The sequence below is a fragment of the Cannabis sativa genome, chromosome 1 (genome assembly GCF_029168945.1).
Source record: "Cannabis sativa cultivar Pink pepper isolate KNU-18-1 chromosome 1, ASM2916894v1, whole genome shotgun sequence".
Lineage (NCBI taxonomy): Eukaryota > Viridiplantae > Streptophyta > Magnoliopsida > Rosales > Cannabaceae > Cannabis > Cannabis sativa.
Genome location: NC_083601.1, coordinates 65683929 through 65756017, shown reverse-complemented (window position 1 = coordinate 65756017; position 72089 = coordinate 65683929). Strand labels below are relative to the sequence as shown.

The following is a 72089-nucleotide window of genomic DNA, read 5'->3' as shown; positions in this document are numbered from 1 at the left end:
AGCCAAAACACACACAAATGAATGAAAAATACTTCTGTTTCTTTATTGATGTTGAATAAAATAGATTACATTGAAATGGAGTTTTATTTAGGGCATAAAACCTAACAAACTCCCACTTGCACTAATATAAAACTAATTAGTACATATCAATTAACCCTAAATTCTGACGGTGCTTTTCAAAGGCTGTCACGGCCAAGACTTTGGTAAATGGATCAGCCAGGTTGTCCTCTGTGTCAACTTTCTCAACTAGTACATCCCCTCTTGCCACGTATTCTCTGATAATGTGATACTTCCTTTCAATGTGTTTGCTTCTCTTGTGGCTTCGAGGTTCTTTGCTGTTTGCTATTGCTCCATTGTTATCACAGAGTAGTACCAGAGGCTTTTCCATTCTAGGAACAACTCCTATGCTGGTGAAGAACTTTCTTAGCCAGACAAGTTCTTTAGTAGCTTCGGCTGCTGCTGTGTATTCAGCTTCCATAGTTGAGTCCGATATCGAGGTTTGTTTAGCACTTCTCCAAACCACTGCTCCACCCCCAAGAGTAAACACCATCCCAGATGTAGATTTCCTGCCTTCAAGACTTGCCTGGAAATCTGAATTAGTGTAGCCTATGGGATTTAAAGCACCACCCTTGTAGACTAACACAAAATTCCTTGTACTCTTTAAGTATTTCATAATATAATTAACTGCATTCCAATGTTCTAGTCCTGGATTAGACTGATACCTGCTCACAATTCCAACAGCATAACAGATGTCAGGTCTAGTGCACAACATTGCATACATTAGACTTCCAACTGCAGAGGCATAGGGAATATTTGCCATGTCCTCTATCTCTTGAGGATCAGTCGGTGACTGTTCCTTAGATAGACGAATACCAAATCTAGAGGGCATGTTTGCCCCATTGGCATTGTTCATGAAGAATCTCTCTAAGACTTTGTCTATGTAGGTACATTTGAGAGAGAGCAAGAGATCCGTTCTTCGGTTTCGATAATCTGAATACCAAGAACATAGGCTGCTTCACCCAAATCTTTCATTTCGAATTGAGTGTTGAGCCATTCCTTAATGTGAGTCATTTTCTTGACATTGTTTCCAATGATCAAAATGTCATCAACATAAAGGACCAGGAATACTACTATTTGGTCTTCCTTGAGTTGGTAAACACAAGGTTCATCTTCATTCTGAAGAAAGCCGTAGGTCTTGATGATTTCATCAAACCTCTTGTTCCATGAGCGAGAAGCTTGCTTAAGTCCATAGATGGACCTGTTTAACTTGCAAACTTTCTTTTCTTGCCCAGGAAGAACATAACCTTCTGGTTGCTCCATATAGATGGTTTCTTCAAGTACCCCATTAAGGAAGGCAGTCTTGACATCCATTTGCCAGATTTCATAATCGAAAGCAGCAGCTATGGAGAGAAGAATTCGGATGGATTTGAGCATGGCAACAGGACTAAAAGTTTCCTCATAGTCCACGCCTTCTCTTTGGGTATAACCCTTGGCTACAAGTCTAGCTTTAAAAGTTTCGACTTCGCCTCCAGCTCCTCTTTTCTTCTTGTAAACCCACTTGCATCCTATCGGATGATAGTCGTCAGGTGCGTCTACATATTCCCAGACTTTGTTTTTTTTTCATGGAATCCATTTCTGAATCCATGCCGGCTGACCATCGTTTGCGTTGCGGACTAGCCATTGCCTGTTTATAGGTTAATGGATCGTCATCAATACCGTCACCTACGACCATATTGATTTCACCATCCAAGCCATAACGAGCAGGTTTTGTTGAAACCCTCCCACTACGACGAGGTACGGTTGTCTTCTGAACAGAAACTTTAGTAGTAGATTTCTCAGTTTGTTCAACTGAGGGAGTGGGATCGTCTTCTTCACGAGTGGAAGAGGACGGAACATTGGAAGGACTTATATCTGATAGCAATTCCTCTAGAACAACTTTACTTTTCGGTTTGTAGTCTTTAATATAGTTCTCTTCAAGGAAAGTAGCGTTTGTAGAAACAAACACTTTGTTATCCTTGTGACTATAAAATAGTCCACCCCTAGTCTCTTTAGAATTTCCGACAAACATGCATACTTCGGTACGTGATTCAAGTTTGCCTTCTTTCTTTCTTAAGACATGAGCAGGGCACCTCCAAATTCTGTAATGGCGTAAACTAGGTGTTCGACCATTCCAAAGTTCGACGGGTGTCTTAGGGACTGCTTTAGATGGAACAACATTTAGAATGTCATTTGCCATCTGTATAGCATATCCCCAGAAGGACGTAGACGAGTTGAATAACTCGGCATAGACCTAACCATTTCCAAAAGAGTGCGATTTCTTCTTTACGCAACTCCATTTTGTTGTGGAGTAGGCTGGGCAGTGTATTGGGATTCAATTCCAAGTTCAATTAAATGATCTTTGAACTGCATCTCCATATATTCTCCACCCCTATCAGTTCGCAAGATCTTTAATGATTTACCTAATTGGTTTTGGGCCAAAGCATGAAATTCTTGAAACTTTTCAAACGTTTCAGATTTCTTTTGCATTAGGTAAAGAAAACTATATCTAGAGAAATCGTCAATGAAAGTGACAAAATACTCATAACCACCTCGGGCTTTGACATTCAAAGGTCCGCAGACATCGGAATGCACTAACCCTAGAGGGATTTTGGCACGCTCTCCCTTTGCAGAGAAAGAACGTTTAGTCATTTTTCCTTCTAGGCAGGACTCGCATACTGGCAGTTCACCTAAGACGACATTTTTCAATGGACCGTCTTTGGTGAGCCTATTGAGTCTATCAAAGCCTATATGACCTAAACGTAAATGCCATAGATAAGTTTGATCATCGTTATCAATCTCTTTTCTTTTTAGGTTTCTAGGTCTAGCTACACTGAAAAGTTCACTATTTAGTGAGATTTGAGTACTCGGTCTTAAAACATAAAGCCCTTGTTCCATTATAGCAACACATATTTGAAATCCATTACGAGAAATTGAACAATTTGTACTCGAAAAATTCAATATATAAGATTGTGTTTGCAAACATGAGACACTAATCAAGTTTCTACTAAAGTTTGGAATAAATAAAACATTTTCTAAAATTAAAAATTTTGTTGAAACTTGATGCGGGCTTTTCCTCTAGCTTTGACCGATACTAATTCGCCATTGCCAACTTTAAGCTGTAACTCTCCTGGAAGCAGATTATCCCAAGTTTCAAGCAACTGCAGTGAAGAACATACATGGTTAGTAGACCCAGAATCAACAATCCAGATGGATTTGTCGTTCTCTAAAACACATGATTCAAAGACAAAAGCATTACCTTCGTTTGAATTGTTTAGAAGCACAGGACATCGTTCTTCATGATGACCCTTTCCATTACAATTCGAACATAGAAGATTATGTCTGATAATTGTACTTGAAGAAGCAGTTTTGCTAGATCCTTCATACCTAGTCCTTTTCCTTCGATTATTGATTGCAAACCTAGGGGGACCCATTGCAATCAAGTTCCGTTCATGGGCTCGTAATTCTGTTTCGAGCTTGTCCATGTCGGAGGAGTTAGAATTGTTGATCATGTAAGAGATAACAAATTCATTATACTCCGGAGGAAGACTATTAAGGATAAGTTGGACCCATTGTTCTCTTGATAAATCAATTCCTAGTAGATTTGCCTTTTGGAACTTCAGATTCATCATCAACAGGTGCGAGTTAATGCAACTACCAGGATGCATTTTCACACTATAGAGTTCTTTTGCTAAGATAGTAACTAAGAGAGGATCGGGGTGTGGGTTATTCATAATGACACTACAACACATCAATAAAACAGAAGTAAGGTTTTGGCTCATAAATTCATACACAATTTAGAAAATAACAAGTAATGACATATGTTATAGAAATACTAAATCTAACATAGTTTATTTTCCAAGGTATTTCAACGAACTGATACAGTGTCCCGTTTAGGCGAGAGTCAAAGCATCATCCATTGAATAGAGTTGTCAGCTCATCTAAAATGATAACCATTCTAGCAACCTTTTATTCGATCAAGATTGGAATTCAGCGTTGTCCCGTTTAGGCGAGAGTCAAGGCAATTCTATCTTATGAGCTTCCACCATTGTTTCATAATTTGCAAGTCAAGTATGGTCGCCACCATTAGGGTGATCTATACCATACAAAACACTTACAAGCTACTTATCATGCGAGGTTAAACGGTGCGAAATTGCTAATGAACGTTCCTCCATTAGGGAGGATTACTCACTAAAACAAACGCGGTGTAAAACCCACAATGGAGATCGAATGTCTCTTGATTAAAAGCTCATTATTTAAAAAATATATATATATATGTATTTTGTATAATCATTTAATTCGATATTATAATAATGAAAAATTACAAACTAAAGTTGGTTTTAAAAAAAAAAATCAACTTTAATTAATTTTCAATTATTATTTAAATTTGAAAAATAAATTCAAATAAATATCGAACAAGTTCCATAATATAATAATGAAAAATTACAAATCAAAATTGATTTAAATAAAAAAAATCAACTTTAATTAATTTTCAATTATTAATTAAATTCAAAAAAAAATTGAATAATAATGGAACAAATTTGAAAATATCTTGTTTAAGTTGTTTTAGAAGAATCTAAAAAATCAACTTAAATATCTTTCAAATCAGATTTAATTAAATTTAAAATTAAGTGTAACCACTTAATTTTGAAGATATTCAATTTTAAGTTAATATTTGAAAAGATATTAACTTAAAAAATATCTAAAGAATCTTAATAACCAATGCCTAAAATTCCTCATCTTAATTTTGAAATTTTGAATTCAAAAGATATTCAGATTTAAGTTGGTTAGTTGTAGATAACTAAATATCAACTTAAATAGGAATATTTAATGAAAAATTTAAATTAAGTTCCAGAAAGAATCTAGATGGTTATAATTCTATATTTAATTAAATACAAGAAAATACATATAGTTTAGCTTAGAATATAAAATTCTTTAAACTATGATTTTCTAAATTAATTTCAAAATAAATGAAATTAATTATGTTGCTAATTCAATTTTAATTAGGTTAAACTAGTGTAATTAACCTAGTACAGTCATTCAAATCAGGCAAATGGGCCTTCACAATTGGGGTGGTTTGTGTGAGGGGTCGGGTTCGATATGTCGTACCCACTTCTATGGCTCCCAACTCTCACACAAGGCCCAAAAGAGAGGAATTTAACCTTAATAAGAACAACTGTTATTAATTGAATAGGCCCAAAAACTAAATGGGCCTAAATAAATTCTATCAAGAACTATGATAATTTATTTTAGCAACATTAACCTATATGCATCTATATAAAAATTAAATACATAGGCTCACACAGGCACACTTTGGATGGGTCCTATCATGTTGCTAGGTCATACACAGATGAAAAAAGATTGTAAATATACCTGTTACAAATTATTATCTTGACCAAGGGAGCCATCAGATCATTAGATCTGGCAAAAGGTAACCATGGCTATTTGTAATCAAGTAATAATAGGTTTTGAAAACTTACACACAAGTTAAAACACATACTCCTGCAACAGGGTTAGCTGGATAGTTGGAAGTAGGATTTATTTAATTTTAAATAAATAATTTCGAAAAATAGTTAAAAATATTTTAATATTGGAAAAGTAAAATAAAATTTAGAAAAAAAAAATTAATTTCGGAAATAAAATTTAAATTTCGAAAATTTAAAAAATTTAAAATTAAACCTACTATTATCTTATATCTATTTAAAATTACATGATTATAAATATCTTATTTTAAATTTAAATAAGGTCAAAATATCTAAAAAGATTTAAAAAAAAATCTTAAAAGATAAGATATAATTAAAAAAAATATCTTAAAAGATAAGATATTTTAAAATATCTTAAAAGATTTTATAAATATCTTATAAAATCTGACCTTAAATTTAAAAAAAAATATAATCAAATTTAAAAATAAGATAGATTTTTAAGCAAGAAGATAGATACTAATTCTATTCAAATTCAAATTACACTAATATCTTGAATTAAATTTAAAAAAATATTAAATTAATTCAAAATGATAATTAGAATTGAATTAGGAATAGTAATAGTATAAATACAAAACTATACGGACAGATTTGCGATCGCAGGAAAATATCAGCACAGCCCCGATTTTTTCAAATCTTCAAAAAATCATAACTAATTCAAATAAAATCCAAATTAAGTTCTGTAAAAGGCTAACTTGCCTAATTTTTTCCATACTATCCAATAAAATAAGTCCAGAGATAAAATCGCAATTATTTTTCACGAAAATTTCACAAACATCAATCAATCATTAAATAACACTCAATACAACATGATACCATCCAAAGAACATACAAACAATCGTTTTAAAGTCCAAATTTCTTGCAAGTAAATCAATTACATGGCTCTGAGGCCAGTTGTTGGATATTATTTTACCAGGATCTTAGATCTACTCACAAGTATGTTTATTAACATCCTAAATATGAACTTTCTAAAACGATAAATTAAACACATATAAAGTTTAAGAAACCTTACATTGGGTGCAGCGGAATTAAATGACTCCTTCCGTTCAGATCTCTAACCCTTGAATCCTTTCTGTAGCAGAGTATTATCAAGATCTGAACCTGGATCTTCTTCTCTGAATCCTTGACGCTGAATCTCCTTTGCTGATGATCTTTCTTCACGATCTTCCTCACTATGATTGAGGTATTGCTTGATGTGTGTGGGCACTACTCTAATCACTAAGAGAGGTTCGAAATATGAAGGAAGAATAGAGAGAGAGAGTGGCGGCTAGAGAAGAGAGTGGAGGCTCAGGTTTTTCTGATTCAGAAATTGTGTTTATCCTGAAGCCTTCACTATCTATTTATAGCATTCCACTAGGGTTAGATTTGAATTATATGGCATTAAAATAATGAAAAAATCAACTTAAAATACCTATAAAGGTGGCCGGCCATGGCTTAGGTGGACTGGGCCTTGATTTTTGCAATTTTGCAATTTTAACACCTTTTGTATCTGATTTTCTCAAAAATGCCAATTTCCTAATTCAATCATTTAAATGCCAATTCTAACTATTTAATAACTATAAATAATTATTAAATAATATTGTCATTTATCATATTTATTAATTGAACCATACAAAGTATCATAATTAACAAATATGCCCCTATTAACTCTTTCTTTACAATTTCGCCCTTACTTAGTGAAAATTTCACAAATAGACATAGTCTAATTCGTGAATTATAATTGATTAATCAAAACCAATTACATGAGTCTTACAAACAATATTATCTCAACTAGTGGGGGGACCATGGGTCTATATAACCGAGCTTCCAATAAGTAGATCAAGAATTTAGCACTAAAATTCACTAACTTATTAATTCTTCGTTGAATCCACGCATAGAACTTAGAATTGCACACTCAGTATATAGAATGCTCTATATGTTCCACCATATAGACACATCATAAGTTATCCATTGTTATAATCCTAATGTGATCAATGATCCTCTATATGAATGATCTACATAGTAAAGGGATTAAATTACCGTAACACCCTACTATGTATTTTATCCTTAAAACACTTGACCCCGTATAAATGATATTTCAGCTTATGCGAAATGAGATCTCCACCATTTATTTTCGTTTGGTCAAGCTCGAAGGAGATCATCCTTTGCTTACTATTCGCCAGGTAGAAGCTATAGATTCCATGTTTATGCTAGCGCTCCCACTCAATTGCACTACCGTGTTCCCAAAAAGTATGTATCACCCTGACCTAAAAGTAAGCTTAACTAACAATTCAAAGGAACACGAATAGCCTCTCAAGATTGAGCCTAATCATAACAGGATTAAGATCATTTGATCTAGGATCAACTTGGCGATATTGACTTGAATAGATTTTACGGTAAGTTTAATTAAATCTAATTCAAAGTTCAATATCGGTCCCTTCCGATGCATACTCCATGCATCCAACCTGAGCTTTACTTTAACCAATGTTCTGGAAAGAACATAGTATTTCTCCAAATACAAGTAAATTCTTGTTGTAGATTATCATATCAGTAAAACCCCGTGTTTGATAAATCTAGGAAACTTTATTCACATAGTCATGTTTACTTTCCAATGTGATGACAGCACAATAAACATGATCAAGTATGTGAAAAGGGTTTAAGATGAATTTATAAATCAATTAGACAAGCAATTGATAAAGTGAGCCAAAACACACACAAATGAATGAAAAATACTTCTGTTTCTTTATTGATGTTGAATAAAATAGATTACATTGAAATGGAGTTTTATTTAGGGCATAAAACCTAACAATATTTGCCTCAGGTTTGACCGTCCCATTACCATTCCCAGAATTTTGAGGCTTACTCCCTTTCTTCTTGAGTCCTCCAATCAAATTTTCATATGTCTGAAGGTCATTGACTAACTCATGAAAGTCTATGTCGTTTTTATTCATGACATAATTTGATGTATAAGGCAGAAATGCTGGAGTCAGACTATTCAAGATAAGGCTTACTTGAGTAGTGTGATCCATTTCAGCACCATGATCCTGGCCTTCTTGGAAATAACTTGCCATGAGGAGAACATGATCACGCACATTTTGATGGGGTTCTATCCGTGCATTGATGTACTTCTTAGTTGCGTCAAAGCGAGACTGAAGAGATGCCCTACCGAATAGCTCAGTTAACTTCGTCATAACTTCAGCAGCCTTTTCGATTCTAGAAAACTGAGTTTTGAGGGTGTCAACCATACTGAAAAGCATAAAGTATAGAGCTTTGTCATTTGCTTTCTGCCAACGCTCATACTTTTCTTTCACAGCTTTGGATGCATTGTCCCCCGGCACTTCTGGAGACGGCTCAGTTAACACAAACAAGGCACTTTCTCCTATGAGAGCAATATTAATGTTCTCATTCCATTTTGGAAAGTTAGATCCATTTAGCTTATTTTCGGTCAAGAGTGATAACATGGAATTCATCATGGTTATACAGGATACTACAAAATAATAAATAGAAATCAATAATGGTTTAACACAAAATCAATTCAGAAATTATAAGCACATAGCATGTAGGAATGATTAGAGAAAATACTAAAAAAATACAATCCTAAATAATTTCCAAGGTTTTTCAACAAACTGATATCAGTGTCCCGTTTAGGCGAGAGTCAAAGCTACCATCCATTGAATAGAGTTGTCAGCTCATCTAAAATGTTAAACATTCTAGCAACCTTTTATTCGATCAAGATTGGAATCCAGCGTTGTCCCGTTTAGGCGAGAGTCAAGGCTATTCTATCTTATGAGCTTCTACCATTGTTTCATATTTTGCAAGTCAAATATGGTCGCCACCATTAGGGTGATCCATACCATATAAAACACATACAAAGCTACTTATCTTTCGAGATTAAACGGTGCGAAATTGCTAATGAACGTTCCTCCATTAGGGAGGATTACTCTCTAAAACAAACGCTATGTAAAACCAACAATGGAGATCGAATATCTTAATAATAATAAAGTTCATTCTTTAAAATGTATTTTCTTTATTATTTTAATAAAATATATTCATTAAATATCGAACTTAGAATTAAAAATTCTAAATTAGAATTTAATTTAATATTTATAAAATTATACTTAGATGGTGATTGAAATAAATTGAATTATTTCCATCATAATAGTAATTGTGATATATAAATATTAAGAAAAATTAATTTAAGTTGTATTAATTTAAATTAATTTACAACTTAAAATAAATTTTCATGAGAATATATTTATTGTATTTTGAAAAAGAAAGTATAATAACTTAATTTTTGAAATACTAAATAATAAATACTTAGAAAAAATACTTCAACCAAAAATATCACCGATCTAGATTTTTCTTTGACTAATTAATTCAATTTCTAATAATATATTTTAATTCATTTACTTTAAATTAATCAATAAATGAAAAAAACATTGATTTAAGTTGATCCAAGAATTAATTAAAATAAATAATTAATTTACAACTTAATCTATTTTTCAAGATAAATTCAAAAACATCTTGCATAATTAAAATGAAATTTTGAAATTGATTAATAAAATAAAGAAAAGAATATATTTTGAAAATTATTTAAATTTAAGTTGAAAAATTAAATTTCAACCTAAAAATAATTTTCTATTTAATTAAGTGTCATGAAAAATAAATATTTAAGTATCATGATGAAAATCAACTTAGATATTCTATTTTTCAATTTAATTAAATGTATTAAATTCAAGAAATATATAATTAAGTGTAGAGAAGGCTTAATTATTAATCTCTAGTTTAATACTAGGAAAAAAATATACTTAAAATAAATTGTACCAAAATTAATTATTTAAATAAGTAATTTCACAATGTATAATATTTTCCTATTGAATATTATAAATAATAAGTAGTCTACAAATAACTATCTAGAAAATATCTTATTTGACTAAGTATCTTTTCAACAAAAATTTGAAAATGTATTTAATTTAAGTTGTTAGAAAAAAATCTAGAACTTAATTATTTTCAAATTTACATTTAATTAAATATCAAAAATTAAGTTGTAACCACTTAATTTGAAAAATATTCCATTTTAAGTTTAAAAGTAACTTAAAAAATATTTTAAGAATCTTTAATAACTAATGCCTAGAATTCCTCAACTTAATTTTAAATTTAAATAAAATATTCAAATTTAAGTTAGATATGAAGAATCAGTTAATATAACTAATTAATAACTTAAATAGGAATATTTCATTAAATAAGTTCAAGAAAGAATCTAGTTAGTTAAAATTCTTTATTTAATTAAATATAAAAAAAATACAAATAGTTTGTCTAGAAATAATATCTAAAACTAAAAGTGTTTTTCTTAAAATTAACTTTAAAATATTAAAATGAAAATAAATTTCATATATTTAAAAAGTTAATTATGTTGCTAATCAATTTTATTAGGTTAAACTAATTTAATTAACCTAGCACAGTTATTCAAATCAGGCAAATGGGCCTTCACAATTGGGGTAGTTCATGTGAGGGGGAGTTGGGTTCAGTATGTCGTACCCACTTCTATTGGCCCCCAACTCTCACACAAGGCCCAAAAGAGAGGAATTTAACCTTAAAATAAATAACTGTAATTAATTGAATAAGTCCAATAACTAAATGGACCTAAATAAAATCTATCAAGGTGTGACATTTTATTTAGCAACAACCTATATGCATCTATATAATAAAATAAACATATAGGCTCACACAGGCACACATTTGGATGGATCCTATCATGTTGCTAGGTCATACACAGATGAAAGAAGATTGTAAAATTTACTTGTTACAAATTATTTACTTGACCAAGGGAGTCATGAGTTAAAATCAGATCATTGGATCTGTCAACAAGTTAACCATGACTATTTGCAATCAAGCAATAATAGGTTTTATAAAACTTACAAACAAGCTAAAACACATACTCCTGCAACAAGGTTAGGTGGATAGTTGGATGTAGGATTTATTTAATTTTAAATAATTAAATTTCGAAAAATAATTAATTAATTAATAAAAAAAATATTTAATTTTCGAATTTTAAAAAAATATTTATTTATTTTCGAAATTAATAATAAAATAATATTTAAAATTAAACCTACAATTTTAAAAAAATTAGGTTTCAACTAACCTAAATATCATTTCAAAATTTGCTAACTACTTTAAAAAATTTAATGTTATTTTATAAATAAAAATTAAATAAAAAATTAAAAAAGATAAATAAATATATTTTTCAGATTTTATGATTTAATTTAAATAAATAAAATAAAAAAATTTAAAAGTTATTAAAATATCTTACATCTATTTAAAATATCATGATTATAGTTATCTTATTTTAAATTTAAATAAGGTCAAATTATTTAAAAAATTTAATATTTGACCTTAAATTTTTTTTTAAAAAAAGATAAGATATAATCAAATTTAAAAATAAGATAGACAATTAAGCAAAAAAGATAGATATTTACTATTTTCAAATTCAAATTACACTAATATCATGAATTAAATTAAGAAAAAATATTAATTAATTTAATTATGATATTTAGAATTGAAATAGGAATAGTAAATGTCTAAATACAAAACTACACAAAAAATCGGAAGTTAAATCCATGAAATAGCATGAAAAATCGAAGAAAAACGAAAAAATTGCGAGCTGTACGGACAGTAGGCTGAGCATACTGCCCGCGCGCGCGCCAGGGAGTGCACTGCCGAGAAACCTCGGCGCAGGGGGAAGTTTGCATGATTTCTGCGCGCGGATGGGGTGGGTTCAGTGTTTGGTTTTATGCCCTAAATAAAACTCATTTCAATATAATTAGATTTACTTATTAATATAGATTAGAAATAACATTTAATGTTGCATGGTTCACATGATTTATTTCATGATTATATGTACATAATGTATAAATTCATCTGAAACCCTTTTCACATACTTGATCCTGTTTATTGTGTTGTCAACACATTGGAAAGTAAACATGACTATGTGAATAAAGTTTCCTAGATTTATCAGACATAGGGTTTTATTGATATGATAATCTACAACAGAGTTTACTTGCATTTTGAGAAGTGCTATGTTCTTTCCAGAGCATTGGTTAAAGTAAAGCTCAGGTTGGATGCATGGAGTATGCATCGGAAGGGACCGATATTGAACTTTGACTTAGATTTATTAAACTTACCGTAATATCTATTCAAGTCAATATCGCCTAGTTGATCCTAGATCAAATGTTCTTAATCCTGTTATGATTAGGCTCAATCTTGAAAGGCTATTCGTGTTCTTTGATCTGTTAGTAAAGCCTACTTTTAGGTCAGGGTGATACGTACATTTTGGGAACACGGTAGTGCAATTGAGTAGGAGCGCTAGCATAAACATGGAATCTATAGCTTCTATCTGGTGAATAGTAAGCAAAGGATGATCTCCTTCGAGCTTGACCAAACGAACATAAATGGTGGAGTACTCATTTCACATAAGCTGAAATATCATTTATACGGGGTCAAGTGTTTTAAGGATAAAATACATTGTAGGGTGTAATAGTAATCTAATCCCTTTACAGTGTAGATCATTCATATAGAGGATCATTGATCACATTAGGATTATAGCAATGGATAACTAATGATGCATCTATATGGTGGAACATATAGAGCATTCTATATACTGAGAGTGCAATTCTAAGTTCTATGCGTGGATTCAACGAAGAATTAATAAGTTAGTGAATTTTGGTGCTAAATTCTTGATCTACTTATTGGAAGCTCGGTTATATAGACCCATGGTCCCCGCACTAGTTGAGATAATATTGCTTGTTCGACTCATATGATTGGTTTTGATTAATCAATTATAATTCTCAATTTAGACTATGTCTATTTGTGAAATTTTCACTAAGTAAGGGCGAAATTGTAAAGAAAGAGTTTTTAGGGGCATATTTGTTAATTATGATACTTTGTATTAATAAATATGATAAATGACAATATTATTTAATAATTATTTATAGTTATTAAATAGTTAGAATTGGCATTTAAATGGTTGAATTAGAAAATTGGCGTTTTTGAGAAAATCAGATGCAGAAAAGGTAAAACTGCAAAATTTCAAAAAGTGAGGCCCAAATCCACTAAGCATGGCCGGCCACTTTTGTAGGCAATTTAAACTGATATTTTCATTATTTTAATGCCAAATAATTCAAACCTAACCCTAGTGGAATGCTATAAATAGATAGTGAAGGCTTCAGGAAAATTACACTTTTCTTCTGACACTTAAATTTTCTTTTTCCTTCAGAGAAAAACCTGAGCCTTCTCTCTCCCTATCTTTGGCCAAACCCACTCTCTCTCTCTCTCTTCCTCATTGAGATTTCGAAATACTTAGTGTATGAGTAGTGCCCACACACAGCAAGTGATACCTCAACCATAGTGAGGAAGATCATGAAGAAAGACTTTCAGCAAGAAGGAGTTTCAGCATCAAAGATTCAGAGAAAGAGATCCAGGTTTAGATATTGATAATGCTCTGCTACAGAAAGGAATCAAGGGCTAGATATCTGAATGGAAGGAGTCATTATATTCCGCTGCACCCAATGTAAGGTTTCCTAAACTTTATACGTGTTTATTTCATCGTTTTAGAAAGTTCATATTTAGGGTGTTAATAAACATACTTGTGAGTAGATCTAAGATCCTGGTAAAATAAATTCCAACAACTGGCCTCAGAGCCATGGTAATTGATGTACTTGCAAGAAATTTGGACTTTAAAAAGATTGTTTGATGTTTTGGATGGTATCATGTTGTATTGAGTGTTATTTGATGATTGATTGATGTTTGTGAATTTTCGTGAAAAATAATTGAATATCTGTTTCTGGAATTATTTTATTGGATAGTATGGAAAAAATTAAGCAAGTTACTTTTTTACAGAATTCAATTTCGATTTAATTTGAATTAGTTATGATTTTTTGAAGTTTCGAAAAAATCGGGTTGTGTCGTTGCACCACGTGCGCGCGCGGAGAGGCTGCAAGCAGCCCCCTGCGCCTACGTTTCACGCCCACGCAGCCCCAAGTGCGCCAATTTTTTCGTTTTTCTTCGTTTTTTCATGCTTTTTCATGGAATTAACTTCCGATTTTTTGTGTAGTTCTGTATTTATACTATTACTAGTCCTAATTCAATTCTAATTATCATTTTGAATTAATTTAATATTTTTTTAAATTTAATTCAAGATATTAGTGTAATTTGAATTTAAAAATAGTTAGTATCTATCTTTTTTGCTTAATAATCTATCTTATTTTTAAATTTGATTATATCTTATCTTATTTTTAAATTTAAGGTCAGATTTAAAATATTTTTAATTAATTTTTTTTTTAAATAATTTGACCTTATTTAAATTTAAAATAAGATAACTATAATCATGTAATTTTAAAAAGATGTAAGATATTTTGCTAACTTTTAAATTTTGTTATTTTATTTATTTAAATTACATTTAAAATCTGAAAAAGATATTCATTTATCTTTTCTAATTTTTTATTTAATTTTTATTTATAAAATAACCTTTAAATTTTAAAAGTAGTTAGCAAATTTTGAAATGATATTTAGGTTGGTTGAAACCTAATTTTTCAAAATTGTAGGTTTAATTTTAAATTTATTTTTTTTTTAATTTTCGAAATTTATTTTATTTTATTTTAAATTTTCGAAAATAAATATTCTATTTATTTAATTAAAAATTTCGAAATTATTTATTTATTTAAAATTAAATAAATCCTACATCCAACTATCCAGCTAACCTTGTTGCAGGAGTATATGTTTTAGCTTGTTTGTAAGTTTTCAAAACCTATTATTGCTTGATTGCAAATAGCCATGGTTACTTTTTGCCAGATCTAATGATCTGATGGCTCCCTTGGTCAAGTAAATAATTTGTAACAGGTATATTTACAATCTTCTTTCATCTGTGTATGACCTAACAACATGATAGGACCCATCCAAAGTGTGCCTGTCTGAGCCTATGCGTTTAATTTCATTATAGGTGCATATAGGTTGTTGTTGCTAAATAAAATTTCATATTTCTTGATAAATTTTATTTAGGCCCATTTAGTTTTTGGGCCTATTCAATTAATAACAATTGTTCATTTTAAGGTTAAATTCCTCTCTTTTGGGCCTTGTGTGAGAGTTGGGAGCCATAGAAGTGGGTACAACATACTGAACCCAGCACCCCCTCACATGAACCACCCCAATTGTGAAGGCTCATTTGCCTGATTTGAATAACTGTACTAGGTTAATTAAACTTGTTTAACCTAATAAAATTGATTAGCAACATAATTAATTTCATTTATTTTAAAATTAATTTAAGAAAATTATAGTTTAAAGAATTTTTATTCTAAGCTAAACTATATGTCTTTTCTTGTATTTAATTAAATATAGAATTATAACCATCTGGATTCTTTCTGAAGCTTAATTTAAATTTTTCATTAAATATTCCTATTTAAGTTGATATTTGGTTATCTACAACTAACCAACTTAAATCTGAATATCTTTTGGATTTATAATTTCAAAATTAAGTTGAGGAATTTTAGGCATTGGTTATTAAGATTCTTTAGATATTTTTTTTAAGTTAATATCTTTTTGAATATTAACTTAAAATGGAATATTTTAGATATTTTTTAAGTTAATATCTTTTCGAATATTAACTTAAAATGGAATATTTTTAAATTAAATGGTTACAACTTAATTTTTGATATTTAATTAAATTTAAATTTGAAAATATTTAAGTTCTAGATTTTTTCTAATACAACTTAAATTAGATATTTTTTCAAATTTTGTGAAAAAGATACTTAGTCAAATAAGATATTTTCTAGATAGTAATTTCTAGACTACTTATTATTTCTAATATTAAATAGGAAAATATTATACATTGTGAAATTAATTATTTAAATAATTAATTTTGGTACAATTTATTTTAAGTATATTTTTCCTAGTATTAAACTAGAAATTAATAATTAAGCCTTCTATACACTTAATTATTTATTTCTTGAATTTAATACATTTACTTAATTTGAAAACTAAATATCTAAGTTGATTTTCATCATGATACTTAAATATTTCTTTTTCATGACACTTAATTAAATAGAAAATTATTTTTAGTTGAAATTTATTTTTTCAACTAAATTTAAATAATTTTCAAAATATATTTTTTCTTTATTTTATTAATCAAATTTCGAAATTGCATTTCTTAAATGCTGGAACTTCGAATTTTATTTGAAAAATAGATTAAAGTTGTAAATTTTTTATTTTAATTTTGGACCAACTTAAATCGAATGATTTTTTCATTTATAATTAATTAAAATAAATGAGAAAAATATATTTTTCTTTATTTTATTAATCAATTTTCGAAATTGCATTTCACAATGCAAGATGATTTTGAATTTATCTTGAAAAATAGATTAAGTTGTAAATTAATTATTTATTTTAATTAATTCTTGGATCAACTTAAATCAATGATTTTTTTTCATTTATTGATTAATTTAAAATAAATTGAATTAAAGTATATTATTGTTGTCGAGTGAATTTTGCAACACCAAATTATATGATATTATTAGTGACAAGAAGCAATTTACGTGAAAAGACAAGTGCGAGTATTCAACCTAGAATGGCGAGTACTCAACGGGGAATGAGAAATAATTAACAATAGTTGGAAAATAACAATGAGACAGAGAATTATAGTGGTTCAGTCAAATTATGGTCTGCTTAGTCCACTGTAGCAAGAGATTCGTAGGTGCCATTTCACATTGATCAGTTATACAAGGATTGCATTCATTGTTAATCCGTTATTACACATTGAATTACAATAATTAAACTAAGCAACGTTAACATTAATAAATGAATGACAGTTACTAAGTTCATCAACGTATGCGTCTTCCGCATCTACGAGTTGACTGTTCATGTTCCGATGTTAAGCTCACAGTGTTGTCATTACGTTTGGGATGTCTGCATCCTTAGGTAGTCGCTTCTTGTAGACATCGTATGTCGAGCTGATAGAACCTAGACATGCTAGTCTATATTGCATTATAAAGGCTGCAGGGTTCTTAAGACCAACTCGTATTTACAGAGAATCGTTCTCCTGGTTTATACAAGGACAAGAGGAGGATGATCGCATATATTCGATATATGCGATCTACTCTCTTATCTCGGATGCGATTAGACTTCGGTCATGCTCGCCACCTCTCGCTGGTTATATCTTAAGCGAGGCTTAAAACTTCGAGAAATCCCTCAGGGACATCTCAGCTTTCTGTGGAAAATCTGAGTACACGTGTCCTTTTAGTAGGGGTCTGGTCTCGAGTTTCTAAGTGAGAGAAATCTCACTATAACACATGCCCCTAGTTTCGCGATGTGACAGGTGCGGTCACAAGGGAAACTATATTCGAGAGACAGGTGAAAGGTTGTCACGAGGAGGTGACCTTTGGTTGTCCCTTCGAGGGTTTCGAAAAATGACGGCTATAATCATTACTTTTATTGCATTTATGGTGCCACGTCACAAAACTCTTCGGTTTCTGTGTAGGCGTGGCCATCTCTGGCCATTGGATTGGGCGACTCTAGGTATTCCAACTGCCACGTGTCGAGATCCCAATTAATGAGGGATTTGGGTATTAAAACCCCCTGATTCGAACCAAAAATCCCCATTTTCCCTCATTTTCCTTCAACTCCCCTAACTTCTTTGTTCCTTCACTCTCAGAGAAACCACTAAGAAAAATCTCCATAAATTGCCCATATTTTCGCCTTTCTTCGTGGGTTCTCCTTGATTCTGCATTGCTTTCAAGGGCGATTCGTGGGAATAGATTTAGCAAAGTAAAAGGTTAGTTTTCGAATCTTCATCGTGCTTCGTTTTCTGTTTGAGTGGGGACTGTATTTTCTGGGTTTTTAGTGTGCATGAGGGTTGTTTAAGGATGAATGTTTATAGATAGTATGCTTGAGGCTATGTTTTTTTAGGTAAAAAACCTGGGTAATTTCATAGAATATGACCTGAAGTTGGCATAACCGCATACGAAATACTTGAATAGGCACTGTTTCATGCTTTGAATACTCGCGGGTATTCAGATGAACAATTCGAATACTCGCACATTGACAAAATTTACTTACTTCTGATTGTTGGCTAGATCTTTTAGGATTTTATGTGCTGTGAATTAAGTCGCGAGAGCATAAACCGAGTTTCCAAATGGTGGGTGTGTCACAGTATTCTAATGGTCATATACGCGGTTATATGTCCCTTGAGATACTGTGAAACACCCAGCCATTTGTGACATGCGTTAATGTTCAAATGAGCGCACTCCTTGGCTAGTAGATATTCTCGGAACGGTGGGAGTACCTCAGTAACTTTAGGGTCATGCTTGAGAACGCATGCCCCTTGAGTCACTGAGTTTCTCCCAGCCGTTTCTAGAGGTATATCGCTTGGCCCAGGATGCGTGACTTATTCCCATTTTTAGTATTATCTCTACTCGCATATTGATGGGGTGGTCAGCATTCGCTGGGATGCTGACCATTCTATCAAGTGCGACTTTATAGTTTAATGCGGGTGAGATCACTTATTTTTCTTTCACACATTCACCACGCTGAAAAGATCTTCTATCTTTCAGATGAGCGACCTGTCGGATAGTCAACTGCTCGGCTCGGGAGGCCACGCATTCGATGGTGACGAGGACCAGGAGGAAGATAGTTTTCTCCCAGCTTCGATTTCAGAGGAGGACATCGCGCCTACTGCAGGCATAGAGCTAGGTCCAATATCTTCTTCGGACATAGAGAAAATGGTGCGAGAGCTCGCTGAGCCTGGGACCATTGATATTCGAGACAACGAGTCCACGGTGTCAGCCCGTGACTACCTTATTCATTCGAGGCACGCGCCTGATGTCGAGGTCGAGGAGACAGACGACGACTGGACGGCCCCAGCTCGCGAATTAGGCGATGAAGAGGAAGAGGCAGAAGGGAGCGGTACTGACTCGGTCGATGACACCCAGCTGAACGAACCTTTCTCGTGCGAGGATTTGGTTTTGAGGGTTACCAAATCAGACCTTACCACCTTTACGAGGCTGAACCTGCTGCGACTTGCGTCTTTACGTCCTAAGCCAACTCAGAGGGCGCACCTTCCTTTTACAAATCCTGCGATTTTCCCCACAGAGGATGTGGTAATCTCAATACCCATTCTCCGATGTGGGATATCAGTCCCTTTCCATCCCTTTATCGCGGCTATCCTCAAACGATATGATGTATCATCTTTCTAGCTAACTCCCAATAGTTATCGCACCACCCTGACTTTTACGCGATGTATATGGAGTACGTTCATAGGGCTCCCTCGGTAGAAGAGTTCAGCTACTTCTACGATATAAAAAGCGTAGGCCTTCACAATGGTTTCTACTGCTTTAGCAAATGGGCGACTTCTGAAATTCATGGGGTAGAAGGAATGGTATCTAATATGGGAGATTGGAAATCAAAGTGGTTCTACATCTTCAAAGTCCCAGGGATTAGAACTGATTTTAACCGTAGACCTAGTACGTCGCATGTTTTCTAACTTAGACATTTTTTGAATTATTTTGAGATCTCATGCTAACTCGCTCTTTTTTTTTCGCAGATAGACCAGCTCGACTTGCACTCGACGCAACTCGCAGAGAGACAGCTGAAGTTCTCGGGAGCCATCCGGTACAAGATCGCGACTGGCGATTATTGTGTACGACTGCTAAGCTGCGAGAACACAAGTTGATTCCAGAGAACGCAAGTCTTCAAAGAGAACTAGTGTACAAGGAACCATCTGAGAAACAACAAGAGCGGATAGACAAATGCCTCTCCAAGCAAACCTCTCGACCAACCTCAGGTAACATATCCCACGTTATAAACTAGTGCCTTGAAATTTATTCATACTTATCTTTTATTTGTCCTCGCAGAGATAACTTTCTTGAAGTTCGCGCCCGTCCTCAACCGCAAGCCAAAAAGTGGAACAGCGACGACATCGCCCGTCATTACCCAGAAGAGGAAGAGCGACGTTATAACTACTCTTGCCGCGGATTCCTCCAAGAAGCTGGCTAAGATCGCGCAAGACAAAGGGAAGAAAGTCATGATCGAGCCAACTATCTGAGCCCGCGATTTTTTGGCTATGCAGGAGAAGTTCGTGGGCGAGGAGTTCATATCCAAGGCGGAGAGGTCCCTTCTGAAGAGCTTGTTCCGCACTCTGTGGAGTTGGCTTCGCAGTCGATGACTCTGTTCATGAAAGCCATTGCCGCTGGTTCTAAGGAAGCTGAACTACTGAACAGGCAAAATGCCCAGCTCCGGGAGAGCATAAAGAAACTAAAACAAGACGCGGCTGATAAGGACAGGGAGCTTGAAGATCTTCGCAAGTCTAAGGAGCAGGTCGAGCTCAAGGCCAAGAACTCTCAGATGAAGATCGAGGAGATGTCTCGCGACTTAGAGGTTGAGAAGGAGAATGGGAAGAAACAGTATGACCAGGCAGTTTCTGACTATATTTACACCACTCTTTCCAAAATTCCAGATTTTGACTTCTCAATCCTCGAAGCAGAAGCCGCTGAAATGGCTGAGGCTTTTTGCGCCATGTCGCCCACACAAACTCAAGGCGGTGGAGGGAATCTTCTCGAGGAGGCTGAGGCTACGGATGCTGAAGAAGTCGAGAATGAAGCCGTCAGCAAAGTCGTGGATGGATCTGCTCCTGCTGCTCCCAATGCTTGACTTTTCTCTTCTATGTTTGAACTATTTTTCTTTTGAATTTGCTAGTGAGTTTTTTATGCGGTACAATGGTACTCGCACTCTGTACTTAGACATATTTACAATTTATTTTGGACAAATTCATATCCTCGCGGGGATAATTAATGTTTAACATTTTCGCAGTACACGGGTACTCGCTTTTTTTTATATATATATTCGACTTTAATTACAGCTTGGTGTAATAAGTAGAAAATCTTACAAGACTTGACAAAATTTGTTTAAACTTGAAGAATTAACAAATATGAGGCATTTCCTTTATATAATCAATAGTACATTATGGCATATATACTCCCCTATACTTAGGATTTTTTTTATAAAAAATGTCTAAGTATAAGTACAAAGCGAACATAATTTAATAATGCAAGTACTATTGATAATATAATTTTAAGCTTTCGCCATTCCAAGCTCGTGGAATCGCAGTACCATCGAGTGCTGCGAGTCGGTATGTGGCGTCACCTATTTTTTTCGCAATGAGATATGGTCCTTCCCAATTCTCTCTAAAGACCCCATGCGCTGGGTTCTTGGTATTTGGCATTACTCTTCTATGGACCAAGTCTCCTGCTCGCAGGACTTTTACTTTTACCTTAGAGTTAAAGTATCTTGCAGTTCGCCGCTGGTAAGCTGCATTTTTTAAGTGCGCTTGATCGTGTTTTTCTTCCAGAAGATCATGATAGAGTGATTGCTTCTCTTCATTCTGCGAGATGTTGAAAACATCTCTGCGTAGGGAACCTGCCCCAATTTCAACTGGCACCATGGCCTCGCACCCGTAGGAAAGCGAGAAGGGTGTTTCACCAGTTGTGGATCGAGGAGTTGTATTATAAGACCACAGGACTTGCGATAACTCGTCTGGCCAAGTCCCTTTGCCTTCTTCTAGTCTCCCTTTAATGGTGTGTTTTATTATTTTGTTAACAGCTTCAGTCTGTCCGTTGCTTTGCGGGTAAGCAACTGCGGAGAACGCCTTTTTGATTCCCAGATCGTCACATAGTTGTCGCATCTCTTTACAATCGAACTGTTTTCCATTGTCTGAAATGAGTTTGTATGGAATACCAAATCGACAAATTATGGAGTTATAGACAAACTCGCGCAATTTCGTTGCTGTGATGGTTGCGAGTGCTTTGGCTTCGGCCCATTTCGTGAAATAATCTACTGCGACTACCACATATTTGACTCCACCTTTCCCTTTAGGTAGCTCGCTTATTAAGTCAATCCCCCATACTGTAAAGGGCCATGGACTTGTGATAGAATGTAGGTTACTCGGAGGTTGGTGGGTATATGTGGCTATTCGCTGGCACCTGTCACATTTCTTCGCAAATGCGAGAGCATCTTGTCGCAAGGTTGGCCAGTAATACCCTTGTCGCATGATTTTTAATGCAAGGGAGTTACCTCCGGTATGATTGCCACAAATCCCCCCGTGTACCTCACGAAGTATATAATCACAATCTTCCCCGCTGATGCATTTGAGTAGCGGTTGACTAAAACTTCTGCGATACAACCTTTGATCATACATTACATAACGGGCGGCTCGCTGTCGCAGATTTATTGCTTCTACTTTTTCATCGGGCAAGACACCCTTTTCCAGATATGTGACGATAGGCGTAATCCAGGTGACCTCCTAAACGGTATCTATCTCCAGATCATTTCACGATTTATAGTTGGGTGAGCTAACACATCTACCGGAATTACATCGAGCAATTCGGCTTCTTTGGTTGAGGCCAAACGGGCCAATGCGTCTGCGTGTGAATTTTGAGCACGCGGTATTCGAGACACAGTTACTTTTTTGAATTTCTGCATTAGCTCGCATACAATGGCTAAATATTTAACCAATCTCCCGCCTCTTGCCAGATATTCTCCATTCACCTGACACACCACGATTTGGGAGTCTCTAAAAGCTTGAAGATACTCGACTTTCATCTCGAGAGCGAGTTTCAATCCTGCAATTAATGCCTCGTACTCGGCTTCATTGTTAGATGTAGAAAATTCAAAACGTAAAGCAGCATGTACCTTAAAATTGGTGGGACTGATTGATAAGACTCCGTCGACGTACAATGTCCACAGTTCTCTATTCGCTATAGCGATGTCACTTTTGTCCTCTATATTCTCTACCTCGGTGCTGGGGAATTCAAGGATAAAATCTGCTAGGGCTTGCCCCTTGATCGCAGTTCTTGGTTTATACTTGATGTCACATTGACTCAACTCCATCGCCCACTTCAATAACCTCCCCGATGTTTCTGGTTTTGCCAAAACTTGCCTTAAGGGGTAGTTTGTCAAAACTTCAATACTGTGAGCCTGGAAATAAGGTCGCAATTTTCTTGACGATATTATCAAGGCAAACGCCAACTTTTCCATTTGGGGATAGCGCGTCTCAGCATCCAGCAATCGCTTACTGACATAATACACCGGGTATTGCCGTCCTTGATCCTCGCGTACTAGTACTGAACTAATCGCCTATTCCGACACTGCTAAATAGATGGACAAGACTTCACCGGTCATTGGCTTTGACAAGATCGGGGGTTGCCCCAAGTGCGTTTTTAAGGTTTGAAAAGCCTGCTCACATTTTTCGGTCCAATGGAACCTTTTGTTGCCTTTTAGAATCTGAAAAAACTCCTTGCACTTATCAAAAGATCGTGATATAAAGCGGTTTAAGGCTGCGACTTTACCTGTGAGGCTTTGAACTTCTTTTGGCTTGGTTGGTGATGGCATTTCCACCAATGCCCTGATCTTCGCAGGATTGGCCTCTATTCCTCGCTGATTAACCATGAACCTAAGGAATTTCCCAGAGCCAACTCCAAAGACACATTTCAGAGGGTTTAGCCGCATCTTATACCGTCGTAATATATCGAACATGGCCTGTAAGTGGGCAATATGATCCTTCGCATGTTGAGATTTTACGAGCATATCGTCAACATATACCTCCATGGTTTTTCCAATGAGATCTGCGAACATCATGTTCATTAGCCTCTGATAAGTCGCACCTGCGTTTATTAAACCAAAAGGCATCACTTTGTAACAGTATAGTCCTCAATCAGTAATGAACGAGGTGTGTTCCTGGTCGGGTTCATACATCGGAATTTGATTATATCCTGAGTATGCGTCCATAAAACTCAGGAGTTCATGACCTGCAGTGGCATCAACAAGTTGGTCAATGCTAGGAAGGGGAAAGCTGTCTTTGGGACAGGCCTTGTTTAAGTCTGTAAAGTCAACGCATGTGCGCCATGAGCCATTAGGCTTGGGCACGAGTACGGGGTTCGCTAACCAGTTGGGGTAAAACGACTCCCGTATAAAGCCGCAGGCAAGGAGGCGGTCGACTTCTTCTTTTAGCGCTTGGTACCTCGCAGGGTCCATTTTGCGGCGCTTTTGTCAAACACCTCGCACCTCGGGGTCAATGTTCAAGCGATGACACATGACTTGCGGAGATATCCCGACCATATCTGAGTGTTTCCAAGCAAAAACATCAAGATTTTGCTTTTAAAAGGTCGCTAATTGTTCTCGCTGCTGAAAATTTAATTTGGAACCAATTTTTAAAACTTTGTTATTATTTGCAAGATTTATAGGTACCTCAATGGTGTCTTCCGCGGCTTGGGCTGGGGCGTCGTGATCGAGGATTCTTGGATCCAAGTCTGGTTCATCTATGTGCGGCACCTCCTCGATTCTGAGGATCTCCTGGCGAGGAGGTGGCGCCTCCAACAGGTAGATAACATTTACCGTCTTTTTCTCTGCGAGTTTGACTGCTGTGTTGTAGCATTCCCGCGAATCTGCTTGGACTCCTCGCACAGTATCTACTCCAGCAGGAGTAGGGAACTTCATTGTCAGATGATAGATTGAGGTTATGATCTTCCTCTCCTTCAGGATCGGTCGACCAATCACGGCATTATATGCAGAATACTGGTCGATTACCGCGAAGTCAGCCATTGACTTGGCTGTTACCGGGGCGGTTCCCAAAGTGATTGGGAGTTGATCATTCCTTTTAATGTTATGACGTTGCCAGTAAAACCATAGATGCTCGACGTCATAGGCTGCAGGTCCTTCTCCTGCAATCCCATTTGTTTGAAGGCTTGGAAGTTCAACAGATTCACTGAACTCCCATTGTCGACGAGTATGCGGTGGACATTATCCTCGCCAATATTGGCGATTATAACTAGTGCATCGGAATGCGGGTGATGGACCCATCTCGCATCACTCTCCATAAAGGTGATGTCGTCGCATTCCTTCTTAAATAGTTTCTCGGGCCGCTTACTAAGATTGTTGACATTGGTGAACGGCTTTTCTTTAGCTTCTCTGGCATATCGCTCTTGTGACTTGCGAGAGTCTCCTGCGATATGGGGTCCTCCAATGATGGTTAGGATGTTGCGAGGCATTCTGGAACCACTCGCATTTTGGTTTTCCCCTTTGTCATCCGCTCGGGGATGACCTTCCTCGCCCTTCTTATACTTGTCGAACTTTCCTCTCCGAATCAGCTCCTCGATTTCATCCTGCAAGACCCAACATTCTAAGGTAGTATGACCAATGTCTTTGTGGTACTTACAGAATTTTTTGGGGTCTCTTCTGTCGCGATTTCCCCTGATGGGGGGCGGCTTCTTGAAGACTCCGTTTCTTTCTTCGATTGCATAGATATGGTCTCGGGGTACTGCGAGTTCAGTATAATTGAAGAAATGAGGTCCACCCTTCCTCTTCGGGGAGGATTCCTTCTTTGGAGGAGACTTGGCCAACTTCAGACTTCGCTATCTCTGCGGGCTACGTCTCCTTGGGCTTCGGCCCCTAGAGTTCTTCCCTTGGGGACTACGAGATCGTGAACGCGGTATTGGTGATTTGCGCTTGTCTTTGCCCTTCTCTAACTCTGCCAGAGAATTCTCGATTCTCTTGTGGGGTTCGGCCATGGCGAAGAATTCGACTAAGGATTCTGGCCTTCGAGCTTGTAACTCCTTCCAGAAGTCGGTCCTCGGCAAAATACCTGTTATCAGCATACAAACAAGCGAAGACTCGGGAGCCTTCTCGACTTTTGTTACCTCTGCATTAAACCGTTTAAAATAGTCTTGTAAAGACTCACCAGGTTCTTGTTTGATGTTGGCCAAAGTCGTATAAGGCGGCCTATAGGTCATTGTAGCCTGGAAATGTGTGAGGAATAAGTCGACGAAGGTTTCCCATGTCGATATTGATGCCTCAGGCAATTGGGTAAACCAATCGTGGGCGTTCTCCTCGAGTGTTGCCGCAAGAATGCGGCATTTTGCAAGCTGTGGTACCTGATCCACCTCCATTATAGTATTGAATTTTTCAAGATAATCTATTAGAAGTACCTTTATACTTTAGGGATTCAGATAGACGAAACCCCTTGGGAAGTTGGGCTTGTCGCACTTCTGTAGTGAAGGGCGAGGTACCGTGCAACTTGTATATGGGCTTCCGTTGCTGCTCGAGCATTTTCAAAGCCTGCAGAAGCATGCTCTGGTCAATCCCTCCAGTCGCAGGAGTCGGGGCTGCTACGACTGCGGGAGTCGCAACTACTGCGGCGAGATTTGCTGGGACATTGATCCCAGTGGTCGCGATCGACGCGGTAGGCAGGTTATTGTAAGTGTTGACACCCTGATCGTCCGCATGGGGATCATGGAGTGTCTCCGTATTATGAGGGGCGCGAGAACGCGCTCTAAAAAATGCGTTGAGGTGATCACGCAGATCACCTCGATGTACCTGGTAATGTCCTCCCTGTTGCGTCTGTACAGAGCCGGACCTTGTATATCTACTTGGTGTACGACCATGCGATGACAAAGAGGCTGTTTCTGCGTCGTTGTCTCTTGATGGTCGACTGCGAGTATTGCGTCGTTCCAGGTCTTCATCAACCTGTGTGCTTTGGTTTGGATACCTTACGGATTGATCCCTCGATGTTGGATGGTTCAGGTCCAAACCTTCAGGGTTGGCTCTTCGTTCCCTGCGTACACGGTTAGTATGACGTCTAGAATTTGTTACCTGAGGGTTGTCCGTGCGAGTAGCAGGAACTCGAGGGGGGCGTCAGGCCCGATTTTGTCCATCTATTTTGGCTTGTAGTGCACGCAGTTGGTCCTGAATCACAGTATATTGATCAGTGGTGAGCTGGATGATTCCCTCGGATACCACTGCCGGAGTGACGGGGGGAAAATGCATGGTTGCTGGTGGTGTGGATGTGTCCCCGACTTGATGGTCAGTTGTTTCTGGGAACAGGTTGAGAGGTCTGATATTGCTCCTCCCTACTCCGCCATTAATGACATCCACAGGCGGCATTCCAGCTCCGGATAATGGTGCGTTCATCATCCCAATATTGATGGACACGTGGTTAGCTCCTCCGTTTGTTTGATTTCCAGCCATGGTATTTTTCTTGAAAGGAATAAAATCTTAGTTCTCGATTTCCCACAGACGGCGCCAAATGTTGTCAAGTGAATTTCGCAACACCAAATTATATGATTTTATTAGTGACAAGAAGCAATTTACGTAAAAAGACAAGTGCGAGTATTCAACCTAGAATGGCGAGTACTCAACTGGGAATGAGAAATAATTAACAAAAGCTGGAAAATAACAATGAGACAGAGAATTATAGTGGTTCAATCAAATTATGGTCTGCTTAGTCCACTGTAGCAAGAGATTCGTAGGTGCCATTTCACGGTGGATCACCCCTTTATATACAAAGCAGGTGTCCGATCAGTTATACAAGGATTGCATTCATTGTTAATCCGTTATTACACATTGAATTACAATAATTAAACTAAGCAACGTTAACATTAATAAATGAATGACAGTTACAAAGTTCATCAACGTATGCGTCTTCCGCATCTGCGAGTTGACTGTTCATGTTCTGATGTTAAGCTCACAGTGTTGTCATTACGTTTGGGATGTCTGCGTCCTTAGGTAGTCGCTTCTTGTAGACATCGTATGTCGAGCTGATAGAACCTAGACATGCGAGTCTATATTGCATTATAAAGGCTGCAGGGTTCTTAAGACCAACTCGTATTTACAGAGAATCGTTCTCCTGGTTTATACAAGGACAAGAGGAGGATGATCGCATATATTCGATATATGCGATCTACTCTCTTGTCTCGGATGCAATTAGACTTCGGTCATGCTCGCCACCTCTCGCTGGTTATATCTTAAGCGAGGCTTAAAACTTCGAGAAATCCCTCAGGGACATCTCAGCTTTCTGTGGAAAATCTGAGTACACGTGTCCTTTTAGTAGGGGTCTGGTCTCGAGTTTCTAGGTGAGAGAAATCTCACTATAACAATTATTAGAAATTGAATTAATTAGTCAAAGGAAAATCTAGATAGGTGATATTTTTGCTTGAAGTATTTTTCTAGTGTATTTAATTAAATAGAAAATTAATATTTAAATTGATTTTCATCATCATACTTAAATATTTGAAATTTTTCTTATATATATTTAATTAATTAGGAAAATTATATTTTTTGTTGTAAATTAATTTTATTAATTAATTTTGGCCCAACATTAAATTAGAATAATTTTTCTAGGATTTATTTTTTTATTTTAATATGCATTTTTCGAAAATTGTATTCTTAAATACTTTAATTTTTTGAAATGCAATATATATTTATAGAAAATAAAATTTGAGTTGTAAATTATTTAAATTAATTTTGTAACAATTTAAATTGAATATTTTTCTAAATATTTATTGGAAATTATTACTAAGATTGAAATAATTCATGTTATTTTCATATCTATCTAAGTAAAATTTATAAATATTAAATTAAAATTTATATTTACAATTTTTCATTCTAAATTGGAAATTTTAATTAAATAAATATATATTTAAAATAAATAGAATAAATAAAGAGAATCAAAGAAAATACAACTCTTTTTAAATAATGAGCTTTTAATCAAAAGACATTCGATCTCCATTGTGGGTTTTACACCGCGTTTGTTTTAGTGAGTAATCCTCCCTAATGGAGGAACGTTCATTAGCAATTTCACACCGTTTAATCTCGAATGATAAGTAGTTTGTAAGTCTTTTGTATGGTATAGATCACCCTAATGGTGGCGACCATACTTGACTTGCAAATTATGAAATAATGGTGGAAGCTCATAAGATAGAATTGCCTTGACTCTCGCCTAAACGGGACAACGCTGAATTCCAATCTTGATCGAATAAAAGGTTGCTAAAATGTTTAACATTTTAGATGAGCTGACAACTCTATTCAATGGATGGTAGCTTTGACTCTCGCCTAAACGGGACACTGATATCAGTTTGTTGAAAACCTTGGAAATTATTTAGGATTGTAAGTTTTAGTATTTTCACTTGTCATTCCTACTTGCTATATGTTTATAATTTCTGAATTGTGTATGAATTTATATTGAACCATGTTATTTTCTGTTATTAAGTTGTAGTTTAATTTCGAATCTTCATTGTTGGTCTAACTTGGCTTGTTTATCTAATGAGATAAATCCCTAGTGGATTTTTACCATTAGACATACATAATAGTGTTAGATCTCGAAAGATAAATATTGTATATGCCACATCTAGCTGTTCATCAATTGATGACACCTTAGACTAGTATTTTTACGATATGAAACAAGAAGATTGTATAAATAAGATTACTTTGACTTTCGCTAATCGAAGCATCGTTGGATTCTTATTTTAAACGAAATTATCCTAATTCCTCTTAGCTTATTCATTTCGAATTAGCTCAATAACATATCATTGGATGAATGGTCTATAAATCATTTCGTGTCATTCTATATTTTCTCTTAAGAAATTTAAATGACGCATATGATTATAATCCCGAAATTCTATTCCCAATTGATATAAATCCTCAATCTTAGAAATCTCCTACTTGTATGGGCAAATTTGACTTAGAGTTTGTATTAGTAGAGGTGGTCCAAGATAGAATTACTCATTATATTTGGTATAAATTTAAGTCTTTGACTTTAATTTTAGATTCCAAATAGAAATTTTCTTATATTTCTAATTCCAGAATACAATACAGTTACACTTTTTCAAGTGTTTAATATCCATCTTCTATTAATGGATTAAAACTGTATGGAATATGAGTTATGTATTCTGTGACCAGGATCCACTTGTAGTATTCTAAGAACTCTTTGATGTAACTAAACCCATGTCATCAAAAGACACTACCACTTTTTTTTAATCTATGGCATTTGTATCTTGTTCATAGTGGATTTGACAAGATCAATCTATGCAAAGAGTTAATATGTCTATATCCACTGAAAGTAGTTCATCTCATTCGCAGATGGATGTACATTCAAGGGTGGATATGAGTTTTTCGTTGTATTCTTAAAACGATAACTCTAGATTATACCTTTTAGCAAGAAATTTGAAATGTTTGAAAAATTTCATTAATTTCTAGCAATGGTTAAAACCATTAAGGTAAGTGGTTAAGGATCTTGCGAACTGATAGGGGTGGAGAAATAGTTAGTAGATCTGCAGTTCAAAGATCATTAAATTGATTTTGAATTATATCCAAACTTACCTCCCCAGAAATTTCGATTTGCAAATTGATGATTAGGGGTGGACTATCCCATAGTCAATAGATAAGAAAGTGTTTGTTCAAACAAATATTACTTTTCTAAGACAATGACTAAGTCTGAAAAAAAAGTAGCAAATATAGGAGATATTTATTTCTTGATTCCAAAAGTGCTCTATCATCTTATTTGACATATGATGATCCCACTGCCTCTGTTGTCTTGTCACAACCGAAGAGACCAATACCGTTTAGTTTTCTTAGACATAATTCACGGTACCTTGTTGTAGTGGGAGAGTTTCTAGGAACTCACCTTCTTATGACTTGGGAGACACTAGTGATTTAAAATCCATTGTGAGTTTAAACAAGTAATGGATTGTCAAGATAAGAAAATTAAGAAGAAAAGCCAATAGAACTATGGTGTAATCCATTTACATGGAGTAACCTAAAGTTTTCTATTACAAGGACATAAAAGGAAATTTTCGTTAATAAGTCTATTCAATGGACTTAACAAACTTCCTGTTCCTAGTATTATAGGTTTGAGTTTATCTAAACCTATGGCTTATGGTATGCCTAGTAATTACTTACTCTAATGCAAGCAACTTACTTTAGTAAGATGCTGAAGCATTTTCTTTCAAATGGCAATCTATAGAAGCTTCACAACTTCTTAGACATAGATTTTATTTATCTAAGGAAAAGTCTCAACTATTCCAGAAAAGATAAAGCCATGAAAGAATTTCTTAAATCAACAGTGAGAGGTCTTAGATATGCTTTTGTATGCCTTAGACCAGACACCTGCTGTTGAGTGGGAGTAATGAGAAGGTATCATATTAATCCAGGAGAAGAACATTGGAAGACAATCAAGTAAATCTTAAGATTAAGAAGAGGAACTATATGTTAGTCTATAATGGTGTGTTTAAAACTCTTAGACTACACCATATCAAATTTGAAATTTGCCTTTGTGCTAGTAAATCTTTCTGATAAGATGGTGGTTACTCGGGGGGTGAAATAGTGATTTTGGAGAAGTGTGAAAACCTATCTGAAGTCTCTAGGTCTACCAGGAAGGGACTGAATGTTAAAGTTACAGGAAAGGTACTTATTCAGTCTAAGAAAAGTTCTATACATTTTTGCCACCATTCCAAATTGCCTAAACTACTAGTGTTAATTTCCTGATTAACCAAAAGTAGTTGCCAAAAGTATAGAATCCAGTATCCCAAGAGAGTAGACATATAGAGAGGAATTTCATATTATCAATGATTTTATGATTAAGGAAGAGTAATGGTGGAGAAAAGGTTGTGTTTAATTCAACCTTTCAGATCCTATTACAAGGAATTTACTACTACTACACTTGATTTGTATATCAAGGTGTTGAGATTATTTGAAACACACTTTTTTGTTTTATATTAGTGCAAGTGGGAGTTTGTTGGGTTTTATGCCCTAAATAAAACTCATTTCAATATAATCAGATTTACTTATTAATATAGATCAGAAATAACATTTAATGTTGCATGGTTCACATGATTTATTTTATGATTATATGTACATAATGTATAAATTCATCTGAAACCCTTTTCACATACTTGATCCTGTTTATTGTGTTGTCAACACATTAGAAAGTAAACATGACTATGTGAATAAAGTTTCCTAGATTTATCAGACATAGGGTTTTACTGATATGATAATCTACAATAGAGTTTACTTGCATTTGGAGAAGTGCTATGTTCTTTCCAGAGCATTGGTTAAAGTAAAGCTCAGGTTGGATGCATGGAGTATGCATCGGAAGGGACCGATATTGAACTTTGACTTAGATTTATTAAACTTACCGTAATATCTATTCAAGTCAATATCGCCTAGTTGATCCTAGATCAAATGTTCTTAATCCTGTTATGATTAGGCTCAATCTTGAAAGGTTATTCGTGTTCTTTGATTTGTTAGTTAAGCCTACTTTTAGGTTAGGGTGATACGTACACTTTGGGAACACGGTAGTGCAATTGAGTGGGAGCGCTAGCATAAACATGGAATCTATAGCTTCTATCTGGTGAATAGTATGCAAAGGATGATCTCCTTCGAGCTTGACCAAACGAACATAAATGGTGGAGTACTCATTTCACATAAGCTGAAATATCATTTATACGGGGTCAAGTGTTTTAAGGATAAAATACATTGTAGGGTTTAACGGTAATCTAATCCTTTTACAGTGTAGATCATTCATATAGAGGATCATTGATCACATTAGGATTATAGCAATGGATAACTAATGATGCATCTATATGGTGGAACATATAGAGCATTCTATATACTGAGAGTGCAATTCTAAGTTCTATGCGTGGATTCAACGAAGAATTAATAAGTTAGTGAATTTTAGTGATAAATTCTTGATCTACTTATTGGAAGCTCGATTATATAGACCCATGGTCCCCGCACTAGTTGAGATAATATTGCTTGTAAGACTCATATGATTGGTTTTGATTAATCAATTATAATTCTCAATTTAGACTATGTCTATTTGTGAAATTTTCATTAAGTAAGGGCGAAATTGTAAAGAAAGAGTTTTTAGGGGCATATTTGTTAATTATGATACGTTGTATGGTTCAATTAATAAATATGATAAATGACAATATTATTTAATAATTATTTATAGTTATTAAATAGTTAGAATTGGCATTTAAATGGTTGAATTAGAAAATTGGCATTTTTGAGAAAATCAGATGCAGAAAAGGTAAAACTGCAAAATTTTAAAAAGTGAGGCCCAAATCAACTAAGCATGGCCGGCCACTTTTGTAGGCAATTTAAACTGATATTTTCATTATTTTAATGCCAAATAATTCAAACCTAACCCTAGTGGAATGCTATAAATAGATAGTGAAGGCTTCAGGAAAATTACACTTTTCTTCTAACACTTAAATTTTCTATTTTTCCTTCAGAGAAAAACCTGAGCCTTCTCTCTCCCTATCTTTGGCCGAACCCACTCTCTCTCTCTTCCTCATTGAGATTTCGAAATACTTAGTGTATGAGTAGTGCCCACACACAGCAAGTGATACCTCAACCATAGTGAGGAAGATCATGAAGAAAGACTTTCAGCAAGAAGGAGTTTCAGCATCAAAGATTCAGAGAAAGAGATCCAGGTTCAGATATTGATAATGCTCTACTACAGAAAGGAATCAAGGGCTAGATATCTGAACGGAAGGAGTCATATTAATTCTGCTGCACCCAATGTAAGGTTTCCTAAACTTTATACGTGTTTATTTCATCGTTTTAGAAAGTTCATATTTAGGGTGTTAATAAACATACTTGTGAGTAGACCTAAGATCCTGGTAAAATAAATTCCAACATTCAGATAGGCGCTCGGTCGAGCACTGTCTGAACGCGTGCTGTCCTAGGGTGTCGCCCTCGTCCGCGCGCGTAGGTGAGTGCATCACCCCTGATTTTTTTTCGAATATTCAAAAAATCATAACTAATTCAAATTAAATCGAAATTGAGTTCTGTAAAAAAGTAAAATGCTTAATTTTTTCCATACTATCCAATAAAAATAATTCCAGAAACAAAATTTCAATTATTTTTCACGAAAATTCACAAACATCAATCAATCATCAAATAACACTCAACACAACATGAAACCATCCAAATAACAAACAATCGTTTTAAAGTCCAAATTTCTTGGAAGAAAATCAATTACCATGGCTCTGAGGCCAGTTGTTGGAAATTATTTTACCAGAATCTTAGATCTACTCACAAGTATGTTGTTTAACACCCTAAATATGAACTTTCTAAAACGATAAATAAACACATATAAAGTTAAGTAAACCTTACATTGATGCAACGGAATTAATGTTTCCTTCCACTCAGATCTCTAACCCTTGTATCCTTTCTGTCGCAGAGTATTATCAAGATCTGAGCCCGAATGTCCTTCTCTTTATGTATGTGATCCTTCATAGTCTTCCAATCTATGATTGAGTTACCACTTGTTGTGTGTGGGCACTTACTCTATCACTAAGGTTCAAAATTTATGAAGAGGAAAAGAGAGAGATGATTTTGGCTATAGAGAGAAAAGCGAAGGATCAGTTTTTCTGAAGAGAGAAATTTCTGACAGAAAGCTTATGAAACTTATGTAAACTTGTGATTTGACTGAGCCATCACTTTCTATTTATAGGCAACTACTAGGTTTAGGTTAGGAATTATTTGACATTAAAATAATGAAAATATAAATTTGAAAAACCACTTTAAGTGGCCGGCCATGGTGTGTAATGGGCCCCACTTGGTTTTTGCAGTTTTCACAAATTTTATTTCTATTTTCTCAAAAACGCCAATTTTCCAATTCTAACCATTTAAATGCCAAAACTAATTATTTAATAACTAAAATAGATTATTAAATAATATTGTCATTTAATTTAATTATTAATTAGACATATAAAGTCTATTAATAAATATATAAACCTAAAATCTCTTTTCTTTACAATTTCGCCCCTGCTTAGTGAAAATTCATAAATTAGACATAGTCTAACTTTAGAATTATAATTAATTAATCACAAATCAATTATTGAGTCTTACAAGCAGTATAGTCTCAACTAGAATGGGGACCATGGATCTATATGCTGAGTTTCCAATAAGTGAACCGAATTTACTAGGTAAATCCCTACTTATTAATTCTTCGTTGAATCCACTCTTAGAACTTAGAATTGCACTCTCAGACTTATATAGAGCATATTATATGTTCCACGATATAGATATTCTATCTCATTTAACCATTGTTATAATCTTATTGTGATCAAAGATCCTCTATATAGATGATTTACATCGAGATGGGATAATTTTACCGTTCTCACCCCTCAATGTATTTTGCCCCTTAAAACACTTAGCTACCTGTAAATGATGTTTAGTGATCTAAGATTAGTCACTTAAACAAGAGCTCATCCATTTACTTCTATTTAACTAAGCTCGAAGGGAATCATCACTTGACTTCTATACACCAGTAGAAGCTATAGATTCCATATTTATGTTCAGCACTCCCACTCAATCATACTGTCATGTTCCCAAAATATACGTATCACCCTGACCCGAAAGTAGGCTTAACTAATAAACCAAAGAACATGAATAGTACTCCTGAGTTGAGCCTAAGCATATCAGGATTTAGATTCTTTTAATCTTAAGATCAACTATTGATATTGACTTGGAAAGATATGACGGTAAGTTTATAATATCTAAACTAAGTTGCAATATCGGTCCAGTCCAATGTATACTCCATACATTCGAAACTAGTATACTTTACTAATGTCCTGGAAAGAACATAACCCTTACTCCAAGTGTAAGTACACATCATCGCTGATTATCACATTAGTGTAAATCCAAAACACTGATGAAACAGGGACTTAGTCTTTTGATTCATATGATCACAATCACATTCCACTGTGTTGACGATACTGTAATTGTGAATAAACATATGATGTGGACTTAACTGATTTTGTGTGTAAATGTAATAAACATATTAAACCATTTACATGTAAAATTCATGCAAACATAAATCACTTCAAATTTCTTATATTGATAACTAATCAGATTGTAAAGAGTTTTATTTAGGGCATAAAACCCAACAGTATAGTGGTTGTACCCTAGTATTAAACGTGCATACTCATCTGTTAAGCTCTGTAAATAGGTGTATGGGCGCCTATTTACAGGTCGGGAATTATATGATATGTTATATGCATTTCTTATTGAGTCTGTCGACTCACAGTTCTATTTCCATGTGTAGGTAAAGGAAAGGCGAAGGCTGAACAGGAGTGAACCTGAGCTCAGATGGGATTGTACATGTCAAAGCAGCGCGACCTGGAGTGTTCGGTCGCGAGACATCTGGAGATTGTATTTTGATATTCGCTGTGCGACCTGTAATAAATGTATATTTTGGAATGTTAATTTTACAAAGTTTGAAAACGAGATCCCGGTATTTGTAAATATGTTATTATATTATAAAGTTTAATATTAAATATGAAAGTTTAAATTTAACACGTTTTTCACGAAAAATCTTTGATTAGCAAAGATTGCACTGTAATTGAAATAGCACTGTAGCGTGCCTTAGCATTAGGGCGTTACAATTTTGGTATCAGAGCCGCCAGGTTTGTCTACCGAAGCTTTCTAAGACATGTACAATCTTCATCAGAGAAAGCTCGGTTCACGGTTCAGTAAGCCTGTACTTGTTTAGTATTTTAAATAAATGTGAATGTGAAAGCATGTTAAGAAGCATAATAGATTTTAATTAATTATTTAAAAAAAAAGTGTGTGTTGCCTTTAAGTCCTTAAGAGCGGCATTAAGTTTTGATCGCTGTCTAACCTGCCTGGCTTATGGATTCGTAGGCTAAGTCCTATTAAATGGACGCCCCGGGAAATATAAGAAGTCAGGGTGATATGGTTGAGACCGGAGGCAGTCAGAGGAATCCCCAGAATCCTCGTGGTCGCGACTGTGGCCGTGGCAGAGCTCTGGGTGGTCACCTTGTAAATCCACCACAAGCTCCTCCGGATTGGGAGCAAAGATTTGCGGAGATGCAAGATCGGATCCGCCAACAAGATGAAGAGATTCAGAGATTGAGGCAGCAGGGTCCTCCTGCCGTGCCTCCTCAAGTTGCTCAGGCTGTTGCAGTTCCAGCGGTGCCAGCAAAACAACCTGTTGTTGGTAACCGTATGGAGCCGCTGTATGAAAGGTTTCGGATGCAGGCACCTCCAGTGTTTCTGGGAGGTGCTGATGTAATGAAGGTTGAGCAATGGCTCACAGTGATCGAGCGTATCCTCAATTTTATGGGAGTGGTTAGTAATGATCGGGTGACATGCGCCACCTTCCAGTTTCAGGAAGACGCTCTCGTGTGGTGGGAGTTGATAACCCTCACCCGGGACGTCACAGTGATGACCTGGGAAGAATTCAAGGAGTTGCTTAACTCCAAGTATTACAACAAAGCAGTCCACAGTGCAAAGTGAAAAGAGTTCGCTGAATTGGTTCAAACTGAGGGAATGTCGGTTACTGAGTCTACGACAAAGTTTGACTGTCTGGCCAAGCTTGCAGCGGGAATTGTGCCAGCTAATTTTAGTAAGAAAGAGAAATATTTGGCGGGTTTGAGTGCGAAGATTAGGCACGATTTGGTTATTACTACTACTGAGGCAACCACATATGCAGAGATGGTTGAAAAGGCTTTAAGAGCCGAGGGTGCAGTGAAATTTCTTCAGGAGCCCCGGGTGACTCCGAGTGTTGGTGGAACCCCCACTGTTCCTACTCCTGTTTATGGTAGGGATGGTGGTGACTCCACCACTGATCAGAAAAGGAAAGTCATCTCAGCTTTTGGTGGCTCAGGGCAAAGTAAGCGGTTCCGTGGGAACCAAGGCAGAGGTGGACACTAGGGTTACTCTTACCCCGAGTGTCCACGATGCAAGAAACATCGTCCGGGAGAGTGTAACTGGAAGACATGCTTCCTGTGTGGCATGGTGGGGCATTTCAAGAAAGATTGCCCTCAGGCAAAGAAAGACGAGCCGAAAGCTGAGGTGAAACCGGTTCCTGCTCGAGTGTTCGCTATCACCCAAGCTGATGCTGCAGCCAGTCCTTCTGTTGTGACAGGTCATCTTCTCGTCAACAACTCCTTGTTTACAGTTTTATTTGATTCAGGAGCTACACTCTCATATGTAGCTACAAGTGTAATTGGTCTTTAAGGTAGGCCTTATGATATTGTAGGAAGAGGGTTTGGAACCCTAATGCCTAGCGGGGAATCGGTTATCTCTAATAGGCGCATTAGGTCTATGCCGGTTAGGATCGAAGATAGGGAGTTGAGCGTTGACCTCATAGAATTGAAATTAACTGAGTTTGATATTATACTGGGAATGGATTTTCTGTCCAAGTATTCGGGCAGTATAGATTGTAAGCGGAAAATGGTGATTTTCCAGCCAGAAGGTGAAGATCCATTTGTTTATGTTGGATCAGTTCAGGGGTCTCGGATCCCGGTTATTTCTGTACTAAGGGATAGGAATTTACTATGCAGTGGCTGTGTAGGATTTCTAGCAGTGGTAATTGACTCCAGCAGACCTGAAACATTTGGGCCTTAGGCAGTCAGGGTGGTGAAAGATTTTCTCTACGTGTTTCCCGAGGAGTTGTCGGGATTGCCGCCACAGCAAGAGATTGATTTTGTAATTGATCTGTCACCTGGAGTCGAACCTGTTTCTAAAGCTCCATATAGGATGGCTCCAGCAGAACTCAAGGAGCTTAAGTTGCAGCTTCAGGGGATGCTTGACATTGGGTTTATCCAACCTAGTGTATCGCCCTGGGGAGCTCCGGTTCTATTTGTGAAAAAGAAGGATAGTTCCTTCAGAATGTTTATTGATTATCGAGAACTAAACAAGCTGACGATTAAAAACAAGTACCCGTTGCCCAGATTCGACGATCTGTTTGATCAGCTTCAGGGAAAGACAGTGTTTTTGAAGATTGATCTACGATCGGGTTATCATCAACTCAGAATTCGAGAGGAAGACATATCGAAGACTGCTTTTAGAACCAGATATGGGCACTATGAATTTTTGGTAATGTCATTCGGATTGACTAATGCTCCTGCGGCCTTTATGGATCTCATGAATAGGGTATTCAAGGATTTCCTCGATAACTGCATTATAGTGTTTATCGATGACATTCTTGTATACTCTCAGTCAGAAGAAGAGTACGAGCATCATCTTCGAATGGTATTGCAGCGACTTAGGGATCACAAGTTGTATGCAAAGTTTAAAAAGTGTGAACTATGGTTGTCTGAGGTGTCCTTTCTGGGTCATATTGTTTGGAAGAATGGGATTATGGTTGATCCAAACAAGGTAGAATCAGTGAAGAATTGGCTACGGCCAAAGTCTGTGACAGAGGTTCGAAGTTTTCTCGGTTTAGCAGGGTATTATCGGCGTTTCGTCGAAGGATTCTCTAAAATTTCTATGCCCCGAACTGAATTGACCAAGAAAAATCAGAAATTTGTGTGGTCAGATAAGTGTGAAACAAGCTTCCAGGAGTTAAAGCAACGTTTAATAACAGCTCCGGTGTTAGCTTTGCCATCAGATCAAGAGAAATTCGTGGTTTACTGTGATGCATCCAGACAGGGTCTGGGATGTGTTCTGATGCAAGCTGACAGAGTCATAGCCTATGCCTCTCATCAACTGAAAGATTATGAGCAGCGTTATCCAACTCATGATTTAGAGCTTCCTGCTGTGGTTTTTGCTCTAAAGATCTGGCGACATTATCTTTACGGTGAGAAATGCGAGATTTATACTGATCATAAGAGTCTTAAATAATTTTTCACCCAGAATGATTTGAATATGAGGCAGAGAAGGTGGTTGGAATTGGTTAAGGACTATGATTGTGAAATTCTATATCACCCCGGAAAAGCCAATGTTGTGGCCGATGGTTTAACCAGAAAAGGTCCCGGGCAGGTTTGTACCACGGTTTTGATAGCCCCTCAACTAGCTTCTGAAATGGTTAGTGCAGGGATTGAGTTCGTAATTGGGAAATTGCATAATTTGACACTCCAGTCTGATCTGTTAGAGAGAATCAGAAAGGCACAACTAGAAGATCCTGAGCTAGTTAAGGTTCGAGATGAAGTAATGGCTGGTCGGCCTAAAGACTTTTCAGTCTCGAACAGTGGAATGTTGTTATACAAAGCTCGAGTTTGTGTTCCTAGTGTTGATGAGCTTAAGAAAGAGATACTTGATGAAGCTCACACCACACCTTATTCTTTGCATCCGGGAACCACCAAAATGTACCAGGATTTGAAACCCTACTTCTGGTGGTATGGGATGAAAAGAGATGTGGTGGACTACAACCCTTGGTCCTTCCTGAATGGAAGTGGGAGGACATTGCAATGGATTTCGTAACTGGCTTGCCTAGAACTACAGGAATGTATGATTCAGTATGGGTCATAGTGGATAGATTCACAAAATCAGCCCACTTTCTACCAGTGAAAGTTACATATTCAGTGGATCAGTACGCTGAATTGTATGTGAAGGAGATAGTTCGTCTCCATGGAGCCCCTAAATCTATTGTGTCAGATAGGGATCCAAAGTTTACATCGAAATTTTGGGTGAGTCTTCAGAAGGCTATGGGTACCAAGTTAAAGTTTAGCAAAGCCTTTCACCCTCACACTGATGGTCAGTCAGAAAGAACCATTCAGATACTGGAAGACTTACTACGAGCTTGTGTCATGGACTTTGAAGGTTCATGGAGTAAGTACTTGCCTTTAATTGAATTCTCCTACAACAATAGCTACCAGAGTACAATAGGGATGGCTCCCTATGAGATGTTATATGGTAGAAAATGTCGTTCTCCTATCCATTGGGATGAAACAGGAGAAAGGAAGTACTTGGGTCCAGAGTTGGTGCAGAGGACCAATGAGGCTATTGATAAGATTAAGGCTCGGATGCTTGCTGCTCAAAGCAGGCAGAAAAGTTATGCTGATCCGAAGCGCAGGGATGTTACATTTCAGGCAGGGGAACATGTTTTCCTGCGGGTTTCACCAATGAAGGGTATTAGGCGCTTTGGGAAGAAGGGTAAGTTAAGCCCTAGGTTCATTGGGCCATTTCAGATACTTGAGAAGGTCGGGCAGGTAGCATATCGGCTAGCCTTACCACCAGCATTACCAGCTGTTCATGACGTATTTCACATTTCTATGTTGAGGAAATACGTGCCAGACCCGACTCATATCTTGAGTTATGAAGCCCTTGAATTACAACCAGACTTATCCTATGAAGAGCAACCTGTACAGATTCTGGATAGAAAAGAAAAAGTTCTTCGGAACAAGACTATTGCTCTGGTTAAGCTGCTTTAGAGGAACAGTAAGGTGGAAGAAACCACCTGGGAATCGGAGTCAGATATGAGGACTCAACATCCAGAGCTATTCAGGTTAGATTTCGAGGAAAAAATCCTATTAACGGGGGATAATTGTAATGACCGCTTTAGTAATTTGGATTAGTAAAGGCAATTAGCACTAATTTTTATTATTTTATTATTATTTGTGAATTTATTTAATTATGGACCCCAATATTTAGAAATAAATATTAGAGTTATAATTTCTCAATTCTGGAGATTTTATTAAACTCTAGGGGTATTATTTAGCTTATATGTGAAATATGCAATTTTTGTAATTTTTGCTCGGCGACAACGGAAAATGCGATGGATGGCTAGTTTGATCACATGGGTAAGTTTAGAACCTTATTTCTTAGTGAGAAATATTTTAGGGAAAATAAATTATCGGGATTGAGCGGGGTTATGGATTTTGACCATTTTACCCCTAGCTTTAGAAAAACCTTAGTATTGGGTTAAAGGGCAATTTTGTCTTTTGGTTTAGTTGAGTGATAGGTGGCTGCCTTGAGTATGTGACACCTAGCAAGTTAACTTTCAGCAAAGGATTAATTAAAATCCTTTTTCTCATTTGAAGAAAATCAAGAAAAGAAGAAAATTGGAAATTAGAGTTATTTCTTGAACTCTCTCTCTCTCTTTCTTTCGGCTGGGACAAAGCAAGGGCAAGGATTGGTTTTTCCCTTCTTTTTTTTTCTAGAATTTAGCTAGAATTCAAGGAGGATTCAACAAAAGGTAAAGCCCTAGAACTCTCGAAGATGTGATTTTAAGCTTTTTCTTTGGTTTGAGCTTGTGTTTTTGAGTAATAGGGGCTGTTAGTTTTAGTTTGGGTTAGGGTTCGAATTTTAGGGTTTATTTGAGCTGGTTTTAGTCCCTTGTACCAGGCTTTGATGAATGGTTTAAGTTTTATACAACTTTAAGCTTTGAGTTCAAAGCTTTAAGCTTTAATGGCAACTTGGATTTTGGTGGTTTGTTCTGTGAAATACTGGCTGGAATTTATTGTTTATGCATGGTATAGGAGCTCTGGAAGGTTTCATGGAAATTGGTGGAGAATTGAGCAACAAATGAAAGGTTTTGCGAAACCTGGTGCAAACCGGCTAGCCAGTTTGCAAGGCCACAAAAACTGGCTAGCCGGTTTTGGCAGGGTTCCCCGGGCCTTTCATTTTCTCAATTTTTGCCTTTTCGATGCCTCTGTTGGGTATTTCCCCATTTCCAGAGTTAGAATAACCCATTAAGAGCATAGCAGAACCTAGGGTTTTGGTTTTGGGTTTCCCGGGATAAGGGTTTTAATCATGTAACTTACCCGGTTTCAAAATGTTATTAGGGCATCCATCTAGCACGAGATTTCCGTTCAGGTCGGCCAGCACACTTGAATTCAGAAAATAGGTAAGAACTGAATATAATATGTGATGTGATTATCTGAATGTATGTATATGTATTTGTATGTGCATGCTTAAATTGTGATTTGCACTACCAACACTTGTATGGATATGATACAGAGTGCATTGGTATAGTGAGTATTGTTGTTGTGAGTACGATACAGTGATACCAACACGGGTACGAGAAAGTTCTAAGGTGTGTGGTATATCACTCAGTGGTACTCAGGGTACGGAGTAAACCCTACCAACACTCGTACAGTGAGGTACGTTGTGTATGTGGTATAGTGGTTGTACCCTAGTATTGAACGTTCATACTCATCTGTTAAGCTCTGTAAATAGGTGTATGGGCGCCTATTTACAGGTCGGAATTATATGATATGTTATATTCATTTCTTACTGAGTCTGTCGACTCACAGTTCTGCTTCCATGTGTAGGTAAAGGAAAGGCGAAAGCTGAATAAGAGTGAACCTGAGCTCAAATGGGATTGTACATGTCAAAGCAGCGCGACCTGGAGTGTTCGGTCACGGGACATCTGGGGATTGTATTTTGATAGTCACTGTGCGACCTGTAATAAATGTATATTTTGGAATGTTAATTTTACAACATTTGAAAACGAGATCCCGACATTTGTAAATATGTTATTATATTATAAAGTTTAATATTAAATATGAAAGTTTAAATTTAACACGTTTTTCAAGAAAATTCTTTGATTAGCAAAGATTGCACTGTAATTGAAATAGCACTGTAGCGTGCCTTAGCATTAGGGTGCTACAGATGTGGTTGCTACGGTGATTCAATTTTTTGAGACGGGGGAGTTTGTTAAAGAGATCAATCAGCCTTTCTTAGTTCTCATTCCGAAAAAACCTGGGGCTAATACCTTTGATGAATTCCGCCCATTTAGCCTATGCAACTTCACCTAAAAGATCATTTCGAAGATTCTGGCTAATCGGATGAGACCCCTCCTTCATGAAATCATATCTCCTTATCAGTCTACTTTTATCCCGGGGAGATGGATTGCGGAGAATAGTATTATGGCGCATGAGGTTATGGATTCCCTTAAAAAGCTCAAGGGCCGAGATGGTTTTGTCGGTCTCAAATTGGATATGTCTAAGGCCTATGATAGGATTGAGTGGTGCTTTTTGGAAAAGATCATGGCATCTTTTGGTTTTGTAAGCAAGTTCATCCAACTGGTCGGTGTCCTTTTCAATCTTGCTGAATGGTGGTCCCTGAAACAGTTTTGCCCTGGTAGAGGCCTCCGTCAAGGTGATCCTATCTCGCCATACCTTTTTATTTTGTGCAATGAGGTGCTTTCTCGATTACTTTTGCAAAAGGAAGCGGAGGGTTTGATCTCCGTGTTTAAGGTCAGTTGTCTTAGCCCGTCCATTTCGCATCTTATGTTCGCTGATGATCTGTTCATTTGCTGCAAAGCCAACCGGGCTGAAGTAGGAGCTGTTATGGATTGTGTTAATTTGTATGGTTCTTGGTCTGGCCAACGTCTGAACATACAGAAATCTGCCTACATCTGTTCTACTAATGTCCTGTCTAACACCCAGCTTGATTTGGCTCACTACCTGGGATTCCGAAAGTTAAATAAGGAGGATCGTTTCCTTGGAAACCCGATCATTTGGTCTAATAGTAAAGTCAATGATTTGAAGTTCATTAAGGAGAAGGTTTGCTCTAAGATTGAGGGGTGGCGGTGCAAACTACTCTCCCAAGCGGGACGGTCGACTTTGATCCGTGCGGTGGCCCAAAGCTCTCCGATCTATTCAATGGCTACTTTCCTCATTCCTAAAACTCTTTGCACTGAAATGGATCAAGCGGTTCGCAAGTTTTGGTGGACGGGGAATGCGGATAAGGAGAGGTTCCTGGCGCTCATTGATTGGAATTCTCTATGTTTGCCTCTTGATAGGGGTGGGCTAAACTTCAAGAAGTTTGAGGACATTAACCTTGCTCTCATATCCAAACTTGGGTGGAAACTCTCATCGGAAGAGGACTCTTTGTGGTGTAAGTGTTGGAAATTATTTTACCAGGATCTTAGATCTACTCACAAGTATGTTGATTAACACCCTAAATATGAACTTTTCTAAAACGATGAAATAAACACATATAAAGTTTGAGAAACCTTACATTGGGTGCAGCGGAATAATATGACTCCTTCCGTTCAGATATCTAGCCCTTGATTCCTTTCTGTAGCAGAGCATTATCAATATCTGAACCTGGATCTCTTTCTCTGATTCTTTAGTGCTGAAACTTCTTCTTGCTGAAAGTCTTTCTTCACAATCTTCCTTACTATCATTGAGGTATCACTTGCTGTGTGTGAGCACTACTCTAACACTAAGAATTTCAAAATTCAAGAGGAAGAAGAGAGAGAGGGAGTGGTCGGCCAAAGATAGGGAGAGAGAGAGGCTCAGGTTTTTCTCTGAATGAAAAAAATAGAAAATTTAAGTGTAAATTTCGTGAAGCCTTCACTATCTATTTATAGCATTCCACTAGGGTTAGGTTTGAATTATTTGGCATTAAAATAATGAAAATATCAGTATAAATTCCCTACCAAAGTGGTCGGCCATGCATAGTGGATTTGGGCCTCACTTTTTGCAATTTTGCAATTTTATCTTTTCTGCATCTGATTTTCTCAAAAATGCCAATTTTTCTAATTCAACCATTTAAATGCCAATTATAACTATTTAATAACTATAAATAATTATTAAATTTATCATATTTATTAATTGAACCATACAAATTATCGTAATTAACAAATATGCCCCTAAAACTCTTTCTTTACAATTTCGCCCTTACTTAGTGAAAAATTCACAAATAGACATAGTCTAAATTGAGAATTATAATTGATTAATCAAAACCAATTACATGAGTCTTACAAGCAATATTATCTCAACTAGTGCGGGGACCATGGGTCTATATAACCGAGCTTCCAATAAGTAGATCAAGAATTTATCACTAAAATTCACTAACTTATTAATTCTTCGTTGAATCCACGCATAGAACTTAGAATTGCACTCTCAGTATATAGAATGCTCTATATGTTCCACCATATAGACACATCATTAGTTACCATTGTTATAATCCTAATTTGATCAATGATCCTCTATATGAATGATCTACACTGTAAAGGGATTAGATTACCGTTACACCCTACAATGTATTTAATCCTTAAAACACTTAACCCCGTATAAATGATATTTCAGCTTATGTGAAATGAGATCTCCACCATTTATTTTCGTTTGGTCAAGCTCGAAGGAGATCATCCTTTACTTACTATTCGCCAGATAGAAGCTATAGATTCCATGTTTATGTTAGCGCTCCCACTCAATTGCACTACCGTGTTCCCAAAATGTACGTATCACCCTGACCTAAAAGTAAGCTTAACTAACAAATCAAAGAACACGAATAGCCTCTTGAGATTGAACCTAATCATAACAGGATTAAGATCATTTGATCTAGGATCAACTAGGCGATATTGACTTGAATAGATATTACGGTAAGTTTAATAAATCTAAGTCAAAGTTCAATATCGGTCCCTTCCGATGCATACTCCATGCATCCAACCTGAGCTTTACTTTAACCACTGCTCTGGAAAGAACATAGCATTTCTTCAAATGCAAGTAAACTCCATTGTAGATTATCATATCAGTAAAACCCTATGTCTGATAAATCTAGGAATCTTTATTCACATAGTCATGTTTACTTTCCAATGTGTTGACAGCACAATAAACAGGATCAAGTATGTGAAAAGGGTTTCAGATGAATTTATACATTATGTACATATAATCATGAAATAAATCATGTGTACCATGCAACATTAAATGTTATTTCTGATCTATATTAATACGTAAATCTGATTATATTGAAATGAGTTTTATTTAGGGCATAAAACCCAACAAACTCCCACTTGCACTAATATAAACAAAATGTGCATTTCAAATAATCTAACCACCTTGATATACAAATCAAGTGTAGTAGTAGTAAACTCCTCGTAATAGGATCTAAAAAGTTGAATTAAACACAACTTTTTCTCCACTATTACTCTTCCTTAATCACAAAATCATTGATAATGTGAAATTCCTCTCTATATGTCTACTCTCTTGGGATACTAGATTCTATACTTTCGGCAACTACTTTTGGTTAATCAGGAAATTAACACTAGTAGTTTAGGCAATTTGGAATGGTGCCAAAAATGTATAGAACTTTCCTTAGACTGAATAAGTACCTTTCTGTTGAAATTTATTTTACCAGGATCTTAGATCTACTCACAAGTATGTTTATTAACATCCTAAATAAGAACTTTCTAAAACGATAAATTAAACACCTATAAAGTTTAAGAAACCTTACATTGGGTGCAGCGGAATTAAATGACTCCTTCCGTTCAGATCTCTAACCCTTGAATCCTTTCTGTAGCAGAGTATTATCAAGATCTGAACCTGGATCTCTTTCTCTGAATCCTTGATGCTGAATCTCCTTTTGCTGATGATCTTTCTTCACGATCTTCCTCACTATGATTGAGGTATTGCTTGATGTGTGTGGGCACTACTCTAATCACTAAGGTAGGTCGAAATTATCAAGGAAGAAGAGAGAGAGAGAGAGGGTGGCGGCCAAGGTAGAGAGAGGCTCAGGTTTTTCTTATTCAGAAAGTGTGTAGTATAATTTTCCTGAAGCCTTCACTATCTATTTATAGCATTCCACTAGGGTTAGATTTGAATTATTTGGCATTAAAATAATGAAAATATCAACTTAAAAAGCCTACAAAGGTGGCCGGCCATGGCTTAGTGGACTGGGCCTTGCTTTTTGCAATTTTGCAATTTTAACACCTTTTGTATCTGATTTTCTCAAAAATGCCAATTTCCTAATTCAACCATTTAAATGCCAATTCTAACTATTTAATAATTATAAATAATTATTAAATAATATTGTCATTTATCATATTTATTAATTGAACCATACAAAGTATCATAATTAACAAATATGCCCCTGTTAACTCTTTCTTTACAATTTCGCCCTTACTTAGTGAAAATTTCACAAATAGACATAGTCTAATTTGTGAATTATAATTGATTAATCAAAACCAATTACATGAGTCTTACAAACAATATTATCTCAACTAGTGCGGGGACCATGGGTCTATATAACCGAGCTTCCAATAAGTAGATCAAGAATTTAGCACTAAAATTCACTAACTTATTAATTCTTCGTTGAATCCACGCATAGAACTTAGAATTGCACTCTCAGTATATAGAATGCTCTATATGTTCCACCATATAGACACATCATTAGTTATCCATTGTTATAATCCTAATTTGATCAATGATCCTCTATATGAATGATCTACACTGTAAAGGGATTAGATTACCGTAACACCCTACTATGTATTTTATCCTTAAAACACTTGATCCCGTATAAATGATATTTTAGCTTATGTGAAATGAGATCTCCACCATTTATTTTCGTTTGGTCAAGCTCGAAGGAGATCATCCTTTGCTTACTATTCGCCAGATAGAAGCTATAGATTCCATGTTTATGCTAGCGCTCCCACTCAATTGCACTACCGTGTTCCCAAAATGTACGTATCTGTTAGCCCAAGATATGTTTCCAAGAGGGGGGGTGAATTGGAAATTTAAACTAATTTTGGAAAATTAAAACTTTTAACACAAAATTATGCAATTAGTCAATTAATCAAGTAAACGCAAGTAGTATGGCAAGCAATATATCAAGACAAATAATTAAGCTTGTAAAGTAAAGAGTTTAAGGATTAGAAAATGCAAACTCTCGATTTTTACAAGGTTCGGTAGAGCTATGCCACCTACGTCCTTGGTCTTCAAAGCTATGGACCTAGCTTTGAGTTCCAATATCGAGCCAAGTTAACGGGCTTGACTAACCCTTACAACCGGGGAATTTTTCACCAAGGTTTTTCCCAAACCTCTCACAATAGTTTTCTTCCAAGGACTATCAACCTCGCCGGATTGTTGAAGTGTCAATCTCACTTTTCTCGGGTTGTTTACAAAATCGGTGTCAACCTCACCTACAACCGAGTTGTTTTTATACCGGTGCCAACCTCACCTCTCAATACAATGAATATGTAATTTTGAAATACAAAGAAAACTCTCTCTAATAAGATGGAAAACAAAGTAAAATCCTAGAGAGAATTGCAAGCACACTAGAGAAGATAAGAACAAGTTTGGCTCAAGTGTGTGTGGTTGGTGTGTTTATGAAAAGATGATAATTCTTTAGTTTAGAACACTTAGAATGATATTATATGATGAATAGAAGCTCAACCAACCTACATTTTTGAGTGAAAAACGAGTTTATATAGTGTAGGAATGAAAACTAGCCGTTTATAGCCGTTAGCACATTTTTCGAGGCCACTTCAGCCGTGATCCGGAATTCCGGATTGGTTACAACCGGAATTCCGGTTGGCAACCGGAATTCCGGATGGGAACCGGAATTCCAGATGCAAAAGGTTCATTTTTTTCGAACTAAAACGTGCATAACTTTTTACTCGTTTATCCGATTTCAAAAATTCCAGTTGCGTTCTCTTAGTTAAATGATATGTGATCTTAAAAATCAATTTAGAAAATTTAGATATCATTTTTTGTGAAATAACTTGTCGCACAAGTTAGTGAGCCAAACTTTTGAACTTATAAATCCTAGTGTACTATGCAAATCACTTTAACAAGACTAAAGCAAATTTATACCATTTTATTTTGAGTAGTCTTGATGTAGATGAGCCTCCTATCTTGATTTGCATGTTTTTGATCCCATGTTGAATTTTCCCGAGAGTTGACTTTTGACTTTGACTTTGACTTTGACTTTCGGGTTGACTTTTGACTTTGAGCTTTTTGAAGACCTCTTTTGAATAGGGTCTTGACTTGTTGATCCCTTGATGAATCTTTTGCTCTTATGAAGTATTAAGTAGTTTATATACTTGTTGAATCTACTTCTTTGATTATGTTTGACTTTACCGAGCAAATATAGATACTCTGTGAACTTGCTTGCAAAATGATCAAGAAAAGATTAGTAACAAATAATAATCAAATATTTGTTTATCATCAAAATAAATGAGTGAATGACTTTTGGTCAACATTCTCCCCCTTTTTGATGATATCAAAATATTTGATTATTTTAACGGAAAGAAAAAGTAAATTGAAACATGTTGAGTTTAGCTCCCCTTTAATGTATGCATATGTTGTTTATACCGTTTTACCTTTGCATATTTAATGTTACCCTTTCTTAACATGACAAAGCTCCCCCTTAATCATATACTCAATAAACTTGTTAATACTTGAAAACATAATATGATTAATGCCAAAATAATCAATTCTAATATTTCTCCCCCTTTTGATTTCATCAAAAAGGGTGGCAGAGGAAGCAAGGTCAAGCTAAATATATTTCTCCCCCTTAATCATACAAGATATGACTTGTATCAATGAAGCACAATGGGTAAAGAGAAATTTCAAAATGCATAAAAAGATGAAAGTTCATATAGTCAAAACAAGTTTAAACATTCAATCTACCCAAAAAAAATATGTCAAAAACCTTGAAAGTAAGAGATGCAGGTAAATAATGGCATGGTTATGATTTCAAACCTTTTCTCATACCTCAAATATGATAAAACAAATGTGTTCATGCACTTAAATCAATTAGATGACAAGAGTTGAGTCTTTTTGGTAAGTTTTTCAAAATTTAAGCAAAAACAACATATGTACCAAAAATTAGTTTTATGCATCCTTTTTGAAAAATTCTTTTTCTATCAGCTTAAACATGATTAATATGAAGTGTACAAGCTGGAAAAATAGAAAAAGCTTCAAAAATGAGAGATTTTGGCAAGTTTTACTCGTTTTGGTCATATAAGGTCATTTTAAGCAACTTACTTACTAAAAATTGATTTTATGCAAAATTTTCATGCAAAATCTTTTTTGACAGCTTATATATGATAAAACAAACATGCTCAAACAAGAAAATCAGAAAAAAGTCAAAAATCATAACTTTTCGGTAAGCTTTTCGATTTGCTTAAAAACTAGAAATCTACCAAAAATGAGTTCTATGCAACCATATTGAAAAATTCTTTTTCCAGTAGGTCAAAAATATCAAATGTGAGGTGTACAAACTTACGGAATTGAAAAATAATGAAAATTGAGCACGTTTAGAGAAAAACACTCTTTTAGGTCTTAAAAAGTCAAAATTATGCAAGATAGTACCAAAATCAAGATTTGAGCATTATTTTTGAAAAATTCATTTTGAGACAGTTTATATATGAGTATTTAGAGATGTACAAGCTTTCAAAACAACAATTTTCTCAACAATATGAAATTTTGGCTAATTTCACCCATTATGGCCTTAAAAAGTTAAAAATAAGCAAATGACATACCAAAATTTTGTTCAAAGTATATTTCAATCAAGAAAAACCTTTAGGCATGCTAAATACACTCATTTGGACATGTTCAAACATATAAACACATATACTAGCCAAATATGTAAAAATTCATATATTCACTAGTTCAAAGGTATGTCCAAAGTTCACCAAAAATTTGCATAATAACCTATAATCTGAATTTTTCAGCATGTATAGTTCAAGAATGTCAAGACTCAACTAATCATAACTTTTATTCATAGAAATAGTATGTGACATACCAATTATGTATGTATGCATAAGAGAGTGAACAAGAAGGATCAAAAGCAAGTCAATTAGCCAAACACTTCAAATTTCATTTTCTTTTCATCTAGGTATCTTAATCTCATCAAAATAAGTAAAATTAATAAGAATGATATTACCGATTCCCAAATTTGTTAATTTGGGTTGTGTTCAAGAATTGACATGCTCTTTTTCTATGCTTTTTGAGACTTGTTGGTAATGTAGGAACTTGGCATTCTTCTTTAAGCATCAACACCCAAGAGCCAACTTTGGTTCCTCTATATTGATACCTACAAAACAAACTTATATCTTTCTTTTTGGTACCCACATGACTTTGGGTCCTTTGATGTTAGTCTTTAAAACCTTTTGTATCCAAATAGCCTTACAAAAATAGGCATTCTTTTTCACATGGCAATAGGATTTAGTGTGACCATCTTGATTACAATAAGTGCAAATTAAGTTCAAATTACTAGATGACTTGACAAAGAAATTCTTAAGTAATTTTTGTTTCACACTAGTGTTATATCCTATACCACTTTTTGAAAAAGCACATTTTTGACTCCCAAGCATCATTTCAAAATTCTCTTTTCCTTTTGTAAAATTGTAAACCACCTTGTTTAAATCATCAATTTTAGCTTTCAAGTTTACAACATCTTTTTCAAATAAGGAACACTTTTTGCATTGGGTTTCAATCAAAAACTCATTTTCTTTTACTTTTAAAGCCTCAACTTCTTCAAGCAATAAACTTATTTTCTTTCTTTGAGTTGAGTTCTTAGCAAGCAATTTTTCAAAATCAACAAACAAATCATTAAAGGATTTTGATAATTCATCATAAGACATATCAAGTGCATCATCATCACTTTCACTTTCAAAATCACTTGAATGGTCAGGATTACTTACCTTATCATCAATGGCCATAAAGCAAGTGTTGGCTATCTCATGTTGTTCATCTTCGGAACTTTCTTTCTCGCTTTCACTCCAAGTAGCCACCATTGCCCTTCTTCTATTCCTCTTTCTCAAGGGACAATCCGTTTTCATATGACCGGGCTTTTTGCATTCATAGCAAGTAATTTGATCATCTTTTCTTGAGCTCTCCCTTGAGTTACTCCCTTTGTAAAATCTATTTGCATTCTTCTTGAACTTCAAAAACTTCTTAAATTTCTTTGTGAGTAGTGTTATATCCTCCATATCAATATCACCATGCTCACTAGCTTCACTATCATCATGTGAAGTGGATTTGAATGCAATGGTGTTCTTCTTCTTTTTATCGACTTCCTCTTCTTCTTGAGCATTCATGAAAATCTCATGATTCATGAGAGAACCAATGAGCTCTTCCAATGGTAGAGTTGAGAGGTCCTTGGCTTCTTGGATGGCAACTACTTTGCCTTGGTAGGCTTTGGTGAGACTTCTCAAAATCTTGGTGACCATATCTTTTTGTGTAAGTACCTTGCCAAGAGAGTTCAAACCATTAGTAATAGTTGTGAAACGAGTATACATGTTAGCAATGGTATCATGTTGTAACATCTTGAAATTTTCATATTGAGTAACTAAAAGTTGAATTTTAGTTTCTTTCATGGCACTAGTTCCTTGATGAGTTACTTCTAACATTTTCCACATATCATGAGCCGAGGAGGCTTGCTCAATATTTTTAAATATATCTCTATCTAATCCACATATTAAAGCATACTTAGCCTTAGCATTCTTAGACATCATCTTTTTATCATTTTCATTGTATGCATCATATTTCTTTACAGTTTCTACACCATCTACAACATGCATAGGAATGTAAGGACCATAACATACAATATGCCACAAATCATAATCAATGGATTGAAGATACGTTTCCATTCTAATTTTCCAATAAGGAAAGTCTACCCCATCAAAGAATGGTGCTCTACTTGTGCTTAAACCTTCTAGCATGTTATTGTGTGAATTGCTTGGAAACGCCATGCTCTAGATTGTGAAATCTAATCAAATAATTTGAGCCCTTGCTCTGATACCAATTGTTAGCCCAAGATATGTTTCCAAGAGGGGGGTGAATTGGAAATTTAAACTAATTTTGGAAAATTAAAACTTTTAACACAAAATTATGCAATTAGTCAATTAATCAAGTAAACGCAAGTAGTATGGCAAGCAATATATCAAGACAAATAATTAAGCTTGTAAAGTAAAGAGTTTAAGGATTAGAAAATGCAAACTCTCGATTTTTACAAGGTTCGGTAGAGCTATGCCACCTACGTCCTTGGTCTTCAAAGCTATGGACCTAGCTTTGAGTTCCAATATCGAGCCAAGTTAACGGGCTTGACTAACCCTTACAACCGGGGAATTTTTCACCAAGGTTTTTCCCAAACCTCTCACAATAGTTTTCTTCCAAGGACTATCAACCTCGCCGGATTGTTGAAGTGTCAATCTCACTTTTCTCGGGTTGTTTACAAAATCGGTGTCAACCTCACCTACAACCGAGTTGTTTTTATACCGGTGCCAACCTCACCTCTCAATACAATGAATATGTAATTTTGAAATACAAAGAAAACTCTCTCTAATAAGATGGAAAACAAAGTAAAATCCTAGAGAGAATTGCAAGCACACTAGAGAAGATAAGAACAAGTTTGGCTCAAGTGTGTGTGGTTGGTGTGTTTATGAAAAGATGATAATTCTTTAGTTTAGAACACTTAGAATGATATTATATGATGAATAGAAGCTCAACCAACCTACATTTTTGAGTGAAAAACGAGTTTATATAGTGTAGGAATGAAAACTAGCCGTTTATAGCCGTTAGCACATTTTTCGAGGCCACTTCAGCCGTGATCCGGAATTCCGGATTGGTTACAACCGGAATTCCGGTTGGCAACCGGAATTCCGGATGGGAACCGGAATTCCAGATGCAAAAGGTTCATTTTTTCGAACTAAAACGTGCATAACTTTTTACTCGTTTATCCGATTTCAAAAATTCCAGTTGCGTTCTCTTAGTTAAATGATATGTGATCTTAAAAATCAATTTAGAAAATTTAGATATCATTTTTTGTGAAATAACTTGTCGCACAAGTTAGTGAGCCAAACTTTTGAACTTATAAATCCTAGTGTACTATGCAAATCACTTTAACAAGACTAAAGCAAATTTATACCATTTTATTTTGAGTAGTCTTGATGTAGATGAGCCTCCTATCTTGATTTGCATGTTTTTGATCCCATGTTGAATTTTCCCGAGAGTTGACTTTTGACTTTGACTTTGACTTTGACTTTCGGGTTGACTTTTGACTTTGAGCTTTTTGAAGACCTCTTTTGAATAGGGTCTTGACTTGTTGATCCCTTGATGAATCTTTTGCTCTTATGAAGTATGAAGTAGTTTATATACTTGTTGAATCTACTTCTTTGATTATGTTTGACTTTACCGAGCAAATATAGATACTCTGTGAACTTGCTTGCAAAATGATCAAGAAAAGATTAGTAACAAATAATAATCAAATATTTGTTTATCATCAAAATAAATGAGTGAATGACTTTTGGTCAACAGTATCACCCTGACCTAAAAGTAGGCTTAACTAACAAATCAAAGAACACGAATAGCCTTTCAAGATTGAGCCTAATCATAACAGGATTAAGATCATTTGATCTAGGATCAACTTGGCGATATTGACTTGAATAGATTCTACGGTAAGTTTAATTAAATCTAAGTCAAAGTTCAATATCGGTCCCTTCCGATGCATACTCCATGCATCCAACCTGAGCTTTACTTTAACCAATGTTCTGGAAAGAACATAGTATTTCTCCAAATACAAGTAAACTCTTGTTGTAGATTATCATATCAGTAAAACCCTGTGTCTGATAAATCTAGGAAACTTTATTCACATAGTCATGTTTACTTTCCAATGTGATGACAGCACAATAAACATGATCAAGTATGTGAAAAGGGTTTAAGATGAATTTATAAATCAAATAGACAAGCAATTGATAAAGTGAACCAAAACATACACAAATGAATGAAAAATACTTCTGTTTCTTTATTGATGTTGAATAAAATAGATTACATTGAAATGGAGTTTTATTTAGGGCATAAAACCTAACACTTTCCTGCATCTTTAACATTCAGTCCCTTTCTGGTAGACCTAGAGACTTCAGATAGGTTTTTACACTTCTCCAAAATCACTATTCCACCCCCAGAGTAATCACCATCTTATCAGAAAGATTTTCTAGCACAAAGGCAAATTTCGAAATCTGATGTGGTGTAGTCTAAGAGTTTTAAACACACCCTTATAGACTAACATATAGTTCATCTTCTTAATCTTAAGATTTACTTGATTGTCTTCCAATGTTCTTCTCCTGGATTAATCTGATACCTACTCATTACTCCCACTCAACAGCAGGTGTCTGGTCTAAGGCATACTAAAGCATATCTGAGACCTCTCACTGTTGATATAAGAAATTCTTTCATGGCTTTATCTTTTCTGGAATAGTTGAGACTTTTCCTCAGATAAATAAAATTTATACCTAAGAAGTTGTGAAGCTTCTATAGATTGCCATTAGAAAGAAAATGCTTCAGCATCTTACTAAAGTAAGTTGCTTGCATTAGAGTAAGTAATTACCAGGTATACCACAAGCCATAGGTTAAGATAAACTCAAACCTATAATACTAGGAACAGGAAGTTTTGTTAAGTCCATTGAATAGACTTATAAACGAAAATTTCTTTTTATGTCCTTGTATTAGAAAACTTTAGGTTATTCCATGTGAATGGATTAAACCATACTTCTATTGGCTTTCTTCTTAGTTTCTTATCCTGACAATCCATTACTTGTTTAAACTCACAATGGATTTTAATCACTAGTGTCTCCCAAGTCATAAGAAGGTGAGTTCCTAGAAACTCTCCCACTACGACAAGGTACCGTGAATTATGTCTAAGAAAACTAAATGGTATTGATCTCTTCGGTTGTGACAAGACAACAGAGGCAGTGGGATCATCATATGTCAAATAAGATGATAGAACACTTTTGGAATCAAGAAATAAATATCTCCTTTATTTGCTACTTTATTTTCAGACTTAGTCATTTTCTTAGAAAAGTAGTATTTGTTTGAACAAACACTTTCTTATCTATTGACAATGGGATGGTCCACCCCTAATCACTTAAAATAGCTAACAAACCATGGTTAACAGTTCTAGCTTTTCTTAAGAATTTGATTAGGTCATCCATGAATCTAGTAATGATTTACATTAAGTATACAACCATTACATCATTCTGAAATTGTATTACCATAGAAGGATTTAGGCAACGACTAGTAACTAATCATCAATTCGCAAATCGAAATTTCTGGAGAGGTAAGTTTGGATATAATTCAAAATCAATTTAATGATCTTTGAACTGCAGATCTACTAACTATTTCTCCACCCCTATCAGTTCGCAAGATCCTTAACCACTTACCTTAATGGTTTTAACCATTGCTAGAAATTAATGAAATTTTTCAAACATTTCAAATTTCTTGCTAAAAGGTATAATCTAGAGTTATCGTTTTAAGAATACAACGAAAAACTCATATCCACTCCTGAATGTACATCCATCTGCGAATGAGATGAACTACTTTCAGTGGATATAGGCATTAACTCTTTGCAGAGATTGATCTTGTCAAATCCACTATGAACAAGATACAAATGCCATAGATAAAAAAATGTAGTAGTGTCTTTTGATGACTTAGGTTTAGTTACATCAAAGAATTCTGAGAATAGTGCAACTAGATCCTGGTCACAGAATACCTAACTCATATTCCATACAGTTTGAATCCATTAATAGAAGATGGATATTAAACCCTTGTGAAGGTGTAACTGTATTGCATTCTGGAATTAGAAATATAAGAAAATTTCTGTTTGGAATCTAAAATTAAAGTCAAAGACTTAAATTTATACCAAATATAATGAGTAATTCTATCTTGGACCACCACTACTAATATCAACTCTAAGTCAGATTTGCCCATACAAGTAAGAGATTTCTAAGATTGAGGATTTATATCAATTGGGAATAGAATTTCGGGATTATAACCATATGCGTCAGTTAATTTCTTAAGAGAAAATATAGAATGACATGAAATGATTAGGAGAACTCATAAGTGTAGTGATGCAAAAGTCTCAATTTCAAGAAAACAAAGTAAATAATTTATTTCACAATATTGTTGTTTGTTTGAGGTTTGGAACTGAATTGAACTCGATCGGCTTCTAATCTTTGTTCAATTTTTCTATATATGTAGTACTCAAGACTAAGTCTCCATACATTTTATGTGATAATTACTGAGATATTTTTGTTGTGTTAGTATCATCTAATAATGGTTATATACGCAATCACAAGTTAATTAAAACACAAAACTTCACTACTTTTAACACCATAATTTTTTACTATCTTATGATAGAGTTAACATAAAGTTATTATTTCTCTGATGAAATTAAAGTGATAGTGCTATATATATATATATGATTTCAAATTTTCAAATACTTGGGTCGAATATGAGAGAGAGAGAGAGAGAGAGAGAGAGAGAGAGAGAGAGAGAGAGAGAGAGAGAGAGAGAGAGAGAGGAGCCTTGCAACAATAATATTAGTCTGAAGCACGACATTCTTCTCAGACTCTCTACGCGTGGCCAGCTAAGCATAGCAGCTGAGCTCATGTCCTTTCTCCTCCGCTCTTCTCACGTCAACATTTATTATGGCTCTCATCTCATATATAAATATTATATAACATGTGTAATTACATACTAATGACCAACTAATTAGTAGTGGATCAACACTTGCAAGTTTTAATCTTGGCCGTCCCTTGAATATATATATATAGAGAGAGAGAGAGAAACAACAATATCTTTGCTCAAAACAACACTCACCAACCACCTCTAGGATAGGGGACTTCCTTAAATAAAAAATGTACCACAAAATTGCACCAAACCTAACTTTAAATTGTTCACTTCAAACGTTTTTGATTTACTTTCTTAGGGATAATATCAAATTATTAGGACGAGGTCAAACCATAATCCAAAAATAGAAAATTTAATCGTGAGACTAAGTTAGCCGTTACAAACCAAGCATATATGATAGTTATTAGTAAGCTATATAAAGACATTAAAACCCCAAGACTAAACCACCCCTGTACCCATTTCGAACAAAACATATGTTCACCATAAATTAAAACAAAACAAAAAAACAAAGAAAGAAAAAAAAAAAAAGAGCTTTGTTAACTGGTTTTGAGTCGAAAAAAATGGGAACTAAAATTTTACGAGTTATGTTCATAGCTCTGTGCCTCTTTGCCTTTGATCAAGTACTCGTTGATGCAAAGATTTCAAGGAGTATGTATATTAATTGGGGTCAACAACATGCATCTATTTCAGGAGATGGTGAAGATCTTCAGCTTGTTCTCGATCAAACTTCAGGTAATTATTCTCTTACATTAATGATATGATAATGGCATTACACAAGAAATAATATAATATACTATTGTATTATGTGTATGAATTTTAAGTTTTGGTTTCCAGGGTCTGCTGCTCAATCAAAGAGAGGTTTCTTATTTGGTAGCATTGAAATGCTCATCAAGTTGGTACCTGGAAATTCTGCAGGAACTGTTACAGCCTACTATGTAAGTTTATGAGCATAACATATTATCAAGTTCATAATACGTACATATAAACTGAAAAAATGTGAAAGGGGTCTAAATCTAATTCTTTTGTACTAATTTTTTTCTGCAGCTAACCTCTAGTGGTGACAAACATGACGAGATCGATTTCGAGTTCTTAGGAAACGTCTCGGGACAACCTTACATTATCCACACAAACCTCTACACACAAGGCAAAGGAAGCAAGGAGCAGCAATTCTACCCCTGGTTTGATCCAACAGCTGATTTCCACAACTACACCATTCATTGGAACCCTACTGAGATTGTGTAAGTTTTAAAAAAAGTAAAACACAAAATACTTAACAGTTTATAGTAAACAAACAAAACAAACACTAAACTTTAAGGTTGAAATATCAGGTGGTACGTTGATAGTTTGCCAATTCGAGTTTTTCGAAACTATGAAAATCAGGGCATTGCATACCCCAACAAGCAAGGGATGAAGGTTCACACAAGCTTATGGAATGCAGATAATTGGGCAACCAGAGGTGGCTTGGTGAAGATAGACTGGAACAACTCGCCATTCACAGCTAGGTTCCGCCGATTCAGAGGAAAGGCCTGCAAGTGGAATGGACCTGTGAGCATTGGCCAATGTGCCTCTAATACCCCAGGAAACTGGTGGACTTCCCCTGTTTACAAGCAGTTGAGCAATGCTCAGAAGGGTCAGCTGAATTGGGTGAGAAGTCAGCACATGATCTATGATTACTGCAAACATACTAAAAGGTTCAATGGTCAGATGCCACCAGAATGTTCAAAGCAGCAATTTTAAGTAAGATGACACATAATGACCATACAGATATACATAACAGTAACACCGGACTCTAATGATTTGTTATGCTGCTGAATGAAGTTTTCACTTTCTCTCCAATTCCAAACTGAAAAACAAATTCTCATTAGTTTTGCTACTACTTTTGTATTGCTTTTGTTGGGGGTAATTTCTACTCCTAAACTGAAAGATCAAATTGATTTATTATGTATTTGAGATTAATTCATTTTAATCTCATTCTTGTATTCGAGACCCTTATTTTTTCTGTATTATTTTTTTTAAAAAAAAAAATGGAAGGAATCCACTTGGTCACTCCAAGTTAACTGTGATTAAAACAATGTACATGTAATATATGGATGTCTGCAAAATCTATCTGTAACAAGACAATTGTTATCAAAAATAACAGGAAAACGACGAATTATATCAAAATCGTCAATTACATGGAAACGACAACGGTATTGATGCGATTATATGGATTACAACGATATAATTCGACAAAACGACCACAGCATTGAAAACGACAATAATTATATCAACGCACAGAAAGTAATAAACCTACCGAGACGAGATTCACAGGAGAAATGGCTGGCTGGTTGGCTACGAAATACAAAGCCAAACACCCAAAACAATCAAAATCGTACCAAAGAAAGCAAAACCCAGGTGAGTGCGTTCCCCCAAGATCACGCCGAATACGGCGGTGGCGGCGAATGTGGTGGCGTTGGTGACGGGCACGGCCAGCGAGATTGGGGTGTGACTCAGAATCGCAAAGAAAGTGGCGGAGGCAGAGAGGTTGATGAGGAAGGGAATGATGTACTGCCAGATGGCGAGGAGCTTGACCCAGTTGCCGATTGAGGTACGCAACCGATGAAGGGTTTTGCGGGTGGGATCGGGTGGAGGAGAGGATTTAAGGGCTCGGTCCCATATGACTGCGCCGCGGCGCATGAAGGCGTTGGTGGCTCCCCAGACCAGGCCTACCGCTATCATCTTTTCCGTGTCTCCCACCATCACCATCACCATCTGGGTTTCCCAACCAAGTCTCTTCTTCCCCTTTTACTCATCTGCCTAAGTAAGTATTGAGTTTTAACTTGTGCATTTCCAATCAAATTACGAGCCAATCTAAATAAAAGTAAAAATATATGTATATTATATTTAGCAAAAAAAAAAATATATGTATATTATAACTGTCACAATTTCGTAAAGAAATGAAAACGTTAAATAATTATTTGTTTTTTTCATATATAAAAAAAATAGAATTTTTTTTTTTTATGAAATGGAAAAAAAAAAATAGAATAATTAATTGGTGTTATAAATATTAATAATTATGTGGATGCTCAAATCTTTTATTTATTACCAATTGTAATAACATTTCTCCTTTTCTTAGTTTCTCTTTTTCTTAGTTTCTTAATATTTCACTCGTATAAATAGGGGTTCACCCATTGGAATAAACAACTCAAAAATTCTCACACTTTCTCTTTCTCTCTTCATCTTCTACTTCTTTCTTCTCATCTACTTTATATTATTTTATAACACGTTATCAGCACGAGTCTCTGCTCAAGCTTCAAGCATGAGTCTCTGTCCAAGTCCCAATGTAAGTATTTTGTTAAAGTTCTTGAATTGTTTCAAAGTTACGATACACTAAATATATATTTATATATATACTTATCTGACTGAAACAATTTTAAGAATCTCTTTTCTTTTTATCTATATATATTATATATTATATGTATGTATATGTTTTTATATATTTACTATTGATTTCATATATATATATACATATTATATTCTTATCATTCATAATATTTACAATATATGTTTGCCTACACTGACGGACACAGTAATAAGAGTGTGGGGGCTATAGCCCCCACTAAAAAAAAAGTTAGTGTGAAAAAAAATTAAATATCTTCTATTTAGTTAAATAATTATACAACAAAATAGTAAAAAGCCCCCACAAAATAGTTATAATTTTAATTTTAAGTAAATAATAAATATTTTTATAACAATTAAGCCCCCACAGATCAAAAATTCTCGGTCCGTCACTGTTTGCCTATGATATTATAGAGAAAATCTATATAAATTATACATATATCTTGAAGATTATGTATCCTCGATAAAATATTGCATATATCTTAAAGATTATGCATCATCGATAAAATATTGCATATATCCTCAAGATTATGCATCCTCGATAAAATATTGCATATATCCTGATGATTATGTGTCCTCAATAAAATCTTGCATGTATCCTGAAGATTATGCAAACGTAATATTCATTATATAGTTGATGGATATATAATGAAAGAGATGAATACATATTTATATATATATATATATGTTCTTGTATTCTTTGAAGACAATGAAAAGTAATCTAATATCGATATAGATTTTGACAAACATTTCCTGAAGTAAATGTTTTATATTTGTCAAAAAAAAAAAAGATTATATTTATGTGAATACATCTACAGAATCATTAAAAATGATTATTATTGATGTAATCTTATAGTGGGTTTAGAATACCTAAAAAGAATGTTAAGAAAATTGCATTGAAACATCAAAGTATAAGAATAACAGTGAGCATGACTAATGTTATTTAAATACATGAGACATGTATTTATTGTTCATCATTCTCTGCAGAGAATGATACGAATTGAATTCAACTACTTTTAAAGATTTTTTGTATTAGTCATGTTACTATACATTGTTATTACTTGTAATGTTGGAAATTATTGCATGTGACATATATTAAAGATCAAATTTTGCATACATCTTGGAGATTATGCAAAAATTGTATTCATATATTCTTTGAAATATTGTAAAAGAAATTGCTGAATAATTTCTTATATTTTTATGGATGAACAAGTAATAAATTTTTAAGAAATTTATAATAATGTTCTACTTGTTCAACGTCATTCCTCAAAGTAAATGTAATGATTTTAAATAATCAATGGCATTATTTACTACTCAAATATTTCCAGAAGAAAGTGGAAACAACCAAAAGATGAGATACCACACACAATATAAGTGTATAAAATCTATATATCATGTGTGGAATTGAATAATAGTAGTCGCGTACCTGTAGTACGGACACACTTATAATCAAGATAAAAGTATATGTGATTATTGAATAGAATGTGAATTGTACAAACTTATTGTACATTTAGAATATTTAAATATCATTCCCTAAAGAGAATGAATAGACATGAAATTCTATTTCAAAGAATATAGATTTCACATATATTGGCAATGCCAAAAGTAAATTAATATATACATATTTTATTATTTCTTGAAATTAATAGTTTCAAACTATTGTTGGTACAGAATATGTATATATATATAGTTACTATATAATTCAGTTTGCATATTCCAGAAGTGAATATATAACTTACTAACATTTGTTAGTGATCTAATATAATCAAAGTGATAAAGAATCACAAAATGATTATTTGAAAAGCTTCCTGAAGAAGTCTTACATACAATTGCTACTTGGAGTAGCAAAATATATTTGTATGTACCTAGATGTATAACTTTTATCTAGTTATAAAAGTGATAAGAAATAACTTATTATATGTACTGGTTGTACATTTAAATATATAATATATCAAGTCATGATAATTAGACTGATGAATAGTCTATTAATAAATTAGACGACTTGTTAAAAAGATACCAGGAAAAATGAATGATATATTATGGTTATATCTATTTGACCATTACAATAACATGATGAAGTTGTCATGTATCTTTTAAATTATACACATCATTGAATTGATGATAGTGATTCATGAAGAAATATAAAGTTTGATAAACATAATAGTGACTCCTGAAGAGTGTATATGTTTTGGAGAATAATATAATTATATTATTCGTGTATATAAAAATGAATCTTATAATGAATTTACATTACCTTTTGAAAGTTTCATTGAAATACAAGTTATAGTGAACCTGAAGTTCATGAATTGAATTATTTTGACATGATCATTCATATGCGATAAATTGTCAAAGGATTTGACTAAATTTTGTTGAAGAACCAGAAGATTCTTTTCATTGTTAATTTATAAGGCTCAAAAGAAGAATGTGCATATATATTTGCACATAGAAAATATTCAAATTATATTTCTTTAACAGTCTTGAGCCATTATTAGATTTTTATTGCATAGTTTCTTATCGATGTGATAAGATTATATGATCATGCATTTACAAAATGTGTAAATTTATGTATCTCTAATTATACACGTATGACTCATTCTTAGAAATGAATTAAGTTCATAAGGATTGAACTTGAAACTGAAGTTTATTGAACCTGAAGTTCAATGTCATATAGTATATATGAGTTTAGATAAATATTGATGCATTGTGATATACTGAAATCCCTACAAGTATATTAATATTATTAGATATCACAATTTTTAAAAATTCTCTCGATCAGGGGGAGAGAAGCAGTTGGGATCGATGATAATTTTTGAAAATGATCCTTGCACAAAGTATATAAGAACAATATAGTTCAAAATGATATATACCAACTGCAAATCAATATTATTCAATGTTGAGATAGAATGAGTTGAAAACGCCTGAAGCGTAAATGAACAATATAGAAATTATTAGTAAATGTTCATTTGATTTGCCCTGAAATTGTTCAATCTAAAGGTACTCATGAAGATACCTTAATTTTATAAAGTATTGATGATTTAAAAATGATAACCGTGATGAAAACGGTACTCTAGAAGAGACTCCCAAGAGAAGTTAGACATAACACATTTGATCATAATTGAATCCCTGAAGTGATTCTATATAGGTACTTATAAATGATAAACATATTTGAAAAATATGTAATTTAAAGAGATCTCTATAAGTTATGTCAATATGGGATGAAATTATCATTTATTGAAATTTTTGTCGACAATAAATATTGAATGTGTGCATATGCAATAAACTAACATGAGATAGCAAGGATTATGGTATTAGATTTGTCGAGAATCATCGACATACATTTTGTTTTTGCCCAAAATATTATGACGCAATCCAGGCAAATTTACTCATATAAAGTGAAGTAAGACCTGTAGGGTGTGCAAATAAATATTTCTAATGAAAAATTTGCATATATGTATTTGTACATAATGAATTGTTGTACAAAGTTTGCATAGACATGAGATTGATTAAAATAAGGCTTAAATATTGAGAAATATAATCATGATTTGATTATAGCCTGGAATATATTTTATGAGGATTTATAAGCGTCACATAAATGTTGCAACAAAAGGTTATTTATTTGGAGCTCCTAATATAGTGAGAATTTGAAATAAGCCTTATCTAAAAATTCTAGAAGAATTTAATACATGTCTTAAGTGATATAAATTCAAAGTCGCGCGTACTATATGACAAAGATCTTTGTATGAAATAAAGACATGTAAGTAAATTATTATTTGAAAAATACCTATGGTTGTCTATGCAATATAAATTCGTAAATTATACGTTGTGATAGACTCTTGAAGAGTTTTTGATTAATTGAAGAACATGTTGGAATTTATTTTACCAGGATCTTAGATCTACTCACAAGTATGTTGTTTAAACACCCTAAATATGAACTTTCTAAAATGATAAATTAAACACATATAAAGTTAAGAAAACCTTACATTGATGCAGCGGAATTAATGTCTCCTTCCGCTCAGATCTCTAACCCTTGTATCCTTTCTGTAGCAGAGTATAATCAAGATCTGAGCCCGAATCTCCTTCTTCTTTAAATTTGATCATTCACAGTCTTCCAATCTATGATTGAGTTACTGCTTGACGTGTGTGGGCACTTACTCTTTCACTAGGGTCACGAAATTGATGAAGAGAAAAGAGAAGGATGATTTCGGCCAGGTATAGAAAGTAGGGAAGGCTCGGTTTTTATGAAGAGAGAAATTTCTGTCAGAAGATGATATTCAAAGATGTGATTTTGACTGAGCCATCACTTTCTATTTATAGGCAACTACTAGGTTTAGGTTAGGAATTATTTGGCATTAAAATAATAAAAATATTAATTTGAAATCCCACAAATAGTGGCCGGCCATGGTGTGTTAGTGGGCCCCACTTGATTTTGCAGTTTTATCAAATTTTATTTCTATTTTCTCAAAAACGCCAATTTTCCAATTCTAATCTTTTAAATGCCAAAACTAATTATTTAATAACTAAAATAGATTATTAAATAATATTGTCATTTAATTTAATTATTAACTAGACATATAAAGTCCATTAATAAATAAATAAACCTACAATCTCTTTTCTTTACAATTTCACCCCTGCTTAGTGAAAATTCATAAAATTAGACATAGTCTAACTTTAGAATTATAATTGATCAATCACGAATCAATTAATGAGTCTTACAAGTAGAATATTTTCAACTAGAATGGGGACCATGGATCTATATGCTGAGCTTCCAATAAGTGAACCAAATTTACCAAGTAAATTCCTACTTATTAATTCTTCGTTGAATCCACTCTTAGAACTTAGAATTGCACTCTCAGACTTATATAGAGCATATTATATGTTCCACGATATCAATATGCTATCTCATTTAACCATTGTTATAATCTTATTGTGATTTAAAGATCCTCTATATAGATGATCTACATCGAGATGGGATTTTTTTACCGTTCTCACCCCTCAATGTATTTTGCCCCTTAAAACACTTAGCTACCTGTAAATGGTGTTTAGTGATCTAATAATTAGTCAGTTAAACAAGAGCTCATCCATTTACTTCTATTTGCTAAGCTCGAAGGGAATCATCACTTGACTTCTATACACCAGTAGAAGCTATAGATTCCTTATTTATGTTTAGCACTCCCACTCAATCATACTATCATGTTCCCAAAATATACGTATCACCCTGACCCAAAAGTAGGCTTAACTAATAAATCAAAGAACATGAATAGCACTCCTGAGTTGAGCCTAAGCATATCAAGATTTAGATTCTTTTAAACTTAAGATCAACTACTGATATTGACTTGGAAAGATATATATAACGGTAAGTTTGTAATATCTTAACTTAGTTGCAATATCGGTCCAGTCCAATGTATACTCCATACATTCGAAACTAGTATACTTTACTAATGTCCTGGAAAGAACATAATACTTACTCCAAGTGTAAGTACATATCATCGCTGATTATCACATTAGTGTAAATCCAATAACACTGATGAAACAGGGACCAAGACTTTTGATTCATATGATCACAATCACATTCCACTGTGTTGACGATACTGTAATTGTGAATAAACATATGATCTGGATTTAACTGATTCTGTGTATGAATGTAATAAACATATTAAACCATTAGCATGTTAAAATTCATGCAAACATCAATCACTTTGAATTTCTTATATTGATAACTAATCAGATTGTAAAGAGTTTTATTTAGGACATAAAACCCAACAAACTCCCACTTGCACTAACATAAAACAAACTGTGCAAATAGGTCAATCTGATGTCTTGATCTTCAGATCAAGTGTAGTATATTTGAATCCACCCAAACTTCTGGAAACTAGTTCATAAATACACTTATGAAACATCCTTTACTATATGCTTTACTCATCAAGGGATACTGAAATCTTTACTGTTTTGAAAGTACATCTAAATTAACAGAAGACGTATTTCTCATATTTTAAAATATATAATTGAGATAATACAGTGTAGACTTTTCTTCAGCAATATAACTTTCTGGTATTTTCAAAATTTATAAAGTTATAACTCTTCTCTGGTAGAGCTTGAATTATTATAGAATAATTCCTCCACCCCCAAAGTAAGCACCATCTCAAAGATCTCAAAATGAGTTGGTGAGATACAAGGACAACTGATACACAGTTCCTTAATATCTAACATATAGATCACTTTCATAAATCTTTCTTGAATATCTTCTAATGTTCCCTATTTGATTACATCTCAGATAGCTCCCACTGAATAGCAGATGTCTGGTTAAATAATACTTTTAACCTCTGATTGTTTGGAGAGTTACCTAGTTGTGACTTTTGTATTAGTCTAAAACTTTAAGTTAAGACTAAGCCATTAACATAGCAGACTAGTATTTGAAGTGAAAAATACATGCGAGAGATAAAGTAATCAAAATTAAGATACCATAAAATTTTATGAGAATTAGGAATTCTAGGTTCAAGTCATTCGAATGGACTGATCTAGAGTTCTTTATCTTATTCTCATAATTCTGATAAGTTATACCTATCCATGTAAATGGTTAGATTTGTTTTTCAGTAGTGTTCTTAAGCACCTATCACAAGTGTCAACCTGATGAAGATGGGTATAGAATTTTAAAATTCTCCCACTCAATTAAGGTAGTGTGAAACTTTAACAAAGAACTTTCATAGGTATCAAACTTTTACTTACAATAGTAAAATCGAAATGGAACATACAATCAAGATCAAGAATTTATATTGATAATAGCTAACTCATTATATTACTTCCATGTTTAAAGAAAATATGTGTTATATAGGGAATTGTGGAATAGACTCCACCCCTAAGAATATACATATAGGGAACTATAGATAACCTCCACCCCTAAGTATATAGAGATTATGATCCACCCTTAAAGGTTGTAAAGATCATTATTCTCTAAGTGTGATAGAGTTTATGTGGAGTTGAATACTATTCAGAGTTCATTAGATATAAAAGATCGTTGAACTGCATAGTTTTCTCAACTTTTCTCCACCCCTATCAGATCAAAAGATCCTTTTATTAAACAAATTCTTAATAATTGTATTAGAATTAACAATTATCAATAAACATAGAAATAATTTCTAGTGTTTATTTAATATAATTCTATGAAGAGTTGTAAATATTATAGAATTTGCATCAATAATAAAAACATTTACACATACAAACATATAAATATAATGAGGTAATAGTTGATGAAGATAAAGTAAATGAAGCTCAATCTCATAAATTGCAATGGTTGAATTTCGAAAAATAAAAGCTTTATTAATAATAAAAAAATGTATTGCAATAATATGAGAAAAACAGGGATAAATATCCCTAACTAAAATTTGAAATCCAAATTGTCTTTAAACTAAAACAATTAATTCAAAAATAAATTGAAGAGCTTCATCTTCATCTGTACGATTTCACCCTTGGTCCAGCTTTTCGATCCAACTCAATTGAGTTCAAGTAGCTTGGCCTATAAGAAGAAGAAAACAAATAAACAAAGTTCGTCCAGAATCATAAATCCAATTGGATAATAATTCACTAAAACTCTTAAAGTTTATAAATAGAAATACCTTGTTTCTTTGCAAGGAGTTTAGGACATTGGGGTTTCCAATGACCTTTTTCATTGCAGTAGAAACACTTTCCTTTAAGTGTAGCATCACCAGAAGGAGCAGCTTTTTTATTCTTCATGGCTTTTGTTCACTTCTTGGTGTTCTTCCACTTTTTCTTCGATTTGGGTTTCGAAGCAGAGGCAACATTTGCTTCAGGTTTATTCGTCCCATTAACATTCCCAGGATTGCGAGGTTTACTCCCTTTCTTCTTGGGTCCTCCAATCAAATTTTCATAAGTTTGAAGGTCATTGACTAATTCATGAAAGTCAATTTCCTTCTTATTCATGACATAATTTGAAGTGTATGGTAGAAATGTTGGAGTCAGGCTATTCAAGATAAGACTTACTTGAGTAGCACTGTCCATTTTAGCACCATGATCCTGGGCTTCTTGGAAATAACTCGACATGAGGAGAACATGGTCACGCACATTTTGATGAGGTTCCATCCGTGCATTAATGTACTTCTTAGTCGCGTCAAAGCGTGACTGAAGTGATGCCTTACCGAATAGCTCATTTAACTTCGTCATAACTTTAGCAGCCTTCTCAGTTTTAGAAAACCGAGTTTTAAGGGTGTCAACCATGCTGGAAAGCATAAAGTATAGAGCTTTGTCATTTGCTTTCTGCCAACGCTCATACTTTTCTTTCACAACTTTGGATGCATTGTCCCCAGGCACTTCAGGTGACGGCTCAGTTAAAACAAACAAGGCACTTTCTCCTATGAGAGCAATATTAATGTTCTCATTCCACTTATTAAAGTTAGATCCGTTCAGCTTATTTTCGGTCAATAGTGATAACATGGGATTCATTTTGATAATACAAGATACTACAAGATAATAGAATTCAACAAATAGAAATTAATAATGGTTTCAACACAAAATCAATTTAGAAATTATAAGCACATAGCATGTAGGAATGATATGAGAAAATACTTAAAAAATTCAATCCTAAATAATGTCCAAGGTTTTTCAACAAACTGATATCAGTGTCCCGTTTAGGCGAGAGTCAAAGATACCATCTATTGAATAGAGTTGTCAGCTCATCTAAAATGTTAAACATTCTAGCAACCTTTTATTCGATCAAGATTGGAATCCAGCGTTGTCCCGTTTAGGCGAGAGTCAAGGTTATTCTATCTTATGAGCTACTACCACTGTTTCGCAATTTGCAAGTCAAATATGGTCGCCACCATTAGGGTGATCTATACTGTAATGACCGCTCTAGTAATGTGGATTAGTAAAGGCAATTAGCACTAATTTTTATTATTTTATTATTATTTATGAATTAATTTAATTGTGGACCCCAATATTTAGAAATAAATATTAGAGTTATAATTTCTCAATTCTGGAGATTTTATTAAACTCTAGGGGTATTATTTAGCTTATATGTGAAATATGTTATTTTTGTAATTTTTGCTCGGCGACAACGGAAAATGCGATGGATGGCTAGATTGACCACATGGGTAAGTTTAGAACCTTATTTCATAGTGGAAAATATTTTAGAGAAAATAAATTATCGGGATTGAGCGGGGTTATGGAAATTGACCATTTTACCCCTAGCTTTAGAAATACCTAAGTTATACCTTAAAGGGCATTTTTGTCATCTGAAAGAAATAAGAGATAGGTGGCTTTTTGGTTGGTTGACACCTAGCAAAGCTATTTTCAGCAAGGGAAAATGGATTTTCCTTAAGCTTTTTCCCATTTAGAGAAAATAGAAGAAAATAGAAAAATCAACATAAACATTTCCTCTCTCTTTCTTGCATTCGGCTGGGGCAAATCAAAGGCAAAACCAGATTTCTTCCTTTCATTTCCTTGGATTTTCAGCAAGGATTTTAGCTATTGGAAGTGAGGTAAAGCCCTAGACTATTGGTTATTTATTTTTAAGCCTTTAAGTTAGGTTGAAATGGTGTTTTGGTTTGATAGGGGCTGTTAGGTTTGTTTATGCTTAGGGTTCGAATTGTATAGGTTATTTGAGTTAAATTAAGTTCCTAGCAGCTGATATTGTTGATTGGGTTGAGCTTTGTGCAACCTTGAGCTTTGAATTCAAAGCTTTGGTCTTTAATGGCAAGTTGAGTATTGTTGGTTTGTTCTGTGAATTGTTGGTTGGAAATTATTGTGTATGCATTGTATAGGTATACTGGTTGTCTGAGGTGTCTTTTCTGGGTCATATTGTTGGGAAGAATGGAATTATGGTCGATCCAAACAAGGTATCAGTGAAGAATTGGCCGAGGCCCAAGTCTGTGACGGAAGTTCGAAGTTTTCTCGGGTTAGCAGGGTATTATCGACGTTTCGTCGAAGAATTTTCTAAACTTTCTATGCCCCTAACCGAATTGACCAAGAAAAATCAGAGATTTGTGTGGTCAGATAAATGTGAGACAAGCTTTCAGGAATTGAAGCAACGATTGATAACAGCTCCGGTGTTAGCTTTGCCATCAGATCAAGAGAAATTTGTGTGATGCCTCCAGACAGGGTCTGGGATGTGTTCTGATGCAAGCTGACAGAGTCATAGCTTATGCCTCTCGTCAATTGAAAGATTATGAGCAGCGTTACCCAACTCATGATTTAGAGCTCGCTGCTGTGGTTTTTGCTTTAAAGATATGGCGACATTATCTTTACGGTGAAAAGTGTGAAATTTATACAGACCATAAGAGTCTTAAATACTTTTTCACCCAGAAAGATCTGAATATGAGGCAGAGAAGGTGGTTAGAATTGGTTAAAGACTATGATTGTGAAATACTGTATCACCCCGGGAAAGCCAATGTTGTAGCCGATGCTTTAAGCAGAAAAGGTCCCGGGCAAGTTTATACTACGATTATGATAGCTCCTCAACTAGCCTCGGAAATGGTTAGTGCAGGAATTGAATTCG

At 34.7% G+C, this 72089-nt stretch overlaps 3 protein-coding genes across 3 annotated transcripts; 1 reads left to right on the top strand and 2 right to left on the bottom strand.

Moving 5' to 3' along the window:
- Positions 1-51843: 51843 nt before the first annotated feature.
- Positions 51844-53490, bottom strand: LOC133035573 (uncharacterized). Its single transcript, XM_061111475.1, has 2 exons — positions 53140-53490; positions 51844-52986 (listed from the first exon to the last, which is right to left on the bottom strand). Exons 1-2 carry the CDS (start codon positions 53488-53490, stop codon positions 51844-51846), a joined length of 1494 nt encoding a protein of 497 aa, XP_060967458.1.
- A 5159-nt stretch (positions 53491-58649) lies between these two features.
- LOC115704010 (probable xyloglucan endotransglucosylase/hydrolase protein 26) lies at positions 58650-60265 on the top strand. The gene is made up of 4 exons (XM_061108675.1): positions 58650-58936; positions 59039-59139; positions 59249-59442; positions 59533-60265. Exons 1-4 carry the CDS (start codon positions 58765-58767, stop codon positions 59939-59941), a joined length of 876 nt encoding a protein of 291 aa, XP_060964658.1. The 5' UTR covers positions 58650-58764; the 3' UTR covers positions 59942-60265.
- Positions 58931-60955, bottom strand: LOC133033664 (uncharacterized). The gene is made up of 2 exons (XM_061108676.1): positions 60498-60955; positions 58931-59877 (listed from the first exon to the last, which is right to left on the bottom strand). Exon 1 carries the CDS (start codon positions 60953-60955, stop codon positions 60536-60538), a length of 420 nt encoding a protein of 139 aa, XP_060964659.1. The 3' UTR covers positions 58931-59877; positions 60498-60535.
- Positions 60956-72089: the final 11134 nt, after the last annotated feature.

Coding starts and splice junctions, on each gene's coding strand:
- LOC133035573 (XM_061111475.1), bottom strand. CDS start 53,490: ATGGCGTTTCCAAGCAATTCACACAATAACATGCTAGAAGGTTTAAGC. Junction 52,987..53,139: donor ATATGTGGAAAATGTTAGAA/GTAACTCATCAA, acceptor TCTCTTGGCAAG/GTACTTACACAAAAAGATAT.
- LOC115704010 (XM_061108675.1), top strand. CDS start 58,765: ATGGGAACTAAAATTTTACGAGTTATGTTCATAGCTCTGTGCCTCTTT. Junction 58,937..59,038: donor TGTTCTCGATCAAACTTCAG/GTAATTATTCTC, acceptor TTTGGTTTCCAG/GGTCTGCTGCTCAATCAAAG. Junction 59,140..59,248: donor GAACTGTTACAGCCTACTAT/GTAAGTTTATGA, acceptor TTTTTTCTGCAG/CTAACCTCTAGTGGTGACAA.
- LOC133033664 (XM_061108676.1), bottom strand. CDS start 60,955: ATGGTGATGGTGATGGTGGGAGACACGGAAAAGATGATAGCGGTAGGC.